Source organism: Salmo salar, chromosome 24 (genome assembly GCF_965601325.2).
Source record: "Salmo salar chromosome 24, fSalSal1, whole genome shotgun sequence".
Taxonomy (NCBI): Eukaryota; Metazoa; Chordata; class Actinopteri; order Salmoniformes; family Salmonidae; genus Salmo; species Salmo salar.
Genome location: NC_138314.1, coordinates 28,971,373 through 29,030,241, shown reverse-complemented (window position 1 = coordinate 29,030,241; position 58,869 = coordinate 28,971,373). Strand labels below are relative to the sequence as shown.

The 58,869-nt window shown below is 42.6% G+C and overlaps 2 protein-coding genes and 1 pseudogene across 3 annotated transcripts; 2 read left to right on the top strand and 1 right to left on the bottom strand.

The window, feature by feature from the left end:
* Positions 1-7,294: 7,294 nt before the first annotated feature.
* On the top strand, positions 7,295-17,396 carry LOC106585302 (4-hydroxybenzoate polyprenyltransferase, mitochondrial-like; annotated as a pseudogene).
* A 14,466-nt stretch (positions 17,397-31,862) lies between these two features.
* LOC106585394 (glycine dehydrogenase (decarboxylating), mitochondrial) lies at positions 31,863-50,157 on the top strand. The gene is made up of 25 exons (XM_014171546.3): positions 31,863-32,245; positions 32,416-32,494; positions 34,685-34,820; positions 36,782-36,946; positions 37,434-37,511; positions 37,608-37,755; positions 37,961-38,157; positions 38,367-38,463; positions 39,030-39,135; positions 39,321-39,460; positions 39,828-39,908; positions 40,033-40,130; positions 41,914-41,998; positions 42,138-42,179; positions 42,510-42,652; positions 43,077-43,152; positions 44,118-44,243; positions 44,456-44,605; positions 46,230-46,342; positions 46,571-46,712; positions 47,179-47,290; positions 47,927-48,022; positions 48,178-48,350; positions 48,811-48,891; positions 49,048-50,157. Exons 1-25 carry the CDS (start codon positions 31,961-31,963, stop codon positions 49,186-49,188), a joined length of 3,090 nt encoding a protein of 1,029 aa, XP_014027021.2. The 5' UTR covers positions 31,863-31,960; the 3' UTR covers positions 49,189-50,157.
* A 614-nt stretch (positions 50,158-50,771) lies between these two features.
* On the bottom strand, positions 50,772-57,572 carry zgc:114041 (monocarboxylate transporter 13). 2 transcript variants are annotated; one of them, XM_014171547.2, is made up of 5 exons: positions 57,448-57,572; positions 53,312-53,536; positions 52,957-53,100; positions 51,778-52,566; positions 50,772-51,627 (listed from the first exon to the last, which is right to left on the bottom strand). In XM_014171547.2, exons 2-5 carry the CDS (start codon positions 53,520-53,522, stop codon positions 51,419-51,421), a joined length of 1,353 nt encoding a protein of 450 aa, XP_014027022.1. In that variant the 5' UTR covers positions 53,523-53,536; positions 57,448-57,572; the 3' UTR covers positions 50,772-51,418. The 2 variants fall into 2 exon arrangements, with proteins under 2 accessions (XP_014027022.1, XP_014027023.1); XM_014171548.3 differs by having other exon boundaries at positions 53,312-53,392; positions 57,448-57,548.
* Positions 57,573-58,869: the final 1,297 nt, after the last annotated feature.

Below are 58,869 nucleotides of genomic sequence, written 5' to 3'. Positions count from 1 at the left end.
ATAACATAGCTATGAAATAGACTCCTTCATACCTATTGCCACTACAATGGTGTAAGACACATTGACGTGTAGTAAAACTACTACAGGTCCCATTAAACTGTTTGGGATAGGGGGCAGTATTTTCACGGCCGGATAAAAAACGTACCTGATTTAATCTGGTTACTACTCCTGCCCAGAAACTAGAATATGCATATAATTAGTAGATTTGGATAGAAAACACTCTAAAGTTTCTAGAACTGTTTGAATGGTGTCTGTGAGTATAACAGAACTCATATGGTAGGCCAAAACCTGAGAAGATTCTATACAGAAGTGCCCTGTCTGACAATTTGTTCTCCTTCTAGGGCATCTCTATCAAAAATACAGCATCTCTGCTGTAACGTGACATTTTCTAAGGCTTTCATTGGCTCTCAGAAGGCGCCAGAAAGTGGAATGAGAGCTCTCCAGTCTCTGGGCAAAAAACAGCAGGAGTTTTTGTGAGTGGTCCTGCTGAGAACAATGACACTGGAGCATGCGTGCACGAGACGACTCCATGTTTTTCTTTCATTGTTTGAACGAATACAACGTCGCCCGGTTGGAATATTATCGCTATTTTACGAGAAAAATAGCATAAAAATGTATTTTAAACAGCGTTTGACATGCTTCGAAGTACGGTAATGGAATATTTTGAACATTTTTGTCACGAAATGCGCCCGCGCGTCACCCTTCGGATAGTGACCTCAACGCATGAACAAAACTGAGCTATTTCAATATAACTATGGATTATTTTGAACCAAAACAACATTTGTTGTTGAAGTAGAAGTCCTGGGAGTGCATTCTGAAGAAGAACAGCAAAGGTAATCAATTTTATTTTATAGTAAATCTGAGTTTGGTGAGGGCCAAACTTGGTGGGTGTCAAATTAGCTAGCCATGATGGCCGGGCTACGTACTCAGAATATTGCAAAATGTGCTTTCACCAAAAAGCTATTTTAAAATCTGACACCGCGATTGCATAAAGGAGTTCTGTATCTATAATTCTTTAAAAAATTGTTATGTTTTTTGACAACGTTTATCGTGAGTAATTTAGTAAATTCACCGGAAGTTTGCGGTGGGTAAGCTAGTTCTGAACATCACATGCTAATGTAAAAAGCTGGTTTTTGATATAAATATGAACTTGATTGAACAAAACATGCATGTATTATATAACATAATGTCCTAGGAGTGTCATCTGATGAAGATCATCAAAGGTTAGTGCTGCATTTAGCTGTGGTTTTGGTTTTTGTGACATATATGCTTGCTTTGAAAATGGCTGTGTGATTATTTTTGGGAGGGTACTCTCCTGACATAATCTAATGTTTTGCTTTCGTTGTAAAGCCTTTTTGAAATCGGACAATGTGGTTAGATAAAGGAGAGTCTTGTCTTTAAAATGGTGTAAAATAGTGATATGTTTGAGAAATTGAAGTTTTTGCATTTTTGAGGTATTTGTATTTCGCGCCACGCTATACCATTGGATATTGGTGAGGTGTCTGTCCCTAACAGGTTTTAACATAGGTCTTGAGGTTGACATCAATTCTTCCTAACCTCCAGGCATTGACATGAAAATTATCTAATGACGTCAGACTCATCCTGAACAGGTTGCAGCCTACCAGAATACTTGGTTTTCCTTCCCTTGGCATGTGCGCATATGTAAGGATAAACGCACAAGTACAACAGAACATTTAATGAGGGTTTATGCTAGGATCACTTAAGGAGTCCAAGCCAAATACCAGCTTTAGTAAAGTTGAACATTTACCCTGAGGCCTTTGACTCTACAGCTACAGTACTCACCAGTTTCTCCCCAGAGGTCCATAGGTCATCCCTTTAGACTGTCCGAAGCTAGATGCCTTACAGCTGTAGACTTATCATGTAGTTATCAACTTAGGATAGTGCCCTAAGCCACACACTACCAAGTAGGAACGCCCTAGATATGACATTAGACAATGCCATGATAGGGTCATTTTGCCAAGACTGTGGATGCATATGGAATACAGTCCCATTAGATGATTAAGGTGTTGTAACTATATTTTGTATATCTTTTCTTTATGCTTTTATTCATTTTTTTTTGTTCCGTTGTCTTTGACACTTAGGAAGTGATAGAGCCATAAACACAATACAACCATCAGTTAGTGCCACAACGCATTTGGGGAAGAAACGTAATTATATATTTTGTGAGTGTGCGCGTTAACATCTTCCTAAGTTACTGCCCAGATCTACCAGCCTGGATGACCAGACGACGGGTCCGGAACGGTGATCCCCATCCCGGACATCCGCTGCCTATTCTTGTAGTGGAAGAAAGCCTACCAGGGTAAACCACCAGAGGGGGGCCACAACGTCCCCCGGTTTTATGACTAAACAACCAGATCATAAATACCTTGCAGAAACTCCGCTTTTGGCTCTACAATATTGAGAATGGAATGTCTGAGTGTTACACAGAGAGACTGTCGCCAAAACTTCAACATCAAAAGATTGGACATTAAATAAACATTCGTTTTGAAATCCAAACGTTTGGAATGGTTGGTGGGGATCCCAAACAATAATCGTGTCATATCATTTAGTATTTTGTGATGTCATTAAGGATGGTATCACGACTGTTTAAATGATCGGACCAAAATGCAGCGTCTGTTTCATTCCACATATTTATTAGACTGTGAAACTTAATGCAATACCAAAATAAACTGAAGGACAAAACAACAAACCGTGACGCAGGAGGAACAAACAATACTCACAAAAACAGGTGGGACAAACATCAACTTAAATATGACCTCCAATTAGAGACAACGACAACCGGCTGTCTCTAATTGGAGGTCAAGCCAAACAAAAACCAACATAGAAATACAAAACTAGAAACTGAACATAGAAATACAAAAACAGACAAACACCCCCTGTCACGCCCTGACCTACTCTACCAGAGAAAATAACAACTTACTATGGTCAGGACGTGACAGGTATAACATGATAACTGTAACTCAGAGTGTACACGTCCGAGTTACCAGGTTTGCATCGAAATGTTGTATAAAATAAATGATTAATAACCCTTTCATGCGTGAGTTCCAAATATCTCTAACAATCGAAACAGCGTGAGTTTTTATGCACGTGATGTTAGAACGTTCTCTCCATTCCAGAATATGATTGCTACGCAACAGTACATTTAATCCGCGCTGCCCTCAAACCAAAGCACACAGCCTGTTTTTATTTATAGGCTGTTTTCAACTTGTCAATTTCTAATTATTTTCTAACAAGTTTTTTATTTTCTAAGAACAGTTTGAATTGAGGTGTGTTCCGCCTCATTCATTCACATAAAAGTAGTCCTTTTTACTTTTGCCGACCAATTAATTGCGGACCAAATCTCCCGTCCTGCACATACGTGTTTACATTTTCCGTCTGTTGCCTGCATCGCAGTCAAAGTTGTTTTCGATACCAATAATAACTTCGGAAATGTGTGCGTTTCTATCAAAGTAAGTGCCTTATTACGTTATAATAGTTTCTGTATGTCGTGTTATACCGTTTCTACTGTAGCTCACAGTATGTAAGTCGCTCTGGATAAGAGCGTCTGCTAAATTACGTAAATGTAAATGTATGTATGGAGCATAATATATTTGTGTATATTCTTTATAACCGTGGACACGCGAGGTAACATTACTCATTTCATAACCTTTATGGTGTTATATTCAATCGTACTTATGCAGCTAGCTACATTCTTCTATTAGCTCTGTAAAACAATGCTAATTGCGTCAGAAGTATTGACTTGTTGTATTTTGAAGCTACCCTGGAGAAATTAAAAAATATCTTGTAATACTCTTGGTCATTTCTGAGTGCATTCCACAAAGCTGTTTATCATGTCCGCCTTATCCACTGCCCCCATTTTGAGGTTATAGTCAAGCATGCAGTCTGGTTTGATTTTTCTCTCTCCCGTCAGGTGGTCCACCTTCCCTGTGGCCAACATGGTTGCTGTATGGACAGTGGAGAGGACATGGATGTCTCGTTTGTCAGGCCACTTTACTGCCAGCTGTTGACATTTCTTATTTTGTATAACGGGTCATTTAGGATGGCAGTAGCATTGTTGATGAAATGCAGTCATAGCAGCAGAACTAGGAAGCAGTCTTAGGAAAAGAGGGTGGCAAAGAAGGGAGTTGCAAACATAGGATCTGTGCTCCAGTATTCTCTTAGGGAGTTCTTCTTTACCCTCCCCATGAGAAGGACTGTCACCGGGAAGGTATACATTTCACTAATTATGGTTGTCCCCCCCTGGCTCTCTCTTCTCCTGTAGCTCCAAGGCATAGCGATTGGTCTCTGCTATGTCTCCCACCAGCTCCTCTGTCCAGAAACAACTTGAAGCACTCTGCCTCAGATGGAAATGGAAAGGGCCATTGCAGTCCAGACTGGGACTCATCAAAGCAAACAGCAGGGCCAGGAGGGGTGAAATAGCTGGCAGCCTTCCAGCTACCACAGAACTCCTATACTTCATCCACTATCGGTCTGCCTCCATCAGCACCAGCATCTTCAAAGGGAACTAGGACTTTGTCAGTGGACAAGGGGTCCTCAGATTCAGGGTTCTCAATGGCTTGGGGCAGCTCCTCACTGTCACTGTCAGAATCTGATTCCTGACTTTCAGACTCATTGTCAGAATTTTTTTAAATCTCCAGAATTTCCACATTTGTGAGATGTCTCCTTTTGAAAGACATTGATAACGCTACAGCTTAGCTCACTCGCTACATACATAAAAAACAACATTGAATGGTTCAGAGTGGGAGTGAGCGGTTACGTGATTGACTGCCTGCACGTGCCATTTGTATCAATAAATCACTATCAGAAAATGTTTTGTGTGGCAATTATTGATATATTTACTGTTTTATTCATGTTTTCCAATTACCGGTGATAAATCATGCATTCCAATGATTGCATAGATTGTAATGGGCACATAGTATGTGTGTAAAATACTTTTTTGAAGGTTGTACTGATTATGAGCTAAGCTAATTTCAGCTATGTGTGGAGCCATGTATGTTGACATACAATGCATTCTGTGTTTCACGTAATCGTCTGTCGGACCAAAGATGCTATAACAAAGTTAGGTGAGTGAGGGTTCACTCATTTTTTGAGAACTTCAGGAAGTGAATGGTGGAATGTGAACGATGGTAGATGACACACCCCTTCAACATGCATACTATAAACAGACCAAACTCATCTTGTCTTCTCTTATCTTTGGTTTCTGTGAGGGGAAAAAAGCATAGCTGCGCGCTGAAACTAATCATCTCGGATTACTTTTCGGATTACTTTCGAAACTAATCATCTCGGATTACTTTCTAGAAAGTATTTTACTAAATTATTTTGATGAATGGTGAGCTCACCCGTGATGTGATTAATTATACATATTAATTGCTATTAGCTAATTCATATTGTAGTTTATGTCATCTGACAGTCAGAAAATATGACCGCTTGTGTTGCGTCAATCTTTCCTCAGTTAGCGCTAGGACAAATGTAGCCTACATTTTTCCGGTTTGGATGATTGTGTTATGCTATAGATACTTCTGTGAATATCTAAACATTGCATCCAAAAATAAACTGCTCACATTCTGGACATAACTTTGTAAGAACTGTGTTTGTGTAAATAGTTTCTGAAAAAAGTGTGGCCAGCTCAATTGCTGATTGTTGTGTCATTCGAAACTTGCCGTTCTAAATAAGCATTCTAATCACACGGGTGTGATCGTACGCTTCAGGGACCACTGTAGAACGATCGCACCCGTGTGATGGTACGTGTGAAAGGGTTAAGTATAAGAATACTTTTGTGAAGATAACAATGTGATTTTAGCTTTCCATATGAGATAATTGTTGTCATATAAAGTTTTATCAAATCAAGAAAAGAAGAGCAGTTCCCTATCGCCACCGTGTGGTACACCTCTGATGTATCCATTCTAACGACAACTCTGAGACAAAGAAGCCTACACCTAAGGACATTGTGACCTCTTGTGGACAACCAGAGACTTACATTGAACCACTTCCCATAGACCAGTGGTTCCCAAACTTTTTATAGTCCCGTACCCCTTCAAACATTCAACCTCCAGCTGCGTACCCCCTCTAGCACCAGGGTCAGCGCACTCTCAAATGTCATTTTTTGCAATCATTGTAAGCCTGCTACACACACTATACAATACATTTATTAAACATAAGAATGAGTGTGAGTTTTTGCCGCAACCCGGCTCGTGGGAAGTGACAAAAAGCTCTTATAGGACCAGGGCACAAATAATAATATTATAATAATTAATACTTTTGATCTTTATTTAGCGATCTTACATATAAAACCTTATTTGTTCAACAAACATGGTGAATAACTCACCACAAGTTAATGAGAAGGGTGTGCTTGAAAGGATGCACATAACTCTGCAATGTTGGGTTATATTGGAGAGTCTCAGTCTTAAATCATTTTCCACACACAGTCTGTGTCTGTATTTAGTTTTCATAATAGTGAGGGCCGAGAATCCACTCTCACATAGGTACGTGGTTGCAAAGGGCATCAGTGTCTTAACAGCGCAATTTGCCAAGGCAAGAAACTCTGAGCACAGCCCTAAATCTGGCAGTGGCTTCTGATTAAATAGCATTTTCACAGAACCGCTTGTTGCAATTTCGATGGACTGGAGGCAGGGCATAAAAAGGATAATGAATCCAGTTGTTTGTGTCGTCCATTTTGGGAAAGTACCTGCGTAATTGTGCACCCAGCTCACTCAGGTGCTTCGCTATATCACATTTGACATTGTCTGTAAGCTGAGATTGTTGAGTTTATTTTTTTTTACAGGGACAGTGCACATTAATCAACGTTTCAGTAAAAGTGCCAGTTTTAGCCAGCCGGCTAATTTTCAACCGTAGTCCCTGTGCAGGTTATTAAAAACAATTACAATACAGACAATCATTCAGCAGTGAGCACATGCAGAGCAACATAGGACAAGCAAGACAGCATACGGACAGAGCAACATAAAACAAAAAACAACAAGACAAAATCCATAAAAGCAACAAAGTGTTTCCACACCTCACAAGCTACAGACAACATGGAAAGCGGCATGGAAAGCTTGAGATCATTTGCACACAAAAAATTATACACTGATGGAAAGACCTGTGTGTTGTCCTTGTTAATGCAGACAGAAAAGAGCTCCAACTTCTTAATCATAGCCTCAATTTTGTCCAGCACATTTAAGATAGTTGCGGAGAGTCCCCGTAATCCTAGATTCAGATCATTCAGGTGAGAAAAAGCATCACCCAGATAGACCAGTTGTGTGAGAAACTCGTCATCATGCAAGCGGTCAGACATGTGAAAATGATGTTCAGTTAACACAACTTTAAGCTTGTCTCTCAATTTAAAAAAAACGTGTCAGTAATTTGCCCCTTGATAACCAGCGCACTTCTGTATGTTGTAGAAGCGTTACATGGTTGCTGCCCATATCATTGCATAATGCAGAAAATATATGAGAGTTCAGGGGCCTTGCTTTAACGAAGTTAACCATTTTTTCACTGTGGTGTCCAAAACGTCTTTCAAGCTGTCAGGCATTCCCTTGGCAGCAAGAGCCTCTCGGTGGATGCTGCAGTGTACCCAAGTGGTGTCAGGAGCAACTGCTTATTAAATGCGCGTTACCACTCCACTATGTCTCCCTGTCATGGCTTTTGTGCCATCAGTACAGATACCAACACATCTTGACCACCAAAGTTAATTTGATGTCACAAAGCTGTCCAGTACTTTAAAAATATCCTCTAATGTTGTCCTGATTTCCAGTGGTTTGCAGAAGAGGATGTCTTCCTTAATTGACCCCCCATAAATGTAATGGACATATACCAGGAGCTGTGCCAGGCCCACCATGTCTGTTGACTCATCCAGCTAGAACGCATATAATTCACTGGCTTGTATGTGAAGCTGTAATTGTTTCAAAACATCTCCTGCCATGTCACTGATGCATTGTGAAACAGTGTTGTTTGATGAAGGCATTGTCTGTATAGTTTTTTGGCCTTTTCCCCCAGCATTGTCCCAGCCATATCCGCGGCAGCAGGAAGAATTAAGTCCTCCACAATCGTATGGGGCTTGCCTGTCCTAGCCACTCGGTAACTCACCATATAAGAAGCTTCTAGCCTCTCCTTATTAATGGCATCTGTTGCTTTTATACATGTATTACTACTCAAAAGTTGTCTGCCTGACCATTCTGCCTGCCCCTGAGTCTGCCTGCCGTCCTGTTCCTTTTCCCCACTACTTTGGATTATCAACCCCTGCCTGCCTTGACCTGTCGTTTGCCTGCCCCTGTTGCTGTAATAAACATTGTTACTTCGACACAGTCTGCATCTAGGTCTTACCTTCAAACCTGATACATATTCCTATGAGCATAGCTTCAACATGTATGTACAATAAGTCCACTCTCTTTGTCTCTCCCTCTCTTTCTTTCCTCACCCCCTTTCCATTGTGTAACAAGCCGTCATATCAGGTTAGTCCACTAGGGACCTTTCGTTGCATTATGTTAGTAATCAATATAACCTATACCGTGTGTGTGTGTGTTTATGTAATCCTGTGTGATTATTTAGTTAGTTAGTAAATAAATAATTAAGCCAATTTGTGTACCGCTGATTCATTACTTAGGCTAGGGTTTGTGCAGATTTACGAGGTCAACGACGTTCAGAATGAGACTGATATGAGGAAATGATTAATTGATGACTGGTATGATATCAATATATTCGGATATATTCTTGAGTTAATTTGGGAAATGGTAACTCATTAAACAAACTTCTCCCATGGTGCCCCAGATTCCTAATGAGTTAATTGTTACATGATTAATTTAATTGGGTAATAATTAAACATAGGAGGTAACTATTTGATGAATAGCAGTCATCACATTAATGGTAGTCATGTCACGACAAAGGACAAAGATAATCCAATATTTTTGGTAAGAAGGAGCAAGCAAGCAGACAATGCCACACTTCCTAAGTGTTTTTTTGACATTTTCAATCCACAATGAATGTCCTTTCCATATATCAATGACCCTTTTGGGGGCCCTAAGCAAGATTTGATCGTCCCGTTACTAATTTGCCATGAGGTGGAGAGAAACCTTTTCAATTTTAAAGCAAATTTCCTGCAATTCAATACATTTTGCATTGACTTATGCCTTGTTTATATGATATCTGTGTGAGAGTGACTAATAAAATCAATGGGGGCCCCATGTAGGTCAGGGCCCCTGGGCACATGCCTTGTGTGCCTGGTCGGCAGTGGTGTGGTGGGGGCATACCCTGTATCAATTATGTAGTACAATAGAGATATCATGCCAAAAATGTATATTCACGTGAGCCGCACGCAAAGCCTAGTTTCAACAGAATAGCATCTGCAGGCAGCAAAAGCAGGCAGCTCTCAACTGGTTGTCGCATGGAGCAGATCGCAGAACAACATCAGTAGCCAGTAGGGTAGGTAGGAAAGCAACCTTGTCTCAGAGCATTTATGTACAGTGCATTCAGAAAATATTCAGACCCCTTCCATTTTTCCACATTTTGTCAAATGTTTTCCTCATTAATCTATACACAATACCCCAAAATGACAAAGCGAAAACAGGTTTAAAGAACATTTTGCTAATTTATTACAAATAAAAAATAGATACCTTATTTACATAAGTATTCAGACACTTTGCTATGAGACTCCAAATTGAGCTCAGGTACATCCTGTTTCCATTGATCATCCTTGAGATGTTTCTACAACTTGATTGGAGTCCACCTGTGGTAAATTCAATTGATTGGACATGATTTGGAAAGGCATACACCTGTCTAATTAAGGTCCCACAAGCCATGAGGTCGAAGGAATTGTCCGTAGAGCTCCGAGACATGTTTGTGTAGAGGCACAGATCTGTGGAAGTGTACCAAAACATTTCTGCAGCATAAAGGTCTCCAAGAACACAATGGCCTCCATCATTCTAAAATGTAAGAAGTTTAGAACCACATAGACTCTTCCTAGAGCTGGACGCCCGGCCAAACTGAGCAATCGGGGGAGAAGGGCCTTGGTCAGAGAGGTGACCAAGAATCCGGTCACTCTGACAGAGTTCCAGTGTTCCACTGTGGAGATGGGAGAACCTTCCAGAAGAACAACCATCTCTGCAGCACTCCACCAATCAGGCCTTTATGGTAGAGTGGCCAGACGGAAGCCACTCCTCAGTAAAAGGCACATGACAGCCCGCTTGGAGTTTGCCAAAAGGCACCTAAAGGACTCTCAGACCATGAGAAACAAGATTCTCTGCTCTGATGAAACCTAGATTGAACACTTTGGCCTGAATGCCAAACATCACGTCTGAAGGAAACCTGGCACCATCCCTACGGTGAAGCATTGTGGTAGCATCATGCTGTGGGGATGTTTTTTTAGCTGAGACTAGTCAGGATCGAGGCAAAGATGAACAGAGCAAAGTACAGAGAGATCCTTGATGAAAACCTGCTCCAGAGCGCACAGACTGGGGCGAAGGTCTACCTTCCAACAGGACAATGACACTAAGCACACAGCCAAGACAACGCAGGAGTGGCTTCGGGACAAGTCTCTGAATGTCCTTGAGTGGCCCAGCCAGAGCCCGGACTTGAACACGATTGAACATCTCTGGAGAGACCTGAAAATAGCTGCGCAGCAATGCTCCCCATCCAACCTGACAGAGCTTGAGAGGATCTGCAGAGAAGAATGGGTGAATCTCCCCAAATACAGATGTGCAAAGCTTGTAGCGTCACACCCAAGAAGACTCGAGGCTGTAATCGCTGCCAAATGTGCTTCAACAAAGTACTGCGCAAAGGGTCTGAATACTTATGTAAATGTGATATTTCCGTTTTTTATTATTATTATACATCAGCATGTTAAATGTGCAACCAGAGGGAAAACAATTCTAGACCACCTTTACTCCACACACCTTTACTCCGTACAAAGCTCTCCCTCACCCTCCATTGGGAAATCTGACCATATCTCTTTCCTCCTGATTCCTGCTTACAAGCAAAAATTAAAGCAGGAAGCACCAGTGACTCAGTCTATAAAAAAGTGGTCAGATGAAGCAGATGTTAAACTACAAGACTGTTTTGCTAGCACAGACTGGAATATGTTCCGGGATTCTTCAGATGGCATTGAGGAGTACACCACATCAGTCACTGGCTTAATCAATAAGTGCATCGAGGACGTCGTCCCCACAGTGACTGTACGTACATGGATTACAGGCAGCATTCACACTGAGCTAAAGGGTAGAGCTGCCACTTTCAAGGAGCGGGACTTTAACCCGGAAGCTTATAAGAAATCCCGCTATGCCCTTTGACGATCTATCAAACAGGCAAAGCATCAATACAGGACTAATATCGAATCGTACTACACCGGCTCCGACGCTCGTCAGATGTGGCAGGGCTTGCAAACTATTACAGACTACAAAGGGAAGCACAGCCGAGAGCTGCCCAGTGACATGAGCCTACCAGACGAGCTAAATAACTTCTATGCTCGCTTCGAGGCAAGTAACACTGAAACATGCATGAGAGCATCAGCTGTTCCGGATGACTGTGTGATCACGCTCTCTGCAGCCGATGTGAGTAAGACCTTTAAATAGGTCAACATTCACAAGGCCGTTGGTCCAGATGGATTACCAGGACGTGTACTCCGAGCATGTGCTGTCATGACGTTGGCCTGTGGGTAAGGTTTATGACCCCCCCATAAATACTTTTCTCCCTTCCCCTCTCTTTCTGACCCTACTGAAGGACTTGAATAGCCTGTGTTAAATATAGAGAGTCTGGGAACATCAAACAAATGGGGAAAAGGAACCATATTTTGGTAATAAAACCAGTTGGAAATATGCTTGGGAACGTAATGAGTATGGATGTCAGTTCGGTTGTCATCTGAGACATTATGACTGATGACAGGACGACATAAACTGTACCTGAGAAAGTATACACCCTCTAGTTATCAGAGTAACATGGAATTGTTATGCAATTGAAATGTTTGATATTGAAATTGTTTGTTAGGAGATTAAATGTAATTTTAGCTTCCAAATGAGAGAATTGGGGTTTCATAAGGAAAGTGGCCTGCTTGATCAGTGGCCCACAGGGGTTATAAACAATGAAACGCATCCTTCCCCCTCTCCACTATATAAGCCTTTGACGAAAAGATAACCATGTTCCAGTACGTGGGGTCTGCAGCCTCTACGTTAGAAGGACACACGTCAAGTACAGAACTAAGCCAACCTCGGCGTGAGCTTTGGTGGCGAATGGTATGAACTTTGAGCTTATTCACTACAGAAGTGATACTTCCTAGCCGTTGAGTTAGCAGCGGCCGCTGTAGACGGGGGCTAGGAAAGGACGGGCGACGGATCCAGTCTAACAGACAGACGAAGATACCACCACGTATCCAATTTACCACCAGAGACATTCTTCCGAGGACAGGAAGATCTGTTGGCCAACCCGGCCAGCATCTACGACCAATCTACCGAAGCGCAGCTCAGAGTAAATATTTATTGCATTTTCCTTTTCCAAATGGGCGGTAATTTAGTAATGCATAAGATAATGTATTTACGATAGCATAGCTGCTGTTTCTTCGTTCCTAAGTCTTCCCGCTCTTTCATTCAAGCCCAACCCCCTTTCCTTTGTGTAACCAGCCATCATACAGGTTCCGTCCACCAGGACGTTTTCTGTATGACATAATTTGTATTCTGTGTATATGTAATTCTGTGTGATTAGTTTAGGTATTTAGTAAATAAATAATTAAACCCAATTTGGTATTGCTGATTCAACTTGTTAGCTAGGGTTCGTGAAGATAGCCAAGAATTTACAACTTTCATTATGAGACTGAAAATAAGATAAGGGTTAATATTGACTGCTATCGATGTAAAGTATTACTAAGTATTTTAAGAGTTTATTCGGAAGATAACGGCTCTATAAACGTTCTTCCGTGGTGCCCCGACTTTCTAGTTAATTACATTTACATGATTAGCTTAATCAGGTAATATTAATTAGAGAAAGAATTTTATAGGTTAGCATGTCATATCACTTAATCCGGCATAGCCAAAGACACGACAGTGCTAACCAACTGGCAAGTGTCTTCACTGACATTTTCAACCTCTCCCTGTCGGAGTCTGTAATACCAACATGTTTCAAGCAGACCACCATAGTCCCTGTGCCCAAGAACACTAAGCCATCCTAAATGACTACCGACCCGTAGCACTCACGTCTGTAGCCATGAAATGCTTTGAAAGGCTGGTCATGGCTCACATCAACACCATTATCCCAGAAACCCTAGACCCACTCCAATTTGCATACCGCACCAACAGATCCACAGATGATGCACTCTCTATTGCACTCCATACTGCCCTTTCCCACCTGGACATAAGGAACACCTATGTGAGAATGCTATTCATTGACTACAGCTCAGCGTTCAACACAATAGTGTCCTGGAAGCTCATCACTAAGCTAAGGACCCTGGGACTAAACACCTCCCTCTGCAACTGGATCCTGGACTTCCTGACAGGCCACCTCCAGGTGGTGAGGGTAGGTAACAACACATCCGCCATGCTGATCCTCAACACGGGGGCCCCTCAGGGGTGCGTCCGCAGTCCCCTCCTGTTCTCCCTGTTCACTCATGACTGCACGGCCAAGCACGACTCCAACACCATTAAGTTTGCCGACGACACAACAGTGGTAAGTCTGATCACCGACAACGATGAGACAGCCTATAGGGAGGAGGTCAGAGACCTGACCATGTGGTACAAGGACAACAACCTCTCCCTCAACGTGATCAAGACAAAGGAGATGATTGTGGACTACAGGAAAAGGAGGACCGAGCACGCCCCCATTCTAATCGACAGGCTGTAGAGGAGCAGGTTGAGAGCTTCAAGTTCCTTGGCATCCACATCACCAACAAACTAACATGGTCCAACCACACCAAGACAGTTGTGAAGAGTGCACAACAAAACCTATTCTCCCTCAGGAGACTGAAAAACTTTGGCATGGGTTCTCAGATCCTCAAAAGGTTCTACAGCTGCACCATCGAAAGCATCCTGACTGGTTGCATCTCTGCCTGGTTGCATCTCTGCCTGGCATGGCAACTGCTCGGCCTCCGACCGCAAGGCACTCCAGAGGGTAGTGCGTACGGCCCAGTACATCACCAGGGTCAAGCTTCCTGCCATCTAGGAAGGCACAAAAAAATTCAAAGACGGCAAGCGGTACCAGAGCGCCAAGTCTAAGTCCAAGAGGCTTCTAAACAGCTTCTACCCCCAAGCCATAAGACTCCTGAACAGCTCATAAAATGGCTACCCAGACTATTTTCATTGCCCCCCCATTGACACATTGACTCTGTACCGGTACCCCCTGTATATAGCCCCGCTATTGTTATTTACTGCTGCTCGTTCATTATTTGTTATTCTTTTCTCTTACTTTTTTAGGGATTTTATTAAAACTGCATTGTTGGTTAAGGGCTTGTAAGTAAGCATTTCACTGTGTGTAGATTGATGAGGAAAAATAACAATTTAATACATTTTAGAATAAGGCTGTAAAGTAACAAAATGTGGAAAAGTCAAGGGGTCGGAATACTTTCTGAATGCACTGTAAATCCGAGACACTCCATTTAGTATGGAAAGGGAAAGGGGGATACCTAGTCAGTTGTACAACTGAATGCCTTCAACTGAAATGTGTCTTCTGCATTTAACCCTCTGAATCAGAGGTGCGGGGGGCTGCCTTAATCGACATCCACGTCGGGGATGTTATGTTTTGTATGTTATGTATTAATTTGTGGATAGCCATCACCCACTTCGTATAATATGTTATGAATTAGAATTCGTATTATATGTTATGCATTTGCAAAACGTACAATGTATTACAAAATTGCAAATTGTACAATATGGTATGAATTTACAAAATGTATCATATGTTAGGAATTCTAGCTAGGTGGCTAATGTTAGCTAGGCTAGGGGTTAGGGTTAAGGTTGGGGTTAAGTTTAGGAGTTAGGTTAAAGGGTTAAGTTTAGGGTTAGCTTTAGGGGAAGGTTTATCTAAAAGGGTTAAGGTTAGGGTTAGGGGAGGGTTAACTAAAAAGGTTAAGGTTAGGGTTAAGAGAAGGGTTAGCTAACATGCTAAGTAGTTGCTAAGTAGCTAAAAATTAGTAAGTAGTTGAAAATTGCTAATTACAAAAGTTGTCCTCAATGAGATTCGAACTTGCAACATTTGGGTTGCTAGACGTTCACGTGATACGCGTGATACATTTACAATGTTACGTCTAGTCTATGAGACCAGGTTGGTTGATTGGGTGGACATGTCAGTTCATGCTGCAAGAGCTCTGTTAGGTTGGAGGACGTCCTCTGGAAGCTGTCATAATTACTGTGTATGTCTATGGAAGGGGGTGAGAACCATGAGCCTCCTAGGTTTTGTATTGAAGTCAATGTACCCAGAGGAGGACGGAAACTAGCCTTCCTCCGGGTACACCATTATGCTACCCCTGAGAGTGCTTTGAGGCTACTGTAGACCTTCATTGCAAAACAGTGTGTTTTAATAAATTATTTGTTGGCGTGAATATATTTAGTATAGTTTTATCAAAAAATAATTACTTTTTTATTGTTTCATTATTATTATTATTACTTTTATTCACTGAGGAGGATGGTCCTCCCATTCCTCCACTGATGAGCCTCCACTGGTGTAAATACTTTCTGAAGGCACTGTAGGTATTACAGACTGGGTCAGGGAGAGGTTTAAAATGTCAGTGAAGACATTTGCCAGCTGGTTAGCACATGCTCTGAGTATGTGTCCTGGTAAACTGTCTAAATGTTTAAAGAATAAACTGACATGGAAATGTACAAAATCAGAGGACTTAATTGAAAGACTTTGACTGTATATAAATGTTTTTGCTTCGTCTTTGTTTTGCAGGTTGCCAGGACAGCTACTCGGCCCCTTGCTGCAGAGAAAATATCTCAGATGCAGGCCCTATTCTTCTTGGGAGGTCAGCGTTCTCTGGTACTGGGGGTCCTACTTTGCCTCAATTATTACATGTACATTCCCCGTTGACACTGAAGAACATATTAGCCAGCTGTGAAAGACTTCTCTAGATTTAAATCTAGGCTAGATTGTGAAAGTGCACATCGTAATAGTGACTGGAGTGCTGTCTTGTCTAAGAGCAGAACACAGCAAATTAAAACCAGTTATGTGATAACATTTAATTTTCCTGTTCACAGCATAGCACTTGGAGCTGCTTCCCTATCTCAGGTAGTCACATATCCACTAATGAAGAGCATCACCTACTGGCCACAGCTTGTATTGGGTCTGTCTTTGAAAACATTAATCTGCATTGCTTCAATTGTCACAAATACTAGCATTGCCTTTGCAATAGAGAGTAAAATAAATGAGTAGCCTTGCCTTGTGCGAGCCAGAACGGCTCATAGGAGCAAGAGCGCATTTATAAGTACACCCTCTGGACAGGACGCTAGTCTATCGCAGGGCCTTACCCCCAATCCATTCTCTTAATGCTGAGTGATAGAACTCCCATCTTTACAGTCTTTGGTATGACTCAGTCAGGGATCGAACTCACAACCTTCCAATCACAGGGTGGACACTGACCACAAGGCCACTGAAGACTGACCTTCAATTGGGGAGAACTGCTTGGTTGGTCAGCTGTCATTGGCTCCTGTAACTGGTCGGTGTGCCTACTATTGTATTTCTCAGGAGTGGTGTGGACATCCATTTATGACACCATCTATGCCCATCAGGTATTAGGTGTACACTTGTGCTATGACTGTCATGTTGTGCCTATTTAACATTGCTATTACAAATGTTTGTACTTCCTCAGTTCATGCGGTTTGTTGAAGAATATTCTAGATTGTTCTATGAATGACAACTTTTTATAATGTGTGCATTGCATTCCTTCCTACTGTCACCGGGACAAAGATGACGATATCAGAGTAGGGGTCAAGTCTACAGCATTGAGGTTCCAGGAGCACACCAACCCTTGGCTCAGTGGGTTCATGATGGCCATGATGTTAAGGCTGGTTGTGGCTGGGTTCAACGCAGAACAGACTCTGCCTTACTATGCAACACTGTCCACTGTGGCTATTCACCTCCCATATTAGGTGGGGGTATATTTGATATGCTATGTGCTAACATTTCAGTTTTTGGCCATGGTTATGTTGACATTTTACACAGAACCCTCAACTGAAATCAATCCACAATACCCGTTAGTGACAATGCATCCCAACAATTATTTTCATTTTATGTGACTAATTGTGATGCTTTTGTTTTTAATTGGGTATATTTACACATTGGACATCAACAAATCAGAGGACTGCTGAAAGAAATTTATTTCAATCAGAAACCTTGGACTACTCTCGTTCTTGGGAATAGTCTGTGTAAATGTGTGGAAAGAAAGTAGATACACTTTATTTCCAAGTGTTTGATACCACTCCATTCACTCCATTCCAGCCATTATGATGAGCCGTCCTCCCCTAACCAGCTTCCTGTGAGTAATACACCACCCATTATTTTGTCTTTACTGTATTAGGCGTTGTCTCTCAATAAAGCTCATATTGGGCAATACTTTTTGTGGCTTTAAGATCTCTTGCTTCTAGGAAAATCAAGGTCAAGAACAACCAATCAACCCTATAATTCTAACAGCCCTATAATAATTTATAATAAAATTATTATAAAATCAGTTTGTACAATCTGCTGACCCTCGGCTGGTAGATGCATTCAACAAGGTACAGCGCCTTCAGAAAGTATTCACACCCTTTGAAGCTGAAAAGTCTTGAGTCAGTAAGTATTCAACCCGTTTGTTACGGCAAGCCTAAACAAGTACAGGAGGAAACATTTGCTTAACAAGTCACATATTATGTTGCATGGACTCACTCTGTGTGCAACAATAGTGGTTAACATGATTTTTGAATGACTACCAAATCTCTGTACCTCACACATACAATTATCTATAAGGTCCCTCAGTTAATAAGTTAATTTCAAGCACAGATTCAACCACAAAGACCAAGGAAGTTTTCCAATGCCTTGCAAATAAGGGCATGTATTGGTAGATGGGTGAAAATAAAAAGCAGACACTGAATATCCATTTGAGCATGGTGAAGTTATCATTTACGCTTTGGATGGTATATCTGCAGAGATACAGGTTCCTTTCCTAACTCAGTTGTCGGAGGGGAAGGAAACCGCTCAGGGAATTCACCATGAGCCCAATGATAAAAAAAATATATATATATATATATATTTCACCTTTATTTAACCAGGTAGGCAAGTTGAGAACAAGTTCTCATTTACAATTGCGACCTGGCCAAGATAAAGCAAAGCAGTTCGACACATGCAACAACACAGAGTTACACATGGAGTGAAACAAACATACAGTCAATAATACAGTAGAAAAATAAGTCTATATACAATGTGAGCAAATGAGGTGAAATAAGGGAGGTAAAGGCAAAAAAAGGCCAGGGTGGCAAATTAAATACAATATCGCAAGTAAAACACTGGAATGGTAGATTTGTAGTGGAAGAAAGTGGAAAGTAGAAATATAAATAATGGGGTGCAAAGGAGCAAAATAAATAAATAAATACAGTAGGGTAGTTGTTTGGGCTAAATTATAGATGGGCTATGTACAGGTGCAGTGATCTGTGAGCTGCTCTGACAGCTGGTGCTTAAAGCTGATGATGATTTTAAAACAGTTACAGAGTTTAATGGCTGCGATAGGAGATAACTGAGGATGGATCAACAACATTGTAGTTACTCCACAATACTAACCTAAATAACAAAGTGAAAAGAAGGAAGCCTGTACATAATACAAATATTCCAAAAGATGCATCCTGTTTGCTAAAAAGTAATACTGCAAAAAATGTGGCAAAGAAATTATTTCACTTTTATGTTTGTGGCAAATCACACAACATATCACTGAGTACCACTCTTTATATTTTCAAGCATGGTGTTGGCTGCATAATGCTATGGGTATGCTTGTCATCGGCAAGGACTAAGAAGTTATTTAGGATAAAAAATACACATAATAGAGCTAAGCACAGGTTCTGTGTGTAGATCATTTACAAAAAAATCTATTTTAATTACACTTTGTAATATAACAAAACGTGCAAAAAGTCAAGGGGTGTGAATACTTTCAAATAATATTTTATTGGTCACATATAGATGGTTAGCAGATGTTATTGCGAGTGTAGCAAAATGCTGTCACGTCCTGACCAGCAGATGGAGCTATTGTATTAGTTTTGGGGTCAGGACGTGGCAGTTTTGTGTGTGTGAATGTTTGTTGGTGATTGGGACTTCCAATTGAAGGCAGGTGTGTTGAGTTGCCTTTGATTGGAAGTCCTATATAGGTGTGTGTGTTTTTCTTTGGGGTTGTGGGTAGTTGTTTTTGCACTGCGTTTGTAGAGCCTGTAAAATTGTTGCTGTCGTCATCTTTATTGTTTTGTCAGTGAATACTTTACTCTTTTTTTAAAATTAAAACCATGAGTATTCACATTCTCGCTGCGCCTTAGTCCTCTTCTCTTCAGTACGACATTTTCCGTGACGAGTACGACATTTTTTGTGACAGAACTACCCACCACCAAAGGACCAAGCAGCGGACGAACGAGGAGGAAGGATGGACATGGGAGGACACGTTAAGGGAGCTAAGGGAACCCGAGAGGCAGCCCCAATAATTTTTTTGGGGGGGGGCACAAGGGCTGTTTGACGGGGCAAGGATGGAGCCCCAGGCCAGCTCCCCGCACTAGCCCTGAGGTGCATGTCTCCAGGCTGGCACATCCAGTACCAGCCCCACACATCAGGCGTCTAGTGCGTCAGCCCAGCCTCGCCAGTCAACAGTCACCAGAGCTGCCCGCCAGTCGAAAGTCGCCAGAGCTGCCCGCCAGTCGTAAGTCGCCAGAGCTGCCCGCCAGTCGTAAGTCGCCAGAGCTGCCCGCCAGTCAAGAGTCGCCAGAGCTGCCCGCCAGTCAAGAGTCGCCAGAGCTGCCCGCCAGTCAAGAGTCGCCAGAGCTGCCCGCCAGTCGTAAGTCACCAGAGCTGCCTGCCAGTCAGGAGCCGCCAGAGCCGCCCGCTAGTCAGGAGCCGCCAGAGCCGCCCGCTAGTCAGGAGATGCCAGAGTGGCCCGTCTGCCCGGAGATGCCAGAGTGGCCCGACTGCCCGGAGCCGCCAGAGTGGCCCGACTGCCCGGAGCTGCCAGAGTGGCCCGACTGCCCGGAGCTGCCAGAGTGGCCCGACTGCCCGGAGCTGCCAGAGTGGCCAGACTGCCCTCCGGCCCAGCCAGAGTGGCCCTCCTGCCCTCCGGCCGAGCTCGAGTGGCTCTCCTGCCCTCCGGCCCTGCCCGAGTGGCCCTCCTGTCCTCCGGCCCAGCCCGAGTGGCCCTCCTGTCCTCCGGCCCAGCCCGAGGGGCCCTCCTGTCCTCCGGCCCAGCCCGAGTGGCCCTCCTGCCCTCCGGCCCAGCCCGAGTGGCCCTCCTGCCCTCCGGCCCAGCCCGAGTGGCCCTCCTGCCCTCCGGCCCAGCCCGAGTGGCCCTCCTGCCCTCCGGCCCTGCCCGAGTGGCCCTCCTGTCCTCCGGCCCAGCCCGAGTGGCCCGACTGCCCTCCGGCCCAGCCCGAGGGGCCCTCCTGTCCTCCGGCCCAGCCCGAGGGGCCCTCCTGCCCTCCGGCCCAGCCCGAGTGGCCCTCCTGCCCTCCCCGAGTGGCCCTCCTGTCCCCTGGCCCAGCCCGAGTGGCCCTCCTGCCCTCCGGCCCAGCCCGAGTGGCCCTCCTGTCCTCCGGCCCAGCCCGAGTGGCCCTCCTGTCCTCCGGCCCTGCCCGAGTGGCCCTCCTGTCCTCCGGCCCAGCCCGAGTGGCCCTCCTGTCCTCCGGCCCAGCCCGAGGGGCCCTCCTGTCCTCCGGCCCAGCCCGAGTGGCCCTCCTGTCCTCCGGCCCAGCCCGAGGGCCCTCCTGTCCTCAGGCCCAGCCCGAGGGACCCTCCTGTCCTCCGGCCCAGCCCGAGTGGTCCGTCTGCCAGGGTCAGCCCGAGTGGCCCGTCTGCCCGGCACAGCTAGCGGCGCCACCGAAGTGGGCGACGCCGAAGGTGGAGCGAGGTCCACGTCCTGCACCTGAGCCACCTCCAGGATAGGTGGGTTGGGGAGGGAGGGTGTAGCACAGTGCCGTCGTTGACGGCAGCCACCCTCCCTTCCCTCCCTTATTGTTTAGGGGTTATTGGTTAATGGGTTTTGTTGGGGATTTTTTGTTGTTGGTGTTTTCTGTTGGTAGGTGCATTCCGGGGGCTGCACCCTTGGGGGGGGGGGGTACTGTCACGTCCTGACCAGCAGATGGAGCTATTGTATTCGTTTTGGGGTCAGGACGTGGCAGTTTTGTGTGTGTGAATGTTTGTTGGTGATTGGGACTTCCAATTGAAGGCAGGTGTGTTGAGTTGCCTTTGATTGGAAGTCCTATATAGGTGTGTGTGTTTTTCTTTGGGGTTATGGGTAGTTGTTTTTGCACTGCGTTTGTAGAGCCTGTAAAACTGTTGCTGTCGTCATCTTTATTGTTTTGTCAGTGAATACTTTACTCTTTAAAAAAAAAATTCAACCATCAGTATTCACATTCTCGCTGCGCCTTGGTCCTCTTCTCTCCAGTACGACATTTTCCGTGACGAGTATGACATTTTTTGTGACAAATGCTTGTGCTTCTAGTTCCGACACTGTAGCAATATCTAACAAGTAATATCTAACAATTCCACAACAAATACCTAATACAATCAAATAAAGGAACAATAATATATAAAGGAACAATAATATATAAATATATGGATGAGCAATGTCAGAGCGGAATAGGCTAAGATGCAATAGATAGTATAGATTACAGTATGTACATATGAGATGAGTAATGCAAGATATGTAAACATTATTAAAGTGACATTATTAAAGTATGATCTGAAGTATGATAACAACTGCTCCAAAATAATCAAATGTTTGCACTCTGCCAGAGCACAACACCTTCCCTTCAGTCCTAAAAACAAAGAAGCATTAGCACTGTTGAGCAAAAGTGGTGTGCTTTTAACATCAAGGACTACGAATAACATCAATCAAATAATTTTACAGCAACATTTTTAAACCCAGATGTTAGGATTATTCTTGATCTTGTCATAAACTGAAGATGAATAGAACATTAAGAAGAGGAAAAACACCAGTGTATGACCCAACATTCTCCCCAGTGTATGACCCAACATTCTCAAAGAGGAAGTACTTCGAAGCAATAACAACACACGCCATGACCATCTGAGTACTTACCCAACCCAGATAGGTGCACACCAATATCCTCCTAGTAGATGTGAGCTTTGACTTTAAGTACTTGTACAGTGTCTTCGGAAAGTATTCAGACCCCTTGACTTTCCACATTTTGTTGGGTTACAGCCTTATTCTAAAATTGATTAAATAGTTTTCCCCCTCATCAATCTACACACAATACCCCATAATGACAAAGCAAAATCAGATTCTGATTTTTTAGCTAATTTATCAAAAATAAACTGAAATATCACAATTACATAAGTATTCAGACCATTTACTTAGTACTTTGTTGAAGCACCATTGGCAGCGATTACAGCGTTGAGTCTTCTTGGGTATGATGCTACAAGCTTGGCACAACTGTATTTGGGGAGTTTCTCCCATTCCTCTCTGCAGATCCTCTCAAGTTCTGTCAGGTTGGATGGGGAGCTTTGCTGTACAGCTATTTCAGATCTCTCCAGAGATGGTCGATCGTGTTCAAGTCCGGGCTCTGGCTGGGCCACTCAAGGACATTCAGAGACTTGTCTCGAAGCCACTCCTACGTTGTCTTGGCTGTATGCTTACGGTCGTTGTCCTGTTGGAAAGTGAACCTTCGCCCCAGTCTGAGGTCCTGAGCGCTCTGGAGCAGGTTTTCATCTAGGATCTCTCTGTACTTTGCTCCGTTCATCTTTGCCTTGATCCTGACTAGTCTCCCAGTCCCTGCCACTGAAAACATCCCCACAGCATGATGCTGCTACTACCATGCTTCACCGTAGGGATGGTGCCAGGTTTCCTCCAGACATGGCGCTTGGCATTCAGGCCAAAGAGTTCAATCTTGGTTTCATCAGACCAGAGAATCTTGTTTCTCATGGTCTGAGAGTCTTTAGAGTCTCATGTGACTTTTACTGAGGAATGGATTGCGTCTGGTCACTCTACCATAAAGGCCTGATTGGTGGAGTGCTGCAGAGATGGTTGTCCTTCTGGAAGTTTCTCCTATCTCCACAGAGAAACTAGAGCTCTGTCAGAGTGACCATCGGGTTCTTGGTCACCTCCCTGACCAAGACCCTTCTCCTCCGATTGCTCAGTTTGGCCGGGGCGACCAGCTCTAGGAAATGTCTTGGTGGTTCCAAACTTCTTCCATTTAAGAATGATGGAGGCCACTCTGTTCTTGGGACCTTCAATGCTGCAGAAATGTGTTGGTAGCCTTCCCCAGATCTGTGCCTCAACACAATCCTGTCTCTGCAATCTACGGTCAATTCCTTTGACCTCATGGCTTGGTTTGTGACATGCACTGTCAACTGTGGGACATTATTTAGACAGGCGTGTGACTTTCCAAATCATGTCCAATCAATTGAATTTACCACAGGTGGACTCCAATCATATTGTAGAAACATGTCAAGGATGATCAATGGAAACAGGATGCACCTGAGCTCAATTTCGAGTCTCATAGCAAAGGGTCTGAATACTTATGTAAATAAGGTATTTCTGTTTTTATTTTTAATAAATGTGAAAACATTTCTAACAACTTGTTTTTGCTTTGTTATTATGGGGTATTGTGTGTAGATTGCTAAGGATTTTTTATTTTTTTAATCCATTTTAGAATAATGCTGTAACGTACACAAAATATAGAAAAAGTCAAGGGGTCTGAATACTTTCCAAAGGCACTGTATAACTGGTAGTCTGCTCTCGCAGCTTCAGTCCAGACAAGAATCCCCACAAACTGATCGATATGTAAGCCATGCCACCAGGTTGAAAACCCAAACGTCATTACCAGCAGAGCAGTTTTTCTTCTTTGGAAAACCAGCCTACGTAGCAATGTGGCTGTCGTACCATTCCACCGACAGGCAAATTCAGACACCTGGAAGGACATCTCTGTGGTCCAGAGATCTCCATCAGACAGGCCGCTCCAGTTTGTGCCGTCCTCCCTGGCCATCCCCATGAACCCAAGCCCAGCAGCATTATTCAGACTGATCCTCCAGTGGGAGTAATATCTGATCCTCAATACCACAGCACCTTAAATTAAATTTTGGGGGAAAAAGCCAGCTCGGCTCCTTCACTCATTGAATCAGATGGCTCATTCATCACAAAGCCCACTGATATTGCAAACTACTTTAATGACTTTTACATTGGCAAGATAAGCAAACTTATGGATGACATGCCAGCAACAAACGCTGACACTACACATCCAAGTTTATTGAACCAAATTATGAAAGACAAGAATTGTACTTTTGAATTCTGTAAAGTCAGTGTGGAGGAGGTGAAACAATTATTGTTGTCTATCAACAATGACAAGCCACCGGGGTCTGACAATCTGGATGGAAAATAACTGAGGATAATAGCAGACGATATTGCCACATCTTCAATTTAAGCCTACTAGAAAGTGTGTGCCCTCAGGCCTGGAGGGAAGCTAAAGTCATTCCGCAACCTAAGAATAGTAAAGCCCCCTTTACTGGCTCAAATAGCTGACCAATCAGCATGTTATCAACCCTTAGTAAACTTCTGACAAAAATTGTGTTTGACCAGATACAATGCTATTTCAGAGTAAACAAATTGACAACAGAATTTCAGCATGCTTATAGGGAAGGACACTCAACAAGCACAGCACTTACAAAAATGACTGATGATTGGCTGAGAGAAATTGATGATAAAATGATTGTGGGGGCTGTCTTGTTAGACTTCAATGCAGCTTTTGACATTATCGATCATAGTCTGCTGCTGGAAAAACGTATGTGTTATGGCTTTACACCCCCTGCTATAATGTGGATAAAGAGTTACTTGTCTAACAGAACACAGAGGATGTTCTTTAATGGAAGCCTCTCAAATATAATCCAGTTAGAATCAGGAAATCCCCAGGGTAGCTGTTTAGGCCCCTTGCTTTTTTCAATTTTTACTAACTGACTTTGAGTAAAGCCAGAGTGTCTATGTATGCGGATGACTCAACACTATACACATCAGCTACTACAGAGACTGAAATGACTGCAACACTCAACAAAGAGCTGCAGTTAGTTTCAGAGTGGGTGGCAAGAAATAAGTTAGCCCTAAATATTTCTAAAACTAAAAGCATTTTATTTGGAACAAAACACTCACTACACCCTAAATCTTAACTAAATCTTGTAATAAATAATTTGGAAATTGAGAAAGTTGAGATTACTAAACTGCTTGGAGTAACCCTGGATTTTAAACTGTCATGGTCAAAACATATTGATGCAGTAGTAGCTAAGATGGGGAGAAGTCTGTCTATAATAAAGCGATGCTCTGCCTTCTTAATAACTACACTATCAACAAGGCAGGTCCTACAGGCCCTAATTTTGTCGCACCTTGACTACTGTTCAGTCGTGTGGTCAGGTGCCACAAAAAAGGACTTAGAAAAATTGCAATTGGCTCAGAACAGGGCAGCACAGCTGGTCCTTGGATGTACACAGAGAGCTAATATTAATAATATGCATGTCAATCTCTCCTGGCTAAAAGTGGAGGAGAGATTGACTTCATCAGTACTTTTATTTATGCGAGGTATTGACATGTTGAATGCACCGAGCTGTCTGTCTAAACTACTGGCACACAGCTCGGACACCCATGCATACCCCACAAGACATGCTACAAGAGGTCTCTTCACAGTCCCCAAGTCCAGAACAGACTACAGGAGGCATGCAGTACTACATAGAGCCATGACTACATGGAACTCTATTCCACATCAAGTAACACACACACTATACATACACATGGATTTAGTACTGTACATATGTGGTAATGGTGGAGTAGGGGCCTGAGGGCACACAGTGTGTTGTGAAATCTGTGAATGTATTGTAATGTTTTTAAAATTGTATAAACTGCCTTAATTTTGCTGTACCCCAGGAAGAGTAGCTGCTGCTTTGTCAGCAGCTAATGGGGATCCATAATAAATACAAATACAAAATACAGCAAGGCCAGATATCCATAGGACATCAGTGAGGACATTTTTGGAGTTGGAGACAGACAAACTGGAGGCATTGTCTCTCAGGAGACGAGTGAGATAGTTCCTATCCCAGTCCAGATATAACACCTGAAAGACCTTGTAGGAGATAACGCCCAGAGGCTGGGGAGGAGGGCTGATGGCTATCTGCTCTACAAAATATACAAATTGGTCAAATGAGGACAGGGGCCGCCGAGCAAGGCAGTGAAGTTGAGGGCATAGCTGATAAGTGGTAGAAAGACCCGGCCCCAGCATTGTGACTGAGTCATTAATGTCACTCTGCCTGTAAGTCCTGTAGGTCCACTGACACGGAGGTTACTCACTGGGTGAGCAGCATCAAGAAAGACACTGATAGGAGAAGCCTGACTGAAAATCTAAGTAAAGCAGTTTGAGATAAAGTTTCCACATGTACAGTGCCTTGCAAAAGTATTCATCCCCCTTGGCGTTTTTCCTATTTTGTTGCATTACAATCTGTAATTTAAATGGATTTTTATTTGACTTTCATGTAATGGACATACACAAAATAGTCTAAATTGCTGAAGTGAAATGAAAAAAAAAAAAAGTTATTAAAAAAAATTTAAAAAGAAATTCTAAACGGAAAAGTGGTGCGTGCATATGGATTCACCCACTTTGCTATGAAGCCCTAAATAAGATCTGGTGCAACCAATTACCTTCAGAAGTATCATAATTAGTTAAATAAAGTCTATCTATGTGCAATCAAATCAAATCAAAGTTTATTTGTCACGTGCGCCGAATACAACAGGTATCACCTTACAGTGAAATGCTTACTTACAGGCTGTAACCAATAGCGCAAAAAAGGTGTTAGGTGAACAATAGGTAAATAAAGAAATAAAACAACATTAAAAAGACAGGCAATATACAGTAGCGAGGCTATAAAAGTAGCGAGGCTACATACAGACACCGGTTAGTCAAGCTGATTGAGGTAGTATGTACATGTAGATATGGTTAAATTGACTTTGCATATATGATGAACAGAGAGTAGCAGTAGTGTAAAAGTGGGGTTGGCGGGTGGTGGGTGGTGGCACACAATGCAGATAGCCCGGTTAGCCAATGTGCGGGAGCACTGGTTGTTCGGCACAATTGAGATAGTATGTACATGAATTTATAGTTAAAGTGACTATGCATATATGATAAACAGAGAGTAGCATCAGCATAAAAAAAGGGATTGGGGGGGCACACAATGCAAATAGTAGCCATTTGATTACCTGTTCAGGAGTCTTATGGCTTGGGGGTAAAAACTGTTGAGAAGCTTTTTTGTCCTAGACTTGGCACTCCGGTAGTGCGGAAGTAGAGAGAACAGTCTATGACTGGGGTGGCTGGGGTCTTTGACAATTTTTAGGTCCTCCTGGATGGCAGGCAATTTGGCAATTTTTACTTACCCTCCTGGATGGCAGGCAGCTTAGCCCCAGTGATGTACTGGGCCGTACGCACTACCCTCTGTCGTGCCTTGCGGTCAGAGGCCGAGCAATTGCCATACCAGGCAGTGATGCAACCAGTCAGGATGCTCTCGATGTTGCAGCTGTAGAATCTTTTGAGGATCTCAGGACCCATGCCAAATCTTTTTAGTTTCCTGAGGGGGAATAGGCTTTGTCGTGCCCTCTTCACGACTGTCTTGGTGTGTTTGGACCATTCTAGTTTGTTGTTGATGTGGACACCAAGGGACTTGAAGCTCTCAACCTGCTCCACTACAGCCCCGTCGATGAGAATGGGGGCATGCTCGGTCCTCCTTTTCCTGTAGTCCACAATCATCTCCTTAGTCTTAGTTACGTTGAGGGATAGGTTGTTATTCTGGCACCACCCGGCCAGGTCTCTGACCTCCTCCCTATAGGCTGTCTCGTCGTTGTCGGTGATTAGGCCTACAACTGTTGTGTCGTCTGCAAACTTAATAATGATGGTGTTGGAGTCGTGTCTGGCCATGCAGTTGTGGGTGAACAGGGAGTACAAGAGGGGACTGAGCATGCACCCCTGTGGAGCTCCAGTGTTGAGGATCAGCGTGGCAGATGTGTTGCTACTTACCCTCACCACCTGGGGGGGGGGGGGGGGGGGGGCGTCAGGAAGTCCAGGATCCAGTTGCAGAGGGAGGTGTTTAGTCCCAGGATCCTTACTCACGTCGGCTACGGAGAGCGTGATCACACAGTCGTCCGGAACAGCTGATGCTCTCATGCATGCATCAGTGTTGCTTGCCTCGAAGCAAGCATGGACGTGATTTAGCTCGTCAGGTAGTGACTGGGCAACTTGAGGCTGTGCTTCCCTTTGTAGTAGTCTGTAATAGTTTGCAATCCCTGCCACATAAGACGAGCGTCGGAGCCAGTGTAGTATGATTCAATCTGATCTGTCACATGATCTAAGTATATATATATATATATATATATATATATATATATATATATACCTGTTCTGAAAGGCCCCAGAGTCTGCAACACCACTAAGCAAGGGGCACAACCAAGCAAGCTGCACCATGAAGACCAAGGAGCTCTCCAAACAGGTCAGGGACAAAGTTGTGGAGAAGTACAGATCAAGGTTGGGTTATAAGAAAATATCTGAAACTGAACATCCCACAGAGCACCATTAAATTCATTATTAAAAAATTGTAAGAATATGGCACCACAAACCAAACCTGCCAAGAGAGAACCGCCCACCAAAACTCACGGACCAGGCAAGGAGGACATTAATCAGAGGCAACAAAGAGACCAAAGATAACCCTGAAGGAGCTGCAAAGCTCCACAGCAGAGATTGGAGTATCTGTCCATAGGACCACTTTAATCTGTACACTCCACAGAGCTGGGCGTTACAGAAGAGTGGCCAGAAAAAAAGCCATTGCTTCGAGAAAAAAAATCAGCAAACACATTTTGGTGTTCGCCAAGAGGCATGTGGGATACTACCCAAACATATGGAAGAAGGTACTCTGGTCAGATGAGACAAAAATGTAGCTTTTTGGCCATCAAGGAAAACGCTGTCTGCCGCAAACCCAACACCTCTCATCACCCCCAGAACATCCTCCCCACAGTGAAGCATGGTGGTGGCAGCATCGTGTTGTGGGGATGTTTTTCATTGGCAGGGACTGGAAAATGGGTCAGAATTGAAGGAATGATGGATGCCGCTAAATACAGGTAAATTCTTGAGGGAAACCTGCTTCAATCTTCCAGAGATTTGAGACTGGGACGGAGGTTCACCTTCCAGCAGGACAATGACCCTAAGCATACTGCTAAAGTAACACTCGAGTGGTTTAAGGGGAAACATTTAAATGTCTTGGAATGGCCTAGTCAAAACCCAGACCTCAATCCAATTGAGAATCTGTGGTATGACTTAAAGATGGCTGTACACCAGCGGAACCCATCCAACTTGAAGAAGCTGGAGCAGTTTTGCCTTGAAGAATGTGCAAAAATCCCAGTGGCTAGATGTGCCAAGCTTATAGAGACATACCCCAAGAGACTTGCAGCTGTAATTGCTGCAAAAGGTGGATCTACAAAGTATTGACTTTGGGGGGGTGAATAGTTATGCACGCTCAAGTTTTCAGTTTTTTTGTCTTATTTCGTGTTTGTTCACAACAACAAAAAATATTTTCCATCTTCAAAGTGGTAGGCATGTTGTGTAAATCAAATGACACAAACCCCACAAAAATCAATTTTAATTCCAGGTTGTAAGGCAACAAAATAGGAAAAATGCCAAGGGGGGTGAATACTTTTGAGGGACCATATATATGGTTTCTTGGGTTGACTGTCTCTTGATGGACATTCTACCTGTGTCTGGCATGAAAATAATTCTCATTGTTTACTGATAAGCAAGCAGTATATTTGAGCCAAGGGCACCTGAGTGACACAGTGGTCTAAGGCACTGCATCTCAGTGCAAGAGGTGTCACTACAGTCCTTGGTTCAAATCCAGGCTGTATCAGGCCAGCATCCCGGAGTTGCCTCTTCACTGTTGACATTGAGACTGGTGTTTTGCAGGTACTATTTAATGAAGCTGCTAGTTGAGGACTTGTGAGGAATCTGTTTCTCAAACTAGACATTCTAATGTACTTGTCCTCTTGCTCAGTTGTGCACCGGGGCCTCCCACTCCTCTTTCTATTCTGGTTAGAGACAGTTTGCGCTGTTTTGTGAAGGGAGTAGTACACAACTTTGTACGAGATCTTCAGTTTCTTGGCAATTTCTCGCATGGAATAGCCTTAATTTCTCAGAACAAGAATAGACTGACAAGTTTCAGGAGAAAGTTCTTTGTTTTTGGCCATTTTGAGCCTATAATCAAACCCACAAATGCTGATGCTCCAGATACTCGACTAGTCTAAAGAAGCCCAGTTTTATTGCTTCTTTAAATCAGAACAACAGTTTTCAGCTGTGCTAACATAATTGCAAAAGGGTTTTCTAATGATCAATTAGCCTTTTAAAATGATAAACTTGGATTAGCTAACACAACGTGCCATTGGAACACAGGAGTGATGGTTGCTGATAATGGGCCTCTGTACGCCTATGTCGACATACCATAAAAAATCTGCCGTTTCCAGCTACAAGTCATTTACAACATTAACAATGTCTCCACTGTATTTCTGATCAATTTGATGTTATTTTAATGGACAAAATAATTAGCTTTTCTTTCAAAAACAAAGACATTTCTAAGTGACCCCAAACTTTTAAACGGTACTGTATATTTTAGGCTATTTATATCGAAGATTGGTATAAACCTGTATAAACTGTATGTATAATTATATGATCATATTTTAAGCTGACTATAATTCCCTTACATAATTTCTGATACATCACATGCCATACTTTTATTTTCCTGCATAAGTACAAGCAGGGAATGCATCCCCTATGGCTCTAATGCCATTGATTCCAATTAGACTGGTTTTGGATTTCTCCCTGACAAAGATTTTCACCCATTCGGGATAATATAACCCCTCTAGTAATTGAATAGGATCTCTATGGTGCAAGCAGCCTCCATTCTCAGTTAATCTGTGCTCAAAGTATTTTATAATTGTTTAATTTAGAAACATTATTGCAAAGATGTCAACAATACTGAATATGGTCCAGATTGCTAAAAAGGCAGTAAGAGGCTTGGCTTCAATGTGACCTCCATTCTAAAACAACATTCGATGTTACCTTTCTTACCCCTTCACAATTTCTGTCATGGCAGGCACTATCCATCAGGCAAGATAGTTCCATCATTATATTGCTTTCAACAAATATTAAAAATAACTGGATAATTAAGGTACCCTACATCAACCAGCATGATAAAACATGCCTCCTGGTGGCCCTGTGAATATTACCCAAGGATGGCACATTACAAAATAATGGAAATAAAATAATTGAGATAAAGATGTAAAACACACATTTTGTACCTAATGGGATTGCACTGTTTACTTACTTAGACGATTCTCCTACACATGCACAAGCATACTGCAATGGCATGTCGTTTCGAGCGCTCTTGCTATGGTCGTAAGCATGTAATACATTTTAATTAATACAAAACACAGCATCTTCGCTCCAACTGACAGCTAACTGGCGGGAGATGATGGTCGCCCGATACAAAGCAGCGGATTCGTTTTAGTTACAGTGGGCGGGCACGTGAGAAAGTTCACTGCAGCTGTTTGACTGGGGCTCGTCAGCGCGTCAGCGACCTTTCTCTTATCGATTGGTTAGTTCTTTTTTAAGGGGCAGGCGTATAAACTAAGCAGTTTGAAGTAGATGGCAGAGACTTTTGGAGAAATCACATGTCTGAGGGTTTCAGTTGAGGTCGGAAGTGTGAAGGATTTCTTTGAATAGCTTTTTGTTTTAGTGAGTTAAAAATGCAAAGCTGTGCAAAGTCTTGGGGGATCCTATTCGCCAAATCGGTGAATTCACATGCACCTTGCAGACATATATCTGGTAAAAGCCGAATCTTTGGGAAACTACAGACTAGAATCCAAAACCGCAATGCTTTTGTAACTGTCCGCGGTCTTCGGACGTCTGCAGTCTATGCTTCTTCCAGACAGATAGACAGAATACTGCCGAGACACGATGATTTTGCAGAGAGACATATTGGTCCAGGCGAAAGGGAGAAAAGGGAGATGCTGGATGTTCTTGGACTTGAGGTAAGATTTATAAACATTTGGATGGAGAATTGATAGGACAGAAAGTAGGCTAATGTGTCGATCTAATGAATTGCAGGCGCTCTTGCATGTTTCTTGTCATAAACAGCTGAACTTTCAACAATGTATATAGTTTTAGTGCGTTTTTTTGTGATCTATACATTGTTTTTCAGTCAATCGCCCAGTTGATAGAAGATACAGTTCCAGAATCCATCCGTATTCAAAGAAGTATGAAAATGGATGATCCTCTCTGTAAGTTTATCTTCTTTCCATCATCTTTAACGGCACATGTTATTGTTGAGTCAGCCTATTTTGCTGGTCTGAGTTTTCTTTTAACATTGTAAATCAAGCCAAGCAAGCGACTGGCTGAAATGTAGGTTGCACTCCTATTGTGAAGCCCTCTTCACCGTTGAGTCTTCCTTTGAACATATTTGGAGTTGTTTTTGCGGAACTCAACGAGCAGCACCAATCTCCTGTTGGGAAGCCGATGCTAATAGGATGGCAATTGGAGTGTAAAGTTCAGCCTTGAGCTCCTGTCCCAAGTCCAGTTCAATCTGGTTATAGCCGTTAACATTACATCACAGACGAATGACATGTGCAAACGTGCTTCATGGAATTCCTAATATGGTTAATTTGATGGGTTTTGGTATTCTTACTTTAATACATATTTTTTTGACATTTAATAATAGACAGACGGATTTTCAATCGATTAAGAGAATTAGGAGACTTTTTAAATGTCTTACTATCAATAATAGTTTATTGTCTACAAAACACTTACTAGGCACATTTCCCTGGCAAACCCCTGCATAATTCCACCAGAGACAGACGTCTCATACTGTTATCACTTGAGATTTACAAGGCTATAAACATATGACTAATGTCAGTACATTGTATTACTAATTTACCTTGTTCTGTGTAATGGATTGCATTTATTAAAATCATTGTTCTAAAGAAACTGACAATATTGACATAATATACAATATTTAATTAAGCAAAGTAATTTGAAAACAGACAAAAGTATTGCTGATGACAATTTTCATTGAAGGCACATCAAAGATTATTCTTATTTTGCCAATATTCTCACCAGTCCACATTGATGCACTCTTACCAGTGATCCATCTCTACAATAATCAATGCAATACAAACTACTCGTTTTGGGGTGTCAATGTCATGTATTGAAACTCTCAGCTGTCAAAATCCCTAGTATTATTGCTGCATAATTTTCTGTTTTGCATCAGTTACATTAGTCATTGTTTTCACTATCCTGATATTCCAGCAGTGCTCAACATGGTGAGAGGAATAAGTAATTCAATTGGTAATGAAGGCTTGGCCTAGTGTACTCAAATTCCACTGTACTACTTACTGATCAGATGCTATAAAATAACACTTATCTGTTATTTGGGGAGTTTCCAACATTATTGTTATGCAAAATGATTGACTTAATATTCACAATGCTTAATAAGAAGGTCGAGGGGGGTTCTAAGACCACCCTCGGTCACTCCTTTCTGTCTTGTTCCATTATGTAGCTAACCATGCTGAAGGAACAAACTGGAGGCCATACTGCTTTTGGCTTGTTCAGCTTTTAGGAGGGGGGGGCTTGGTTTGCAAAGCCAGCAAGGGATTCTCTTCACAACAATAGATGTGCTGGATGGTTCTGAATCAGGCTTTTCTGATGCTTTGAGGAACTTTGTGACCATGGGAAAACTGTCCTCTCTAATGAAATGTGCAGCTCCACAGTAGGCCCCCCCACACTAAACCACTGGCCTCCACTACTGATAATGCTTTCACTTGTTTTGTTATTAGTTGTCAAATGTTAGATTTCCAAACAGCCTTCTCTTGTGCAGCTGAGTCATAAAGCAGTAAATATTTTAAAAATGGATTTACAGTTAAATTCTTTGTGCCACCTAAACTCAAACTGCAAATGTTCACCGTTTTCTGATCGTGTGGTGGTATACCCCATTAGAAATCACCAGAGAAATGCTCATCCTGATTATGAGAGTACTTTTGGGCACTCGATTCAGAGGGGTAGTATTGTCCATTCCTTGCTGAGGGCGTTGCTAAGCAGCGACGGAATGCCTGAGGAATTCCAGTGTATAGGTGTGTATTGGCTGATCTCCCCTACAGCACTGGAGAATTAGGCTAGATTACTAACCTTTGGGAAAGGGCCCATATGGTACAATAGATAGAAATATGATGCACAAATGGAAGTGCATTCTACACGCACAGAAATGTTGTATACAGAACACGACAGAGTGACGTGGAGTACACAAAGCTGTTTAGTGTAATTTCCTTTCCACTCCATTTTGACAGTGAATCTGATGCTATATGATGTTACTGCCCATTTTGTTTGAGTGGTTTGTTCAGAAAATGTATGGGTATAATTGTTTAATGCACTTTTTCCTCAAATATATGTGATGCCAATTGTGATCTCTCTTTCTGCAGGTGAGAATGAAGTCTTGGAGCATCTCCAAAAGATTGCATCAAAGAACAAGGTGTGGAGGTCTTATATTGGAATGGGCTACTACAACTGCTCAGTGCCTCCAGTTATACAGAGAAACCTTCTGGAGAATTCAGGATGGTAATGGTCACTTTGGTACAAATACACAAAAACAAAAGAGTTGTGATGTGTTCTGCATCTAGCCAAGTAGTCTCCATCAGTAGGGCAAGATGCTGTATATTTGATTGTGCACTCAAGGTGCATATATGTATGGGCTTCTGCTTGTCATTAAAGCACTAATTGCTACATTGCAGAAAAACGTGCCCCTAATCAAATACATCTTTTGACTTGAGGCTCAAGTTTCCAGTTTAGGTTTGCACTGCATTAAATTACATCCTCACATGTGGGATCTTGGGATCTGTTTTTTGTCTGACTTAAAACAAGACAGCACTGACTTTTTATTTTCATAAACTTCCACCCACTTCACCCTAGTATCTTGATTCCTTGAAAAACTGTTTGGTTTTTCTGTGTATTGTAATACATTCTTACATTTTTACAAATATTTTTGTCATTTACCCAGAGCGATTAGTGCATTCATCTTAAAACCTGTTTGGGACAGACGTTCCACTAGCGGAACGCCTCACCAATATCCAATAGTATAGCGTGGCGCGAAATACAAACACCTAAAAAATGCTATAACTTCAATTTCTCAAACATATTACTATTTTACACCATTTTAAAGATAAGACTCTCGTTAATCTAACCACACTGTCCGATTTCAAAAAGGCTTCACAGCGAAAGCAAAACATTAGATTATGTCAGGAGAGCACCCTCCCAAAAATAATCACACAGCCATTTTCAAAGCAAGCATCTATGTCACAAAAACCAAAACCACAGCTAAATGCAGCACTAACCTTTGATGATCTTCATCAGATGACACTCCTAGGACATTATGTTATACAATACATGCATGTTATGTTCAATGAAGTTCATATTTATATCAAAAAACTGCTTTTTACATTAGCATGTGATGCTCAGAACTAGCATACCCACCGCAAACTTCCAGTGAATTTACTAAATTACTCACGATAAACGTTGACAAAAAACATAATTATTTTAAGAATTATAGATACAGAACTCCTTTATGCAATCGCGGTGTCAGATTTTAAAATAGCTTTTCGGTGAAAGCACATTTTTAAATATTCTGAGTACATAGCCCGGCCATCACGGCTAGCTATTTTGACACCCACCAAGTTTGGCACTCACCAAACTCAGATTTACTATAAGAAAAATTGGATTACCTTTGCTGTACTTCGTCAGAATGCACTCCCAGGACTTCTACTTCAACAACAAATGTTGTTTTGCTTCGAAATAATCCATAGTTATATTGAAATAGCTCTGTTTTGTTCGTGCGTTTGACGCGCCGGCGCGTTTCGTGACAAAAAAATTCAAAATATTCCATTACAGTACTTCGAAGCATGTCAAACGCTGTTTAAAATACATTTTTATGCGATTTTTCTCGTAAAATAGTGATAATATTCCAACCGGGAGACGTTGTATTCGTTCAAACAGTGAAAGAAAAAAATGGAGTCGTCTCGTGCACGCGCGCTCCAGTGTCATTGTCCTCAGAAGGACCACTCACAAAAACCCCTGCTGTTTTTCGCCCAGAGACTGCAGAGCTATCATTCCACTTTCTGGCGCCTTCCTAGAGCCAATGGAAGCCTTAGAAAATTTCACATTACAGCAGAGATGCTGTATTTTTGATAGAGAGGCTACAGAAGGACAAGAAATGGTCAGACAGGGCACTTCCTGTATAGAATCTTCTCAGGTTTTGGCCTGCTATATGAGTTCTGTTATACTCACAGACACCATTCAAACAGTTTTAGAAACTTTAGTGTTTTCTATCCAAATCTACTAATTATATGCATATTCTAGTTTCTGGGCAGGAGTAGTAACCAGATTAAATCGGTTACGTTTTTTATCCGGCCGTGAAAATACTGCCCCCTATCCCAAACAGGTTAATATAGCTAGGTGAGACAACCACATATCACAGTCGTAGCAAGTACATGTAATCATTTCTCTGTGTCTCCTGTTCTCCTCAGGGTGACACAGTACACACCCTATCAGCCTGAGGTGGCTCAGGGTCGCCTGGAGAGTCTGCTCAACTACCAGACCATGATCTGTGACATCACGGGCATGGCTGTGGCCAACGCCTCTCTGCTGGATGAGGCGACAGCCGCCGCTGAGGCCATGCAGCTCTGCCATAGGTGAGGGGAGAATAAACATAAGCGAAATAGTGGCTGACCATTAAAGGGTAGTTACTGTAGTATAGTTCATGTATAGGATCTAGTTATAGTCTATAAATAAGGCCCAGAGTTTCTCCTGGTGAGGTTACTTTTTCAGGAAAAACTCCTGGCCCTACACATGTTAAAGTTGCACTATGGTTCCTAAAATTGTAATAGTTTGCAGAATTTGTGACAAAACAAGCAAGTATAGTGTAGAGAATCATTGTTCCATCTAAACCGCTGTGAAATGTTTTCCATAACCAAAAAGATTGTTTGAAGCTGGTGTACAAAACTTAGTTAAAGACGCTAAAACAAAACGTAAGAACGGGAAGCATAGAAATAATTCACATAGAACAGATCTACGGCTTCTTAGACTTGCTTTCAATGAGAATGATAGATCTATAACTCAATTTCTATGTGGATTTGGTCAGGCTGCCCAACAAGTTGTTTGTTGTTATGTTCCCTACAGACAGAACAAGAGAAGGACGTTCTACATCGACTCACGATGCCACCCTCAGACGATTGCTGTGGTGCAGACCAGAGCCAAGTACGGACATCCTTCAAAGCTTCACTCGGACCAAGGTTAGAACTGTGTACTAAAAGCAGCATCCTCATTATGGGTGCTCTGATTGTTGACCAACAGCTACATCGGGGTCAAGACGGTGCTGAAACTGCCTCATGAGATGGACTTCAGTGGGAAGGATGTGAGCGGTGTGCTGTTCCAGTATCCAGACACCGACGGCAGAGTGGAGGATTTCACTGCGCTGGTGGACCGTGCTCACAAGGGAGGGGTAAGAGAGCTGCTACATCTGACATTGGTAGTAATGGTTTATTAACCTAGGATGCTATCTTAAAGTAAATGTGGGTTGGGGTTTGGTTGTGTTATTTTGGATTTCTTGCTCCTCGTTTGGTAGGAAAGGACCCTTTATTATGTGGTGATTCCAGTTTGGTACCGAAGTGACTTGTTTGAAGACTCCCCGTCTCTCATCCCTGTAGGCTCTGGCTTGCTGTGCCACCGACCTGCTGGCCCTGTGTGTGCTGCGCCCCCCTGGAGAGTTTGGGGTGGACATCGCCCTTGGCAGCTCCCAGAGGTTCGGAGTACCACTCTGCTACGGTGGTCCCCACGCTGCCTTCTTCTCTGTCAAAGAAAACCTGGTCAGGATGATGCCTGGCAGGATGGTGGGAGTGACCAGGTGAGGGCCCTTAAGATTCACATTGGCCCTTTTCAGAATGGAAGTCAGGTCTCTTGAGATTGTAAAATGTTGGGCTTTATAAACAACATGTTGATTGACTTTATATAATTCTTGCTCACAGTGGAAAAGACTGAATTATACAGAATGCACATGTACATAAAGACTATCTCGATGCACATTGGTTTGAAATGTCCCTTGTTCGTCTGCAGGGATGCAGCTGGTAAGGAGGTGTACCGTCTGGCTCTGCAGACCAGAGAGCAGCACATACGTAGAGACAAGGCCACCAGCAACATCTGTACTGCACAGGTACTGTACACCCCCCCCCCCCCCCCTCTCAATACCGACACGCTGTACACCACCCCCCCCACCCCCCGAATACCGACACGCTGTACACCCCCCGAATACCGACACGCTGTACAACCCCCCCAATACTGTACACACCCCCCTGCTGTACCCCCCCCATACCGACACGCTGTACACCCCTCCAATACCGACACGCTGTACACCCCCCCAATACTGTACACACCCCCCTGCTGTACCCCCCCCCCCCATACCGACACGCTGTACACCCCCCCCCCAATACCGACACGCTGTACACCCCCCCCCCCAATACTGTACACACACCCCTGCTGTACCCCCCCATACCGACACGCTGTACACCCCCCCCCCCCCCCCCAATACCGACACGCTGTACACCCCCCCCCAATACCGACACGCTGTACACCCCCCACCCCAATACCGACACGCTGTACACCCCCCCCCCCCCCCCCCCAATACCGACACGCTGTACACCCCTTGTCTTCATTAATATATTTTTTTAAACATTTTATTTAAAGGAAAGTTTCTCACCTTCAAATGTATCTGTCTTTCAGGCTCTGCTGGCCAACATGGCAGCCATGTTTGGGGTGTATCATGGACCCCAGGGCTTAAAGCACATTGCTGAGAGGACACACAATGCTGCACTGATACTGGCTGAAGGTATGTCCTCCGACACCCTGACTGCACAGATCCATTTTTACGATCAATCAATGGTTAGCAAATTTCAACCAAAAGTGTTTATTGAGAAAGACAATGGTAACATTGCTTATTTTCAGATGATTTACAAATGTGTTCTTAGATTATTTTTATTTTTTTAAATGCCTCTCTCCCTCCTTTTGTATCAGGTCTGAAGCGGGCCGGACACAGGCTGCACAGTGAGATGTTCTTCGACACGCTGAAGGTTGGCTGCAGTGTGGCAGCCAAGGACATCCTGGAGAGGGCTGTCCAAAGGGAGATCAATCTGCGTGTCTACAGTGATGGAGTGGTGAGTAGTAACAGATACAGTTCGGGAACAAATTACATACACATCCACCCAGAGTTATTACATGTGCTTTATTGACAACGTTTGACCCTTAGAATACATTGTCATTAAAGCACACAGAAGCATAGATACACTCATATTAAGACCCCCTCCATAGAGCTCCACAGTGGCGGTGTCATAACCTAGCAGTCAAACAGGGAAATGGTTCCAATTGTTTTTGTAACATTCATTTTTCCCATAGGGGATTTTAGAAACACTTAAAATAAGGGCTGTGTTTCATTTAGGCTTACCCTGGCGTGATGTTTTGATAACCATGTAAAATTCTCGGACAAGGTGACTTTTGGTTGAAATGATTTATTTCTTTACCTAGTTAGGTGTGTCTCTGGATGAGACCGTGACGGAGAGAGACTTGGACGATCTGCTCTGGGTCTTTGGATGTGAATCCTCAGCGGTACGATTGCTTTCAATGGAATAAGATTATGCATATATTCAGCATTGCTTTCTTAAGAGAGTGCAAAGGTCCATCTTGAAGCCATTGGACAAATATCAAATTTCATTTAAATCTCAATTTACAGGAGCTGATTGCTGAGAAGATGGGTGAAAGGGTGAAAGGCATTATGGGTAGTCCTTTCAAGAGGACCAGCAAGTACCTCATTCACACAGTCTTCAACAGGTTGGTCTGTTTGTATCTGCCACATATTACAATATTTACCGTCATAAGGAGGAGCTTGTTATGCCATAACTGTTGATGACTTGTGTTCTCAGCGATCATCATATTATCAGTATAATGACACCAGACTGGTGAGAGACATTAGCTGATGTTCCGTGATTACTAATTGTCTTTGTTGTCCCAAACTCCAATTGATGCTTGGTAGATAATTCCTTGCACTGATAGCATAAGGTTGTTACGCATACAGTACCAGTAGAAAGTTTGGACGCACCTACTCATTCAAGGGTTTTTCTTTATTTGACTATTTCCTACATTGTAGAATAATAGTGAAGACATCAAAACTATGAAATAACACATATGGAATCATGTAAACAAAAAAGTGTTAAACAAAAATATATTTTAGATTCTTCAAAGTAGCCACCCTTTGCTTTGACAGCTTTGCACACGCTTGGCATTCTCTCAACCAGCTTCACCTGGAATGCTTTTCCAACAGTTCCCATATATACTGAGCACTTGTTGGCTACTTTTCCTTCAGTCTGCGGTCCAACTCATCCCAAACCATCTCAATTGGGTTGAGGTCAGGTGATTGTGGAGGCCAGGTCATCTGATGCAGCACTCACTCTCCTTCTTGGTCAATGCTGTGGGAGCCATGCTGGTTAAGTGTGCCTTGAATTCTAAATAAATCACAGACAGTGTCACCGGCAAAGCACCATCACACCTCCTCCTCCATGCTTCACGGTGGGAACCACACATGCAGAGATCATCCGTTCACTTACTCTGCGTCTCACCAAGACACGGTGGTTGAAACCAAAAATCTTGGACTCATCAGACCAAAGGACAGATTTCCACCGGTCTAATGTCCATTGCTCATGTTTCTTGGCCCAAGCAAGTCTCTTCTTCTTATTGGTGTCCTTTAGTAGTGGTTTCTTTGCAGCAGTTTGGCCATGAAGTCCTGATTTCACGCAGTTTCCTCTGAACAGTTGCTGTTGAAATGTGTCTGTTACTTGAACTCTGAAGAATTTATTTGGGCTGCAATTTCTGAGGCCGGTAACTCTAATGAACGTATCCTCTGCAGCAGGGGTAACTCTGGGTCTTCCTTTCCTATGGCGGTCCTTATGAGAGCCAGTTTCATCTTAGCGCTTGATGGTTTTTGCGACTGCACTTGAAGAAACGTTCAAAGTTCTTGACATTTTGCGGATTGACTGACTGTGTCTTAAAGTAATGATTTACTGTCGTTTCTCTTTGCTTATTTGAGCTGTTCTTGCCATAATATGGACTTGGTCTTTTACCAAATAGGGCTATCTTCTGTATACCACCCCTACCTTGTCACAACACAACTGATTGGCTCAAACGCATTAAGAAGGAAAGAAATTCCACAAATTAACAAGGCACACCTGTTAATTGAAATGCATTCCAGGTGACTACCTCATGAAGCTGGTTGAGAGAATGCCAAGAGGGTGCAAAGTTGTCATCAAGACAAAGGGTGGCTACTTTGAAGAATCTCAAATATAAAATATTTTCATTTGTTTCACACTTTTTTTTTTTTGGGTTACTACATGATTCCATGTGTTATTTCATAGTTTTGATGTCTTCACTATTATTCTACATTGTAGAAAATAGTAAAAATAAAGAAAAACCCTGGATTTGGTAGGTGCAAACTTTTGACTGGTACTGTATACTGGACAATACAGGGTTTAAGCACTAAGGTTTTTAAAGTAAAATAACACATTAGGCCTAAAACGTATCTTTATAATCTTGATTCACTCCTATTCTTCATCCCATGCAGTTACCATTCGGAGACCAACATTGTGCGCTACATGAAACGCTTGGAGAACAAGGACATCTCTCTGGTTCACAGCATGATCCCACTGGTGAGTTATGGGAAAGCAAAGAAGAAATGTTTTACTTTGGAGCTTTTTTTACATGGTCTGAATACTAAAAACCTACGAACTACTGAAAAGATTTCTCGGCCATCGGCATTTGTAATATCCATTTTGTTTTCCATGTCAGGGTTCCTGCACAATGAAGCTAAACAGTTCTTCAGAGCTCATGGTGAGTGAATATCAGGGTTGGGGTCAATTCGGTTAGAAAGCAGTCAATTCAGGAAGTACTGAGATTGAACCAATAATTAAAGGGCTTTAGCTTGCAATGGTTTCCCAATAAACTTAAAAGCTATTTATTCTAAAAGTTTCCATTTTTAAATTCAAATCAGTTCCTGAATTGACTCTTCGATTTGATTTGACCCCAACCCTGATTAATGAATCTTTTCTTTCACCTTGTGGTGGAGTGAAAAACACTAGCTTACCCTATGACTTGTAAGGACATCGCTGACTGTCATTTCCCATATTTCTCCCTTTGTTCTCTCTTTCCCACTGTTTTTAGCCCATCACCTGGAAGGAGTTTGCCAACCTTCACCCCTTCTGTCCCCTGGACCAGGCTGAGGGTTATCAGCAGCTCTTCAGGCAGCTGGAGAAGGATCTCTGTGAGGTGACTGGCTATGACAAGATCTCCTTCCAACCCAACAGGTAAGCCCCTCACCGACAGCAATATTCAGTCTGGGGTATTCATGACCAACTGGGATTTCAGTTTCCCAGACTCCTCATCCGAGCGTGATTTCCCTGTCGCCCTCTGTTACACATATAACATTGTCCAATTGATTAATTTTACTTGATCATAGAACTGTCAGTTTGTGGCTGATAACTATGGTTCCAAGTCCCCCACTTATCAGTATAAATGGGGCTGATGAATAGCACATCGTGCTACATTGGCCTGGAAAGATAGCGGCCTGGTTGTTAAACTCTTATTCCATGCTTTTCCTTTACAGTTACTATGACGCTCATATAGACTAACCTTTGAACTCGGCACGTTTGCTTATGCTGAGACTTCACTGGGAGCATGTGTCTGTGAGCATGTCTGGTACATTTAAGACTGTATAACCTCATCTTTCAGTGGCGCTCAGGGAGAATACGCTGGCCTCGCGGCCATCAAAGCCTACCTGAACTCTAAAGGAGAGGCCCATAGAACAGTAAGTATGGTTCTGATTAAACTAAACACATATTTGCTAGCACACATGCTAGGCCCTGTAGAGTCAAAATAACCCACCCTTGGTTAATTGTTATAACATTATATCAAAGTATATGTTGGGGTTTGCGTACTACAAATGACCATAATTCATTTTCAGTCTGAATGTTTTCTGCCGTCACCCATTTCCATGTAAACAACCTGTATGTAATACATGATACTTAGACCCACCTACAATCATTTATCACATGTAAAGCCATAAAGGGACTTGTTTTAAGTACAATCACTTGTTTGTCAACAGACATTGTATTGGAAAAGCTCTATCTGAAGAAGAGGGTTGTTGGATACTTCTACAGGAACTTTGAAAGGCCCCAAGTGTCACAATGTGCTGGGTTGAAGTGGCTTGAGTACATCCGGTGATGGGAATATGATAGAATAGTGAACGAAGATAAGACTGCTCGTTCAAGTAGCTTTCCAGTTTTATAATTTAGCCTTGATTTTTTTTTTACTGTCATAAGCACTTCTTTGATGGTGACATGAGCTCTTGAAACAGTCAAGGTCCACAGTTGTGCAAATAAGGGACAGAAAATACCACACTGTCTGGAAGTTATTTGATTCCAAGATCCCATATTTGGTGTTTTTTGAACTGCAAGTCATGGGCAAAATAGATTGAGCTCGGTTTGTTTTTCCTGTTGGGGAAGGAGGGGGGGATGTAAACGTTACCCAACAAACACACAGGTCTTGGTGACCTTGTGTGACAATATTGCAAAATGTCAAAATAAGTCTCCTTAAAGGGATAAAATAAATTGAAGACCTATTTTCAATCATGTTTGATGTCAATTGGAGATTTGCGCTTCGAAATCTTAATACTGTGATTGCATATCTAATGGTTGACTTGTTTAGGCCTAATTCTGTCTTTTACTTTGATGGTCTGAGTGTAACTGTTTCTGATATTTTCCTTTTGCTCAGGTTTGTCTGATTCCCAAGTCAGCCCATGGTACCAACCCGGCCAGTGCCCAGATGGCTGGCATGAAGGTGCAGGTGGTGGAGGTGGACAAGGATGGCAACATTGACATGGCAAATCTCAAGGCACTGGTAAGAGCTGGTTGGAGGGATTCTGCTAAGCTTACTGTTAGTGTGGCTGGTTAGATTGAAAGGCTACTCTAAAAAATCATTGCGGAACATGATGGCCCGACAGTCAGGTCACTCACTATGTACTGGTAGTGTAATTGGCGGTCAATTACCCCCACTTAAAAGTGGACGGTTATGTTGCAGAGACACAGACTAACACATTATTCCCCTCTCAGGTGGACAAACACAAGACTAACCTGGCAGCCATGATGATCACGTACCCCTCCACCTTCGGTGTGTTTGAGGAGAGCATTGATGATGTCTGCAATCTCATCCACCAGAACGGAGGACAGGTCTACCTGGACGGTGCTAATATGAACGCACAGGTGAGAGAAGAGTATAAGCTGTGTACTAAAACTGTTGAAAGACTTTTTTTTGGGGAAAAAAAACAAATTGGGTTGCTTATCCAGATGTTAATTGAATCATGGACCCATTATTTTAATATTGAGTCATATTACAGAAGTGTATTTGAAAGAACCTTTTGAAAGTATATTTTTCTTTTACAAGTGTCTCAGGGATTACACTATTCTACAGCGTACGGTTGAATATTTTCAGTATTTTACAAATGTTCCGTCCTGAGAATAAATCACTTTTCTCTCTGGGTAAGCCAGTATTTCCCGCCAAAACAGGAAGTGCCATTCTCAAGCATAAATACACTACATGGCCAAAAGTATGTGGACATCCCTTCAAATTAGTGGATTTGGCTATTTCAGTCACATCCGTTGCTGACCGGTGTATAAAATTGAGCACGCAGCCATGTAATCTCCATAAACAAACATTGGCAGTAGAATAGCCTTACTGAAGAGCTCTGTGACTTTCAACGTGGCACCATCATTGGATGCCACCTTTCCAACAAGTCAGTTCATCCAATTTTTGCCCTGCTAGAGCTGCTCCGGTCAACTGTAAGTGCAGTTAATGTGAAGTGGAAACGTCTATGAGCAACAACGGCTCAGCCGCGAAGTGGTAAACCAAACAAGCTCACAGAACGGGACCACCGAGTGTGTGTGTAGAGTGTAAAAAAAAAAAATGTCTGTCCTCGGTTGCAACACTCGGTACTTGGTTCCAAACTGCCTCTGGAAGCAATGTGAGCAGAAGAACTGTTCGTCGGGTGCTTCATGAAATGGGTTTCCATGGCCGAGCAGCCACACAAGCCTAAGATCACCATGCGCAATGCCAAGAGTTTGCTGGAGTGGTGTAAAGCTCGCAGCCATTGGACTCTGGTTTGGCGGATGCCAGGAGAACGCTACCTGGTGCATAGTGCCAACTGTAAAGTTCGGAGGAATAATGGTCTGGGGCTGTTTTTCATGGCTCGGGCTAGGCCCCTTAGTTCCAGTGAAGGGAAATCTTATCGCTACATTATACAATGACATTCTAGTGAATTCTGTGCTTCCAACTTTGTGGCAACAGTTTGGGGTAGGACGTTTCAGCATGACAATGCCCACGTGCACAAAGTGAGGTCCATACAGAAATGGTTTGTCAATCGGCGTGGAAGAACTTGACTGACCTGCACAGAGCCCTGACCTCAACCCCATCGAACATCTTTGGGATGAATTGGAGTACCGACTGCGAGCCAGGCCTAATCGCCCAACATCAGTGCCTGACCTCAAATGCTCTTGTGGCTGAATGGAAGCAAGTCCCTGCATGTTCCAACATCTAGTGGAAAGCCTTCCCAGAAGAGTGGAGGCTGTTATATCAGCAAAGGTGGGACCAACTCCATATTAATGCCTATGATTTTGGAATGAGATGTTCCATGAGCAGGTGTCCACATAATTTTGTCATGTAGTGTATTTGAGCTATTCAATTTGATAATTTTTTTAACCCAGGTCTAATGCATTTTACCCCCAGAGTACAGTAGTGCCCTCTTCTGTAGATGAGTAACTTTGGAGAATTGCCTTTCTACCACATTGTCATCACCGCTCTCTCCTACCTGCTCTGCTCTCTACTCTACAGGTGGGCCTGTGTCGTCCTGGTGACTATGGATCTGACGTCTCTCACTTGAACCTCCACAAGACTTTCTGTATCCCCCACGGAGGCGGAGGACCAGGGATGGGACCTATTGGAGTGTAAGTGACAAACTGGATAGTTTCCCTCAAATGCACATTGGTGGGCAAAGCACAAACTCAAACTGCCCGAAGCAAATCTATAACTGGCCAAATCCATTATAAATGTGGAGTTTTTATCCTGGTTAGGAAACACTACTCTCAGTAAGTATTAGTGCAAAGAAAAACACAATATAAAAAGTGGATAAGTAATTACTTTTGACTTTAAATCGAGTTGTGTATGATAAACAGGAAGGAGCACCTCGCCCCATTCCTGCCTAGCCACCCAGTGGTCTTAATGTCAGCCGGCAACATGTCCAGCTCCCTGGGCACCATCAGTGCTGCCCCCTGGGGCTCCAGTGCCATCCTGCCCATCTCCTGGGCTTACATCAAGGTCAGTACTACATCTATCCTATGAGCAGGTTGACGTTTGTCATGAATATTGGCTTGGAGGAAGAACTGAGTGGTATCTGCTAGATTGGCCAGATGCAAAGTCAATATTGGCTATATTGTGAAAATGTAATGGAAACCAAAATGTGGTTTTTGGTCTTAATTTAAGGTTAGTCATCAGGATTAGCGTTGTGGTTAATGTTAGAATCTGATTTTAAACCTATGACTTTGTGGCTATGCTAGCTTGTGACCACTGCAGAGCTGCCTCCAGTACACAAGTCATGACATTACATGCATCCTATGGTTCAGTGCCATGGAATTTCAATAATGATAGATTTGTTAGAATAGTGTTATTCAGGATACTCAAATTGTCTTTCTAGGCAAATGCAGAGAGAGAACATGCAACTAAAGCAGCGACATCAGTTGAGTACATGTCGATATAGACCCTGACCTTGTATCCTACTGTGTAGATGATGGGAGCCAAGGGGCTGGTTCACGCCACAGAGGTGGCTATCCTGAATGCCAACTATATGGCCAAGAGACTGGAGAGCCACTACAAAATCCTCTTCAAAGGCAGGAAAGGTGAGTGGTAATTCCTATTCACCCCGTTTTACAGCGTTTTCCAAACTAGGGGTCATGACCTTGTCGGATTTCCTGATTTGAAGATGGGGTCACGAGAGAAACTAATTCGCCATTTAGTTCATAGAACCACGGGTACATGAGTGACCTTTGATATCCGGTAAAAGCGGTCGGGACAAACCGAGCGGTCTGTTTTACTTCCTACAAATGTGGCTCACATTTTTGAACAGTTGGAGCTATAAGCTATTATGACCCCATTCCTGAAAGCTAAGACTCGCAGGAACACTTGCGTGTCTTTTTCCCTCTAAGACGAGCACAAGCTGCACAGGACTTAAAACCGAGTGGACAGGACCAGTCACCAAATCTGACTGGAGGGAAAAAGAACACCATCACTGAAAGCAGTATCTTTTCTACACAGAAGATCATACAATTATTGCCAGATGCTTTTCTTAGATTTTGTTCCTAAACTTCAATACCTTTGCATCTGTCACTTGGAACCATATTCCATTTGTAATGGACGGTCACACTCCCAAATAAAAGTAAACATTTTGCTTTTGATTACATCACTTTATAAAGTCCTTCAGTAATTAGCCAACACTAGCAAAATGTTGCTTTAACACCGATTGTTTTGGTCCACAGGCTTTTGTGCTCATGAATTTATTTTGGATGTGAGGCCATTCAAGAAGTCCGCAAACATTGAAGCGGTGGATGTGGCGAAAAGGCTACAGGATTACGGTGAGCTGGAACACACTGCATTAACGGATAGTTGGGCACTGCTGAAAAGTCAACATGGTCCACTTGTCTCTTACTCTAAGTAAAAAAAATTGACGTTTTATTATTGAATTTCCTCGTGAGCCTTCTCATCCCCCTGTGTGTCTAACCTTGGTCAGGTTTCCATGCCCCCACCATGTCGTGGCCCGTGGCAGGAACCCTGATGATCGAGCCCACTGAGTCGGAGGACAAGGCAGAGATGGACCGCTTCTGTGACTCGCTGATGGGAATCAGACAGGAAATAGCAGATATTGAGGAAGGCAGGATGGATGCCCGCATTAACCCATTGAAGGTACGTCACTGGCCTGACTCAGACAACTAACAAATTGTGTCAAGCCATGCAATCAGCTACATACAGTGGTCATTAAACTCATTGCAATTTTACTAAGTCAAATTGGTGTTAGTTTCAACTTAACTGTTTTGTGTTGTTGACATCCTCTGAGGAAAAGGCAAGCATTTTTGAAACTGTCTGATTGAGATGGGGTTTCTGAAGTGTAATTATTTTTTAATGTATGCTTTGGCCACATACGAGAATAGGATGAGTCAACATTATTTGGAGTGGAGTTTGAACTTTAAAAGAAAGATTTTCACTAGACGGTTTAAGAAATACCACTGTGATATGGACAACCTTTTATTATAGTGTTATTGAGCATAAATCTGTGCTTTTAGTGGTAGCACCTAAAATGTAGCACGAGTTGCTGTATGTCACCAGAGCAGCTAAAATAGGTGTTCACTGGGGTCTGTGTCCACAGATGGCACCTCACTCCCTGGCAAGCATCACCTCCTCTACCTGGGACAGGCCCTACTCCAGGGAGTATGCTGCTTTCCCCCTGGTGAGTCATCTCTCTGGAAAACATCACACACTACCAACTCCATTAAAAATGTCTGTTTTCATGCAAATGTCAACATCAGTGTTAGCAAAATCTTTACACATTACCTTGCTTACAATTTGTTATTAGAAAGAGTAAACTCGCTTTCCCCATTTCCAGCCATTCGTGAGGCCTGAGACCAAATTCTGGCCATCCATCTCCAGGATTGACGACATCTACGGTGACCAGCACCTGGTCTGCACCTGCCCCCCCATGGACGTGTATGAGTCACCATACGAGGAGAAGAGAGCTTCCTCATGACAAACGCCTCCGTTATACCAGTCATCACACTTCCAAATTCTGAAAATCCATTGAGTTGTATCGTACACTGTAGTTTCTGTATTTCAATGTGCCTCGACTCTTTTCTGTTGTACAAATAGTTGCCTTGACTTCCTTCATGATGTTTTTATGCTCTAAAGTAGCGGATCGGACTGACACGTAGATCAAGTTGTAGGGTTTTGTTAATATTTGCTCTGTTCTGTGCATGAAAATGTGTATTTTGACATCACTTATGCTAGTCTTGATAAGAATTATGGATAGTTGTAGTAAATATTGTCTCTTTTCCACCTAAGGAAATACTGCCATCTAGATGTAAATGTTAAACACCAATAACTTTCTCACATGATTTGTTTTGAGACACTAATACATTGACATTTATCATCTCCAAAACAGAGACTAAAGTGATGTTCATGGAACTAATTGGCCTTTAAGTATTAGTTCAAAGAATGACTTCAGTTCTCTGCCTATGGACATGGCATGAGAACCAAGGAAGTTCGTTCCTTTTAATCCTATTAGGTGATCATCTTTGCTTAGCCTCACTACATTGTGTGACTTACTGTACAACTTGGAACAGTTGTGGGTGCATGACTTTAAAGTGCTGTGGTGAATATCAATGTAAAGATTGTTAGACCCAAAATAGACAACTTGTAAGATCTACAGCCTGTATGCGTGATTAAATTACACATCGACTTGTGGTTTTTGCAGCTCAATATGAAGAGCATCAGTTCTGGTCACACACCATTGTTCTCACAAATGACTAGCATCTGCCTTGGTCTGGTTAGTGTGTAAGTGAAATTATGGAAGCAAATTAACTTAAGCAGGGGAGAGCGATTGTTCCTTGTGCAGGTTTGTGCCATTGTACAGCCACCACACATTCAATGCCTTCATTTTTTATTCATTCAGTAAATTGCAAAAATAAACATGTAATGCACTTTGATGGGTGCAAAATTACCCTTTTTGTCTCGTTACATTTGGATGGGGGGGAATTTAGTCTAGACAATATCACGCATTCAAGTGTTAACTTGTAACGCAGCTGCGTGGGATGTTGGATTTTAAAGTTGGTGGTTTCATTGCAGCCAATGGCAGTGTCCGTGATAACGCAAGGAGCCAGTTGTGGATTGGATAGCTCTACACCTCAGAAAATGCCAAAAAAACACTGGAAGGTGTCAGATCTGCCCCTAGTAATGGTACCGGAGAGAGCGCAGGGCTTGGGTACTGCCAGAGTTCTAAACAAAATAAATGCTGGGCCTGTAGTCTCATGGATTATGTGCCATCTTCAGAGGAGCTAGAGGTTGTAATGGACTAAATGGAACGGTATCAAACATGGTAGCTGTTCAATTTATTCCATTCATTACAATGAGCCCGTCCTCTAACTCCTACCAGCCACCTCTGCTCTGCCGTTGACCCATTTTGGCGAAGGAAGATTTAGAAGCTACAGAAGACATTCAGCTTTGAAACAGACTGATCATTATTTCAGAAACATCATTATCAGGGGAGGACTAAATGGTGTGGCAACAGCTGACAACCTTTGATGTGGATGGAAGGAACTTGCACAGCCATTAAGCTTAACATATTTGAATAGTCTTTATTGAAGAAAAAAAAAAGAAAGTAATTAGATAAGGCACTGGTGACATGTAAAGTGCTGAGCCACAGCTCCAGTACTAGATTTCCATGGGTAATATTCTATTGTGTAAAAGGGGGATAAATAATATTGATTTATCATTAACCCTATAGCACATGACATTCGAGTTAATGTATGGGTAAAGCGGTACATCGAAATACTTAACTTTACTCACATTATGTGCCTAAGCATAGGTGTTAGCATGTCTAACCAAAAATAAATTTAAAATATAGGTAAAATACATGCATTGCACCAGAGATTAAAACAAAATACCTGTATGAACATTAGTTATACTGTATGGCAAGTATATAACAGACAATTGCAAGACAAATCAGTGACCATTCAAATACATAATGGTAGGCATTAAAAGTGATAAAAACTACTGTACAACCTAGTCAAACATATGTAAACCGGGAACTTTACAAATGGTGAATGACCAGGTATAATATCAACACCCTCCATTACTTACTCCTGTGACGCAGCTTAAGATAGATTAAACCCTGACTAGGCGATACAAGCTCAGAATGAAGCCATCCCAAGAGCTCATGAACTGCAAACATTTACTGCCATATCCCCTGAAACAGAGTAACATTATTTGCAGTTGCTCTCACTAACAACCAGCTTCACTCCCATCTTGTAGGCAAAGGCCTGAGTGGCCTCTAGCTCAGTGTCACTGGGAGAGGCCTTCTTCCGCTCGACAAGTCGGTCCACCAGCACCACAAACACACCAGATATGATGAGAACCAATCCAGACAGGTAGAAGCATGCACCAAAGTCTTTGTCCAGGTCAACCAGCCAACCTGTGCAAAGAGAAGAAATTTGAGCCCACAAACTGCTGCCCTGGATGAATAAACCAGTAGCTTCACTGATTAAAAGCTTAGTTCATTCAAAGTGAAAATGGGTGCAATTCAGTTAGTGCATGTCAACATTGTAATTTCACCCCATCTCACCTGCAGCAGGTGGACCAATGAAGCCCCCGATACTTCTAAAAAGCATGAAGAGTCCCAGGCCGCTGTCGAACCCCTCCAGGCCCACTATGTCCACAATAGACATCACATGGATGGCTACAACGCAGCCAAACAGAAAACCGTAGAGCGAGGAGAAGACCAGAAGGACCGAGTAGTCCTTGCCAATGGGCAGCAGCAGTAGCACTACTCCCAACATGGTGACCACCATTGTCAGCAGCTGTAGGTTCCTCACCAGCCTCAGATTGGCCAGCCAACCACAGGCCAGCCGACCAAGCAAGTCAGCCAATGCCAGCACAGACAGGATGGATGCCGCCCAGTAGTTCTTCAATCCCAGGCTGGTGGCATAGGGAACCACGAATAGAGGTGGGATGAAAAATCCTGCAGCAGCGAAAATGGCAAACAGGATGTAGAGCAGAAATTCTGGTTTCCTTAGCAACGTCCACTGGAAGCTTAGCTTCTTTGGCATCGGGTCATCAGCAGCTTTGGAGTCCTGGTGGTTGTCCTTATTTGGCTTGGTGGGATTATGGGGTTTGGATTCAAGAGGTCTCATGAGGGCTCCACAGACACAGATGTTGAGCTGAAGGCTCCCTATGATGAGCAGAGCTCCCTGCCAGGTGTAGACCTCGATGAGCCACTGGAAGAAAGGACTGAACACCATGGCGAAAACACACTCCCCAGAGCTGGCTATGGCGTACGCTATGGGACGCCACTTCAGGAAGTAGTGGCTCACTATGCTGTTGGCTGGTAACCAGGAAAATGAAAGTCCCAAACCTAAAAATAAAGTGATGATAAATCTTGGCTCTGTGTTGGTCTGTTACACATGTATAATGTATTACATTTAGTATGTGCTCAAATTTAATGAGCCAATATAGCTAATCAATAACTACACCAAGTTGTTCAGTTACAATGCGTTCTGGTTGGGGTCACAAGGTAAAATTCATCAGGATTGTTTACCCTCAGGGATGACCATTTCAGTTCTATTTTCTCAAACTTCCGAAATCGAAAATCACTCGAGGTAATGCCTTTTATTTTCCTCTGATTATTTTAACTGTACTGGTACAGTAGGTTTTATGGGCTGGTGACCGTTGTCTCCTGTGATTGGTCATTGACAACAAAAAATACGTAAACTTATTTTTCCACTTGGGGAGCCCTCAACCCTACCTTGCAGTACACCTATGCTGAGGTACATCCATGGAAGACTGAGGTCGAGAGAAGCCAGGATCATCCCTGAAGCAGTGAGGAGCCCTCCCATCATGATGACTGCCCTCTGGGTACAGTGCATGCTCAGGACACTGGCGACTGGGGCTGAGGTGGAGACAAATCATTACAGGAATCAGAGTGGATTGTTCTAGTGGTTACTACAACAAAATGTCAACCTTGTCTAGTTGCTTGAGCATGAAACCCAGGTTTGTTTTTGGCCAACTTATAACGCTCTATAACCATGCAACACATTTCAGTTGAATAATGAAATAGAAGTTAAACTGCAATGTAAACAAGACAAGTTGCCCTCACTTACCTCCCAAGTGAAACATGACTATCATAGTGGAGGTGACCCATGAGGTGGTGCTGGTGAGGACTCCAAAGTGGTTCTGGATCTCTAGGAAGAATAGGCCGAAGTTCTTAAGGACGCCTGTAGTGAGGCCCATGATAAAGAAGGCTGAGGTGACCACCACCCATCCATAGCCCCCATCAGGGGGGCCACCTGCCTTCATACCAGGGTTCTGCATCACAGCTCTACAGCCTTCGAAGAACATATGTACAGTAGGCACATGTTCACTGCTGCAATGTGGTCAGTAAATGGGTGGTTCCACCACTTTATTTTGACATGGTCATAAAGAGCACATGTTCAACTTAATAAAAAACAAATATTGCCCCCCCCCCCCCAAAAAAAAAAAAACACTATAGATATTAAATGAAGTGCCTTTTTTAATATAAACAGGCTTTCAAAATGCAATATTTGTGGACAATTTATACTTAATGTCAAAGGCAAGCAAAAGGCACTCATTTCGTGGACCCAAATACACTTAATTGCAACCTGGTCTCAGAGCATTTTGTATTATTCTGTTTGTAAATCCAAGATGCTCCATTAACCTCTCTCTTGGGGAGGTGGGACACTAGCTAATTCAAAGTTCTCAAACATACGACTATTTTACACCATTTTAAAGATACACGTGTCCTTAATGTAACCACATTGTCCGATTTCAAAAAGGCTTTACGGCGAAAGCATAAAGTAAGATTATGTTAGGACAGTTCCAACACAAGAAAAACCAAACAGCCATTTTCCTAGCAAGGACAGGCATCACAAAAACCAGAAAACCAGCTAAAATTATGCACTAACCTTTGACGATCTTCATCAGATGACACTCCTAGGACATCATGTTACACAATACATGCATTTTTTGTTCGATCAAGTTGATATTTATATCCAAAAACAACATTTTACATTGGCGCGTGATGTTCAGAAAATATTTTGCCTCCAATACTGTCAGTGAATCAGCACTACAATATACAGAAATACTCATCATAAACATTGATAAAATATTAAACTGTTATTCAAAGAATTATAGATGAACATCTCCTTTATGCAACCGCTGTGACAGATTTCAAAAAAGCTTCACGGGGAAAGCGCACTTTGCAATAATCTGAGTACTGCGCTCAGAAAAAAGACATCAAGCAATACAGATACCCGCCATTTTGGAGTCATCTAAAATCATAAATAGCATTACAAATATTCACTTACCTTTGATGATCTTCATCAGAAGGCACTTCCAGGTATCCCAGGTCCACAATAAATGTTGTTTTGTTCGATAAAGTCCATAATTTATGTCCAAATACCTCGTTGTTTGCGCGTTCAGTAAGCTACTCCAAGTGTAGGAAGCGCAGCCAAAATGTCACGACAAAAAGTTAAGTTATATTTACGTTCGTTCAAACATGTCAAACGTTGTATAGCATCAATCTTTAGGGCCTTTTTAACTTAACTTCAATAATATTCCAACCGGACGATTCCAATGTCTTGAAAAACATTTTGGAACACAGCTACCCCTTAAGTGAATGCGCGCCAATGAACTCATGTGCTTTCCTGAGTCAACAACTTCCAACTTCCTTTGTTCGCTCTCTGTTCACCATAGACGCCTCAAACAACTTTCTAAAGACTGTTGACATCTAGTGGAAGCCTTAGGAAGTGCAAAATGAACCCTAAGTCACTGTGTGTTAGATAGGCAATGACTTGAAAAGACTACAAGAACCAGATCTCCCACTTCCTGGTTGGATTTTTCTCAGGTTTTTTCCTGCCATATGAGTTCTGTTATACTCACAGACATCATTCAAACAGTTTTAGAAACTTCAGAGTGTTTTCTATCCAAATCTTCTAATAATATGCATATTCTAGTTCCTGGGCCCGAGTAGTAGGCCGTTTAATTTGGGTACGTTTTTCATCCAGCCGTGAAAATACTGCCCCCTACCCAAGAGAGGTTAAGACAGATGGTTACTTAACCTCTATGGGCTAGGTGGGCGTCCCACCTACTCAACAGCCAGTGTAATCCCGTGGCGCGTTATTCAAATTCCTAAAAAATGCTATAACTTCAATTTTTCAAACATATGACTATTTTACACCATTTTAAAGACAAGACTCGTTAATCTAACCACACTGTCCGATTTCAAAAAGGCTTTACAACGAAAGCAAGACATTAGATTATGTCAGCAGAGTACCCAGCCAGAAATAATCAGACACCCATTTTTCAAGCTAGCATATAATGTCACATAAACCCAAACCACAGCTAAATGTAGCACTAACCTTTGATGATCTTCATCAGATGACAACCCTAGGACATTATGTTATACAATTCATGCATGTTTTGTTCAATCAAGTTCATATTTATATCAAAAACCAGCTTTTTACATTAGCATGTGACTAGCATGTGACTAACATGTGACTAACACTGCCGGTTTATTTACTAAATTACTCACGATAAACGTTCACAAAAAGCATAACAATTATTTTAAGAATTATAGATACAGAACTCCTCTATGCACTCGATATGTCCGATTTTAAAATAGCTTTTCGGTGAAAGCACATTTTGCAATATTCTCAGTAGATAGCCCGGCATCACAGGGCTAGCTATTTAGACACCCAGCAAGTTTAGCACTCAAAGTCAGATTTACTATAAGAAAAATATGTTATTACCTTTGCTGTCTTCGTCAGAATGCACTCCCAGGACTTCTACTTCAATAACAAATGTTGGTTTGGTTCAAAATAATCCATAGTTATATCCAAACAGCGGCGTTTTGTTCGTGCGTTCAAGACACTATCCGAAAGGGTAAATAAGGGTGACGAGCATGGCGCAAGTCGTGACAAAAAAAAATCTAAATATTCCATTACCGTACTTCGAAGCATGTCAACCTCTTTAAAATCAATTTTTATGCCATTTTTCTCATAAAAAAGCGATAATATTCCGACCGGGAATCTGCGTTTAGGTAAACAGACGAAAGAAAATAAAGCATTCGGTCGACTCGGGCACGCGCCTAAGCCCATAGTACTCTGATCGGCCACTTGCCAAAAGCGATATTGTGTTTCAGCCAGAGGCTGCCTCGATATCGTTCAGCTTTTTCCCGGGCTCTGAGAGCCTATGGGAGCCGTAGGAAGTGTCACGTTATTGCAAAGATCCTCAGTCTTCAATAAAAAGAGCCAAGATGAAACGATTTGTCAGACAGGCCACTTCCTGCATGGAATCTTCTCAGGTTTTGGCCTGCCATATGAGTTCTGTTATACTCACAGACACCAGTCAAACAGTTTTAGAAACTTTCGGGTGTTTTCTATCCAAAGCCAATAATGATATGCATATTCTAGTTACTGGGCAGGAGTAGTAACCAGATTAAATCGGGTACGTTTTTTATCCGGCCGTGTCAATACTGCCCCCTAGCCCTAACAGGTTAAGGCATAAACAAAAGGAGGGTTGGACATATACGAAAAAGTCTAGCAACCCAAAGGTTGCGAGGTCGAAGCGCATGACATACAACTTTAGCATTTGAGCAAATTAGCAACTTTTCAACTACTTAGCATGTTAGCTAACCCTTCCCTTAACTTTAACCCTTTTAACTAACCCGTCACCCATTTCTTAAACTTAACCCTAAATCCTAGCCTAGCTAACATTAGGGAGCTAGCTAACGTTAGTCCCCTAGCTAGAATTAGTAACATATGTTTAGCAAATTCCTAACATGTTGACTGTCTGATTTACGTACAGAATCATACGAAATGCTCCGAGACCAGGTTGACAGCGAGTAGGAAACACTTTCTTAGAGCCTCAGCTTGTCTGCCTGAATGTATTTCTGAGCATGATGACCGTTTCTGAATTTCTGACTAGAAAGTCGTGTCCATTGGCGCTCTAAACTCCGCTTCTCGGTCGTTCAAGCGAATGACCGCACGTAGTGGACCTGCACTGCAAACAATGCAATGACAATCCGCACCACATGTGATACAATGCATCGATCGACAATATCTATTCTTCCTCGCAATGAGATAACAGCAGTTACTGCACTTGCATCATGTCTAGTCATTCTGACTTTTTTTAAATGTATAAATTAACAGTATTTATCCTGCTAACTGTTCTGAGAACTCAACGCAAGGATGGAATAAAGAAATGGAGTATCACTCACGACTGGATCGTAGCCTTCTCACTTCGTGCTCTTCTCCTCCTGGTTTATTGGGAGATATTGCTGTTCTCTTCTACTGGCCATATCGTAATTTCTATTTCAGCGCGGGGAGGTCTTCTATATATACATGTCGGAGTTGGACACTCCTCTTCGAGCTCATGCTCATTATGTAAGTCGCGACCAATCATGTATATAAACCCTGGATCGCTGATGCTTTGTATTGGCCAATGAGAGGCTTTGGTCACAACTCATTTATTTTTATTTAACATGTATTTAACTAGGCAAGTCAGTTAAGAACAAATTCTTATTTTACAGCCTACCCCAGCCAAACCCTCCCCTAACCCGGATGACGCTGGGACAATTGTGCTTTGCCTTATGGGTCTCCCAATCACGGCTGGGATCGAACCAGGGTCTGTAGTGACGCCTCTAGCACAGAGATGCAGTGTCGTTGTCAATATGTTAGGTTGGTTGTATCCTACAACATAACCATCGTAGACCACTAAAATGTGCAGTCAAAATTAAGCATGACTGTCAATACTGGAATGGAATGGACCAAGACCCCCAATCTAATAATTGATTAAATCATGTGTGTATGCTTAGAGTCAATGGTGTATGCCAACATGGAGAGAACCCCATCATTAATGGTGTAATATGCCCTTGCCTTGCGAATCGGGCATGTTCATCATTACATAATTGGCTGAAGGAAATTAATGATGACTATTAGGGCAAACTAGTCCATTTACAACATCTGACAGCCCTTTTTAACTGTCCATGCCCCATCTGTTTGGTATCTCAACAGGTTTCCTGCTCTCTGCAGAGGAGAAGGAACCATTGAAGAGTGTAGACGGTACTACTACATAGTAATGCTTGATTCACTGTTTTCACGACGCCAACTCCCACTTCTTCCTCTCACTAGGGTGCATGTGCTCTGAAAGGGATTGGTTTTCCCCTGAGCTGATCCTTTAAAAACAGAGAACATGGTTGAGTGTGAGAATGCAAGTCAATGTAACACATTTTCCAGAGTTGGATAGTAATAAAATGCATTTCCACAGCAGAAGCAAATACTCCATACGTTTTTGGACAGTGAGCACTTCTAAAAAATGTGGCTCTATACTCCAGCATTTTGTATTTAAGATAGAATGTTTCATATAGGCGACAGTATAGAATGTCAGGTTTTATTTGAGAGTACTTTGAGACATACAGTGGGTATAGAAAGTCAGAATGTTCACCTTTAGTTGCCTTACAGCCTGAAATGAAAACATAAAATCGGACTTTTTCCAGCTTTATTTTCACATGAACCATCTTCCCATTTTCAACTTCCTGACAGAGGGCTGTAGGTGCTCCTCAAGAATCTGTGGGTATTTTGCACTGTCCATTTTACACTGTCCATCACCCTGACAAGTGCTCCAGTTCCTGCTAAAGAGA

What these genes read in the sequence shown, in the direction of transcription:
- LOC106585394 (XM_014171546.3), top strand. Translation starts at nt 31,961, where the DNA reads ATGCAAAGCTGTGCAAAGTCTTGGGGGATCCTATTCGCCAAATCGGTG. An exon ending in ACAGTTCTTCAGAGCTCATG is followed by an intron (nt 42,180 to 42,509) that starts GTGAGTGAATAT and finishes CACTGTTTTTAG; the next exon opens with CCCATCACCTGGAAGGAGTT. An exon ending in CCCGCATTAACCCATTGAAG is followed by an intron (nt 48,351 to 48,810) that starts GTACGTCACTGG and finishes CTGTGTCCACAG; the next exon opens with ATGGCACCTCACTCCCTGGC.
- zgc:114041 (XM_014171547.2), bottom strand. Translation starts at nt 53,522, where the DNA reads ATGCAGAACCCTGGTATGAAGGCAGGTGGCCCCCCTGATGGGGGCTAT. An exon ending in CAGCATAGGTGTACTGCAAG is followed by an intron (nt 52,567 to 52,956) that starts GTAGGGTTGAGG and finishes CTTTATTTTTAG; the next exon opens with GTTTGGGACTTTCATTTTCC. An exon ending in CATTGGTCCACCTGCTGCAG is followed by an intron (nt 51,628 to 51,777) that starts GTGAGATGGGGT and finishes CTCTTTGCACAG; the next exon opens with GTTGGCTGGTTGACCTGGAC.